General features: G+C 44.1%; 1 protein-coding gene across 1 annotated transcript; it reads left to right on the top strand.

The window, feature by feature from the left end:
• Nucleotides 1–34734: 34734 nt before the first annotated feature.
• Nucleotides 34735–71724, top strand: LOC116271308 (C-1-tetrahydrofolate synthase, cytoplasmic-like). The gene is made up of 8 exons (XM_031658409.1): nucleotides 34735–35164; nucleotides 49341–49425; nucleotides 60362–60421; nucleotides 61772–61825; nucleotides 64353–64489; nucleotides 64635–64735; nucleotides 67191–67327; nucleotides 69155–71724. The coding sequence occupies exons 1-8, from the start codon at nucleotides 35124–35126 to the stop codon at nucleotides 69317–69319; spliced, it is 780 nt and encodes a 259-aa protein (XP_031514269.1). The 5' UTR covers nucleotides 34735–35123; the 3' UTR covers nucleotides 69320–71724.
• The last annotated feature ends 365 nt before the right edge of the window (nucleotides 71725–72089 follow it).

Genomic DNA, 72089 nt, shown 5'->3' with positions numbered 1-72089 from the left:
TCTCATGAGGCTTAGTCACCATCATGAGAAGAGCATGAAAAAGACCTGTCCCCATGATTTAATTACCTCTGACTGGGTCCCTCCCACAGCATGTGGGAGTTCAAGATAAGATTTGGGTGGGGACACAGCCAAACCATATCATCCTGCTTCCGCTGCTTTCTCCAATGCCAAGGTGTTATATTTGGGGGTAGCATGTCTTGAACCTCATCACATGACTATAGTCTGCAACAGCTGTGAAGGTACATTAGTACTATGAGTATTCTATAGAGGCTGAAGCACCGTTGAGCTATGCAAGGGTTACATCCCAATTTTAGTTGGACGCCCACTCCCTTCTCTTCCATTTATAAAGCATAGATGATGTTATCCATTTATTTGCAAATATTTGTTGTTGCATACCTACTATGAGCTGTTTACTCTGGTAGGTCCTGGGGAGTCTATGGTAAATAAGACATTCTCTGCGATCACAGAGAATATAGTGAAAAAAAATCTGCAGGCAGCAGGTAATTAAACAAACAAAAATAATAGTGTGTTGAAAATTATGATAGATGCACTTATTAGAATGTTTTTAGCTATAATGGCAGAAAATCTTGATTAAAACTTGTTTAGGAATAAACTATTTAATCACACAGATAGAGCAGTTCACATACAGGGTAGGATCTAAGTAAGAAATGATCAGCAACTCAGTGATGTCAAGAGGACCCAGATTCTCTCCATCTCTCTGCTTTATCCTCCTGGAGCTGGCCTCATCCTGGTTCTCCTTGCAGGTAAAAAATGGCTCTCAGAGGCAACTGAGGCTCCACCACTTCATCATTCACTTCTAGCAGGAGAGAGGCTAAAATCTCCCTACTTTGCCCAGGTTGTCTCTTCTCTTCAATGTGATTGGCCAGTTTAGATCATGTGAGCTATCCTGAACCAATAACAGTTGCCAGGAGCATGCCTAATTCTGATGGGTTAAGACGAATTAGGACCTGCTAGAGCTGGGAACGGGTTACCATTGCCCTAAAACAGGTGGCAGGTGTGAATGCCTCATAGACTCAGACTCAGGGAGGGATAAAAGGGAGGGTTTTGAATTCTGGGCAGGCAGCCAGATGTATCTTTTTATAATATGGGGAGACTGGGTAGGTGTGGGAATATATGACTGGGAGTCTGGGAGGACTTCACTGGGGAAGTGATGTTGACATTGAGATCTGAAGGATGAAGACATGGAGTCAGATGAAGGGACTAGTGTGTGTTGTGTACATATTTTGAAGAGTGTGGCATCACAAGATGGAATGGGCCAGGAACCTTGGGCATTACTACAGTGCCAACATTGAATCTATACCAATTTTTAAGAAGAAATACGCAATTCATAAAATTCTGCCCTTAAACAGCACCAGTATTAATATATAATATTATACACAGCACCTTTTATCACTGATGGAATTTACAGAACCATTTCACCATGATCTCCTTGACTTTACCATTTTAGGGTACAAGGGCCTGAATTCCAACTTTCAGCATTTATTTATATATATATTTAAAGCTGGACCCATTTTATCACCATTGTGGCAGCCTGAAGTGCTAGAGAATGAACACCTGCTCCCAACATCCTCCACGCAGCTGAAGGAACACAGATGTGGGGCACACAAACATTCAGTCCGTAACAGGTATGACTAAAAGGTGTGGTTCATGGGAGCCACCATGGAATAGTCTATAGCCCTCTCATTTTGCAGTAGGGGAGGCAGAAGACATGTGCGCCCCTAAGGCCAGATAATCTGGTTAGTTGGGCCCTGGGCCGAAGTCCTTCTCACACACCTGTCAGCTTCTGTATTTGGAGCCCTACTAGCTAATCCATGCACAGGAATTTGTTTTGTTTTTGTTTTTATTTTTGTTATTTTTGAGACAGGATCTCCATCTGCCACCCAGACTGGAGTGCAGTGGCATAATCACAGCTCACTGCAGCCTCAAAATCCTGGGCTCAAGCGGTCCTTCCACCTCATCTTCCTGAGTAGCTGAGACTATAGATGTGCAACACCACACCTAGCCAATCATTTTTGTTTTCTATTTCTGTAGAGACAGGTTTTCACTATGTCGCCCAGGCTAGTTTTGAACTCCTGGCTGCAAATGATCCTCCCACCTCAACCTACGTTAGTAATTTCTTTTTTGTTTTTGAGATAGGGTCTCACTCTGCCACCCAGGCTGGAGTGTAGTGGCAAAATCACAGCTTACTGCAGCCTCAACCTCCTTGGCTGAAGCCACCTCAGCCTCTCGAGTAGCTGGGACTACAGGCGTGCACCGCCATGCCTGGCTAATTTTTTGTAGAGACGGGGCTAATTTTGTAGTAGGGATAGGGCTTTGCCATATTGCCCAGCCTGGTCTGGAACTCCTGTGCTCAAGCGATCCTCCTATCTTGGCTTCCCAAAGTGCTAGGATTACAGGTATGAGCCACTGTACCCAACCTATGTGCAGTACTTTGAACTAATATTTACACCCAAGCTCTCTGGGACAGTGTGAGTTATTTGTTGTCTGAGAAGGACACAATCCTCTGCCTTTGGACTCTTGTGCTATTTTTTGGGTCTTGTTCACCTCAACAGTCAGAGCCAAACTTTTCTTTGGCTTTGATGTGGTTGAAGAATGATGACTTCTTTTCTTTGAATAGCTGTTTTTCCTTGCAACACAGTGAGATGCATTAATTGAAGAACATATAAACAAAGAAAAGGAAGAAATTTAAAATCACCTGTGGGGATCATGATGCTGCACATCTCAGATGCCCCTTTGAGAAAGGACCTTATGTTGCATATGGTGACTGTGTCCAGGCTCCAGCTGTTGGCCCTTCAGGGATTGCCTCATGTATTAGTCAGGGTTCTCCAGAGAAACAGAACCAGTGAACATAAACACATAGATATACAGAAAGAGATTTGTTAAGAGAAATTGGCTTATGTGATTATGGGGGCTGAGAAGTTCCATGATCTGCTGTCTGCAAGCTGGAGGCCCAGAAAAGCTGGTCGTGGAATTCATTTCAAGTCCAAAGGTCTGAGAACCAAGGAAGCCAATGGTGTATGTCCCAGGTGAGCCAATGGTGTATGTCCCAGGCTGAGTTCCAGTGCCTGAGATCCAGAGATGCTGATGTCTGAGGGCAGGAGAAGATGAATGTTTCAGCTCAAGAAGAGAGAGTGAATTCACTCTTTTTTTGTTGTTGTTGTTATTCTATTTGGACTCTCAATGGATTGGATGATGCCCACCATATTGGCAAGGGTGTTCCTTTTTACTCAGTCTACTGATTCAAAAGTGGATATCTTCTGGATAGACACATCTCATAGACACATCCAGAGTTAATGTTTTACCATATATCTGGGCATCCTTTAGCCCAGTCAAGTTGTCATATAAAATTCGTCATCACACCTTGGCTGCAGAGAGCTACCTCATTCAATGTCACACCCTTCAAGGGATGGCTCACATCCAATGACTGAGGAATCAGGAAGCATCAAGGTCTGGGCACTTTGGACCAACTTGGGACACTCTGAAGGGTTGTTCTAGATCTAGAGCTTCCTGCATCAAAGCTCTAGCTCTCCCTCCGCTCTGCCTCCTGTATCCTTCTTCCCATAGCCCTCTTTAATCAACATGCCTCATGCTATCCTCCACCTCAGGGATTGCTTCCTGGGGAACCTAACTGTGATATCACCTGTCATCAATCTCATTCTCCACAGATAACCACTCTGAAGATTTTGGTCCATATCATGGCCATGCTTTAAAGTGCTCTGCCTCTTTCTACATATAATACTTTTTGCTTTTACAAAAATAAGATCACACTGCACAAACTCTGCTCGACACAGTGCTATGTGGGGGTTAAGAATGCAGACACTGAAGACAAATTGCCTGGGTTCAAATTTTAACTCTGCCACTCACTAGGCTTGTAATTTCAGACATGTCAGATGTCTCCATCTGAGCATCTGTTTCCTCATCTCTGATATGGTGGGTAACAGCAGTACCTTCTTTCCAAGGTCGTTCTGAGGATTCAATGAGCAGTATACAGAGTAAATCCTCAATAAACATTAACTGCTAATGTTATTTCATAACTGGGTTTTCTCAAAGGTTATTTAACATTCTCCCATGACATGAGATATTTTTCTCTATCATCGGTTTTAATGGCTTCACAATATTCTGTTGTAAGAGTTTGCCATGTTTTATTTAACCAGTCTTCTTTCATGGAAAGGCATTCTTTTTCTTTTCTTTTCTTTTTTTCTTTTCTTTTTTTTTTTGACGGAATCTTGCTCTGTCGCCATGCTGGAGTGTGGTGGCACAATCTCCGCTCACTGCAACCTCTGCCTCCTGGGTTCAGCAGTTCTCCTGCCTCAGCCTCCTGAGTAGCTGGGACTACAGGGGAGGCATTCTTGAAAGAGGAATCAGTCTGTGCAAAACCCACGAAGCAAGAGAGCATGTAGACCTGCAAATGATCGAGTGTTGGGGACACTGGTGAGGAGAAAGCAGGATCAGGTCACCCTGAACCTTGTAACCTCTGAAGTTTGGGTTTTACCCTGGGACTGGTGGCTGCCAGTGAACAATGGCTTTCTAATGGTAGAGTTGCAGACACTGTGACATCTGGAAGAAAAAGGAATCTTCCCAGGAACATATTAGGGGTCCTGCTGAACCTGGTTGGTGAGGCTTTTATGCTGGGAGCAGGAGACAGGGCAGCAGCGTGATGTGCTGTTTGCTCGTTTGCCTCTGGAGAGGCAGCTGTTGTCTCACCCCCTGACAATAACCTCACATCCTGAGCGGCCAGGATGCTGCAAGCTCCCTTAGCCTGAATACACTCCTCAAATTGAATTCCCGGGGCAGGCAAACAAACCCTCAGATCATCATGGGCTGTTGTGGGCAGAGTCAATTCACTTGTGGTGAGGAATTGTTTGCCAGGGCGAGGAACTCAAGTGCAGGGCCAGAGGGAAGGTGAGCTCATCGGGAGGAAGCCCTTCTTGCTTTTTCCACATATGAAAACCTATAAACAAATAACACTCAGAAATTCCCTCTTGGATAAAAGAAAAGAAGCTCCTGGTTTATGAATGTTATGATCCTTTCATGCCCTCAAAAAAGGCGAGGCTGTGGAAAGAGAAAAGTGTCACCAGGAGGTTGAGCAGGCTAGACACTGAAGAACCCATTCACATTATAGCTGATGAGCTTGGCAGCTCCTAGGGCCGTGCAGTGTCCAGTTGGAATGGCTACACGCAGCTGCCCTTAGGTAGGTGCCTGGGAGAGGACCAAACTCTTAGTCAATCACTTCCAGGGCCGTGAAGGAGGCAAAAGACCTTCTGGTTCTTTTCAAGGGAAGAAAATAGAATTTCCCAAGTATTGGCAAAGGAGGAAATACATTTCTGCTTTGAAATCTCTTCCCTAACATTTATCAACCTGGCCACTTTTCTAAAATAATGTATATTTTTATATTTGAATAGGTAATAATTCCACATGGTTCAAAATTCAAAAAGCATGAGAAGGTTTTCAGTGACAAGCCTCCCTTTCATTCTATGCCTTAGATGCTGGATTGCTTTCCTCAGAAACAGACAATGGTCCCAGCTTTTCTTTTCCTTGGCCAGGTCTTAATTCTACTTCAATACTTTGAAAAGCTTTCTTGGCCACTCGCGGTGGCTCATGCCTGTAATCCCAGCACTTTGGGAGGCTGAGGTGGGTGGATCACAAGCTCAGGAGTTTGAGACCAGCTGATCAACATGGTGAAACCCTGTCTCTGCTGAAAATACAAAAAAACTAGCCAGGCATGGTGGTGCATGCCTGTAATCTCAGCTACTCAGGAGGCTGAGGCAGGAGAATCGCTGGAACCCGGGAGGTGGAGGTTGCAGTGAGCCGAGATCACACAACTGCACTCCACCCGGGGCAACAGAGTGAGACTCCGTCTCAAAAAAAAAAAAAAAGAAAGAAAAGAAAAGCTTTCTCAACCCACTTCCTCCCTGCAGCCAACCAACATTCCAACACTCCTGGTGGAATCTGTCATTCACTCTTTAATCAATTAGCCTCTCTCCCTTCCTCCCTTTCTCCTTCCTTCTCTTTTTCTTCTCTCCTCTCTCCCTCTTTTCTTTTCTTCCTCCTTTTGTAGTTTCTGGGTCCCAGGGGGCAAGGTTGAACTAGTCATACCTCTTCCTGCCTGGTAAATTACCACCATGTATGTGGACAAAGCTCCCTTTTGTGTTATTACTAATTAATTAATTAATTCCCTTTTATTTCATCCCTCTCCAGCTCCCAATAGACAGCATTTGTCCAGTGTATATCCTTTTGTTTATATGAGTTCTTGTAAATGGGGAGGCATGCATTTTTGTAAAAATTTCAAGTAAACATTAAATATCCACTCTGGGATAGGCTTTGCACTGGGGGTTCAGGGAAGCACAAGACAGGCTAGTTCAGCTCTAAAGTCTCCAGGATGGAAGTCATTTGGGAGTGGTCCTTGGCTCTGTGTTCCTACACAAATAACTCACTGCTCTTTTTGTTCCTCCATCTCCTCTCTGCCTCTATATGTCTCTGTGTCTGCCTGTTTCTGTTTTCCTATCTCTGTTTCTCTTTCTTACTTAATAATTACTCTTGGTCAGTCACTTTACATGGTTAATCTCATGAATCTGTCCTCCAGCGCTGTAAATCAGTGAACCCAGGCTTGCTGGTTTGTCCAGAGGGGCTGCTGTTCTTCACACTCCCCCCTAATAGACCCATTACTTCAGTACATTAACAAAATGTCATTTTTTTTTTCCTGAAGATTTTATGGATGTGGGGAGGGTGGTTCACATTGCACAGCATTCAGCAGAAACCCAATCAGAGTCTCCATGAAACATCTGCAGTTCAGCCCACCAAGTTTTCTTCCCCCTCTGTTGGGGAGCTCATCCTTTCCCATTTGTCTTCTCTTCTTCCTTTCTTTCCCTCCCTTTCCTTTCCCATCTTGCAGCCTCTAAAAACCTCTCTAGTGTCCTGAAAAATTCAACATGCACCCTCAGTTAACATCTCTCTTTAAGCAAGAAGAAAGCTGGAGATTAACGGTAAAAACCACCTCTTGTCAGGGATAAGGGGAAAGATGGGAGTAGAAGTGGAAATTATTTGTGGGATGGGAGCAGTCTGACCTGGACCAGGAGACAGGAGGTGTGGGGGAAAGGGTGTCATTGTCTGCAAATAATTCAAAGCAATAACAAAACTGAGAGTAGGCATACCTTTCCTTATCACCAAACATTGACCAGAAGTTCTAAACCATGTCTATGATAAAGTACTTCCTTTGACCACCATATGCAACTGTCACTACACATTGGGTGCAGGATGGCAGAATGTGTAAGCCTGGAGTTGAACAGTCAGGCTTGAATGCCAGCTCTGATGTGTACTAGCTGTGTGACCTTGGATGAGTTTACTCTACCTCTCTGTACCTTAGTTTCCCACTTGTAAATTTGGGACTATACAACATCGTGGCCTTGTTGGTAGGTTTACATGGGTTAATGCCTAGGATTAGCTTGGAGCGGTTAGTCATTAATGAATGATGGCAATTATGAGTGTCAGGAAAGTTGTGAAAAACTTACAGTGAGCAGCAAGGATGGCTGGATGTCCTCTCTGGTGCACCTTTCTGGGTTATTACCACCTTGCATTGTCTTTGAGCTATTGTACAACTCTCTAAGTTGCAGAAAACTGATAATACAAATGAATTTTGTCCGTAGAAATGCAAATGAATTATGTCTAGTAGAAGGCAATTGATTATTGCACTGCGGATATTAAGCAGTTTTGCATCTATTAACCAAATTTATTTCAGGAATCCTGATTACCTATGTATGTGTCTATTCTTCGGCTTCTTTGAATCAGTCGTAAGCATATTTCTGGTTTTCTCTTTAATGAATGAGTTAAATAAAATATCTGACATGTATTTATGAGAGTCATTGTTTTACTTGTTTTAAACATTTCTGTAACTGTTTGTACAATTTTTCTTCAATTTCTTAAAGAAAAACCACAGCAATGGCGGGCGCCTGTAGTTTCAGCTAATCGGGAGGCTGAGGCAGGAGAATGGCCTGAACCCGGGAGGCGGAGCTTGCAGTGAGCTGAGATCCGGCCACTGCACTCCAGCCTGGGCAACAGAGCAAGACTCCGTCTCAAAAAAAAAAAAAAAAATTTAAAAATAAGTGGATCTGATATACAATAGTATGACAGTTTAGTTTGTAAAGAGTAATAAAGTTGTAAAATAAGTTTTAAGAGATCAGAGGTTAAAAAATTATAGACTCCGGTAATAGAGATAACAATATAGCAGATGTCACTAGCCTATTGAAACCTGATAGCCATATTCATTACATTCAATTGTTGATGGAGTGGAATTGCTGAGTCACAGGGTAGGATATACTTTGGTTTTAGAGATATATTTTGGTTATAGGAGATATTGCCAAATGAATTCCCAAATGAGCTGTACCAATTTAATCTCTTATCAGGAATGCAGGAGAATCCTGTTTCCTTGCCTAGCTCTGACATCATTTTAACCACATGTGAAATCCTCAATTACTTAACAAAAGAATGTAATACCTTCATTTCCAACCCACACATCATCCAAAATCTCCTGTACTTTTATGCAGCTCTAGGATCTGAGTAAGCAAGTTTAGTTTCTGGACTTTCGTTAAGTAAAAGTAGGAAATAAAAGGAGAGAAAATTATTCATTTCATGAATTTGCATCAGAAAGAATGTAGAAAAAAGGAGGGGAAGAGAAATTATGAGCAGCATAGATTGGATCTGGGAGAGTTTTTTTAAGAGAATGGAGAGTAAGGCACAGGAGAAAAAGGTTTAGGATGTGATGTGAGAGATATAGTGAGAAAAGTGAAGAAAATGAAGGTGTTATTGTAAATTATGAATATTCAGCCTTTTATTAAATTAAGAAAATGAATTAAGGCAAATAAGATTGGAATTACAGTTGACTCTTGAAGACCGATTTGAATTGCATGGGTCCACTGATAACGTGGATTTTCTTCTACTTCTGCTACCCTGGAGACAGCAAGACCAACCCCTCCTTTCTTCCTCCTCCTCAGACTACTCAACGTGAAGATGATGAGAATGAAGACCTATGATGATCCACTTCCACTTAATGATTAGTAAATATATTTTTTCTTCCTTATGATTTTCTTAATAACATTTTCTTTTCTCTAGCTTTATTGTAAGCATACAGTGTATAATACATACAACATATAAAATATGTGTTAGTCAAGTGTTTATATTACTGGTAAGTCTTCCAGGCAACAATAGGTTATTAGTAGTTAAGTTTGGGAGGAGTCAACAATTATATGCATTATTATTATTTTTTTTTTTGCATGAGGGCAATATCCCCTAACCCCAAATTATTAAAGGATTAACTGTACTTTCAACTAGTTTTGACTATTTAAATATTCTTTTATAAATGGAGCCCACACATAAACTGGATCATGTAGACCCTTGCTTTACATACAGATTACATTAAAAAGTGGTTATAGGGCCAGGCGCAGTGGCTCACACTTGTAACCCCAGCACTTTGGGAGGCCGAGGCGCGCGTATCACGAAGTCAGGAGATTGAGACCACGGTGAAACCCTGTCTCTACTAAAAAAATACAAAAATTAGCCGGGTGCGTAGCAAGCCACTGTAGTCCCAGCTACTCAGGAGGCTGAGGCAGGAGAATGGCGTGAACCCAGGAGGCGGAGCTTGCAGTGAGCCGAGGTCGAGATCGCGCCACTGCACTCCAGCCTGGGCTACAGAGCCAGACTCTGTCTCAAAAAAAAAAAAAAAGAGTGGTTATAGTCGAAGGTATTTGAAGAACACTTCCACTACTTCCCCAGCAATATTTTACCCCCAACAGGCTTCTATAAAATCTTCTCTTCTTTTTTATTCTTTTCTACTGACTACTCCTCAACCCTCCTTCACTCAATGAAGATTTGAGGACTCACACTCTTTTTTTTTTTTTTTTTGAGATGGAGTCTCGGGCTTCTGTCAGCTTCAGGCTAGAGTGCAGTGGCCGATCTCGCTCACTGCAGCCCGGCCCGGTTCACGGCCCTGCCTCAGCCTCCCGAGTAGCTGGGACTACAGGCGCCCACCACCTCGCCCGGCTAGTTTTTTGTATTTTTTAGTAGAGACGGAGTTTCACCGGGTTAGCCAGGATGGTCTCGATCTCCTGACCTCATGATCCGCCCGTCTCGGCCTCCCAAAGTGTTGGGATTACAGCCTTGAGCCACCGCGCCCGGCCGACTCACACTCTTTATACCAACTCATACCATAATTCAAGATTTCAGGGGTCGATCCAGCAATACAGCTTTGTGATTCATGTGTCTACTTAATTCTAATGCCCTATACCTACACTCAGTGATTGTTAAAGCCAGATCATTCCAGCTCCCAGGAGCTGATTATTCATATCTCTTTCTAATTCTATGCTCAATGACATGTTGGTATCAAAAGTCAACAAATGCTCAAATTGGGTGCTTTTTCTCAAGAGCCGGTTTACCAGCATATGACTGCCTTTCTACCCTACTTCAACCACCTACACCTAGATCCAAAAACAACTCTGGATTTTGTCATCAGCAGGAATTGCTCCATAACAGAAATCTGAAACTCCGCTATCTTATTCTTAACATGATCTCAGCTTTCAGCTTTCAGCTTTCTCACAGCCCTATTACCCCTGTACCTTTCTTTTCAGTACCACAGAGACCTTCAGGCCCCACTTGCATTTTCTCTCCATATATCAGAAAGGCATAAAAGCTCCCAGTCAACCATGGTATAAAGGAACCATGGCTTCCTTCTATCCTCCCTTTGGGAGAGAACCAACAAACAACTTAACATTTCTTGATTACCTCCTAGAGTTACACAAGATAACAAAAATCGTTTTTCTTCAAAAATCAATCAAAACTTATTCTCACCTTTATCATGAAAATATTCATGGTTCCTTGTCCTTTCATATTTACATAGGAGTGAATCTGTTGGTATCTACCAATTGATCTAGAATGGCTTTTTTTCACTCTGCCTTTTCTCTTTCAACCAGATATACCTTGTGTCAATAGACTGAAAGATATCAGTGGACTAAAAGAATTCAAACAATTTTCAAATGTCCGTTCTAAAATTAAAAAGAAATGTCCCCTTTTAAAATATATGTATAGTCGGCAGGTAGATCACCTGAGGTCAGGAGGTTGAGACCAGCCTGGCCAACATGGTGAAACCCCGTCTCTACAAAAAGTACCAAAATTAGGCCAGGCACAGGGGCTCACGCCTGTCATCCCAGCACTTTGGGAGGCAAAGTGAGTGGATCACCTGAGGTCAGGACTTTGAGACCAGCCTGGCCAACATGGTGAAACCCCATCTCTACTAAAACTACAAAAATTAGCCAGGTGTGGTGAGGGGCACCTGTAATCCCAGCTACTTGGGAGGCTGAGGCAGAATTGCTTGAACCCAGGAGATGGAGGTTGCAGTGAGTCAAGATAATGCCATAGCACTCCAGCCTGGGCGACAGTGCGAGACTCCACCTCAAAAATAAAAACAAAAATACAAAAATTAGCTGGGTGTGGTAGCATATGCCCATAATCCCAGCTACTTGGGAGGCTGAGGCAGGAGAGTCACTTGAACCCAGGAGGCGGAGATTGCAGTGAGCTGAGATCACACCACTGCACTCCAGCCTGGGCAACAGAGCAAGACTCCATCTCAAAAAAATAAAACTAAATAAAAACAAAATATATGTATAGTCAAAATACATTTCTAAGGCTGGGCACAGTGGCTCAAGACTATCATCCCAGCACTTTGGAAGGCCAAAGTGGGTGGATCTCCTGAGGTCAGGAGTTTGAGACCAGCCTGGCTAATGTGGTGAAACCCATCTCTACTAAAAAAAAAAAAAAAAAAAAAATTAGCTGGGCATCGTGGCATGCACCTGTAGTCACAATTACTCGGGAGGCTGAGGCAGGAGAATCGCTTGAACCTGGGAGGCAGAGGTTGCAGTGAGCCGAGATCACACCACTGCACTCCAGCTTGGGCACCAGAGCAAGACTGCATCTCAAAAACATAAATAAATAATGAAACCCGTCTCTACTAAAAACACAAAAATTAGCTGGGTGTGGTGTTGCACACCTGTAGTCCCAGGTACCCAGGAGGCCGAGGCAGGAGAATCACTTTAACCTGGGAGGCAGAGGTTGCAGTGAGCCGAGATTGCATCACTGTACTCCAGCCTAGGTGACAGCGCAAGACCCTGTCCCAAAAAAAAAAAAAAGATTTCTAATGAAAACAGCTGTTCAGTCATCCAAATAGTCCCAAGAGGGTGTCATTTCAGAAACCATCCTTTTTTAAGAAGACATTTGGAGAGCACGATCTGCCTGGGTAGTAGAATAATATTATAAGGATTAGGACATTACACATGGTATCTTAGTCCATTTGTGTTGCTGTAAGGGAATACTTGAGGCTGAGTAATTTATAAAGAAAAGAGGTTTATTTGGCTCACAGATCTGCAGACTGTACTAGAAGTCTGGCACTAACATCTGCTTTGGATGAGGGCCTCAGGAAGCTTCTACTCATGGCAGACAGCAAAAAGGAGCCAATATGTGTAGATCACATGGTGAAAGAGAGAGGAGAGGTAAGTACAAGGCTTTTTACAACAACGAGTTCTTGTGGGAACTAAGAGTGAGAACTTAGTTACTCTTTCTAGAAGGGCACCACACCATTCATAAGAGATCTGCCGGCCGGGCGCGGTGGCTCAAGCCTGTAATCCCAGCACTTTGGGAGGCCGAGACGGGCGGATCACGAGGTCAGGAGATCGAGACCAGCCCGGCTAACACGGTGAAACCCCGTCTCTACCAAAAAAATACAAAAAACTAGCCGGGCGAGGTGGCGGGCGCCTGTAGTCCCAGCTACTCGGGAGGCTGAGGCAGGAGAATGGCGTAGACCCGGGAGGCGGAGCTTGCAGTGAGCTGAGATCCGGCCACTGTACTCCAGCCTGGGCGACAGAGCAAGACTCCGTCTCAAAATAAATAAATAAATAAATAAATAAATAAATAAATAAAAGAGATCTGCCTTAACAACCCAAACACCTCCCACCAGGCTCCACCTTCAATATTAGTGATCAAATTCCAACATGAGACTTGGCAAACAAACAGTATCCAAACCATAGCACATAGACTAAAACACTTCTACTATAACAATTCCTGAGTCGAATTCTTTAATTGGGATGTGAGAAGGGGGAAGGAATTGGAAATAACTATAATAATTTGGGCCAGGCACTGTGGCTCATGCCTGTAATCCCAGCACTTTGGGAGGCCGAGGCAGGTGGATCACTTGAGTTCAAGACCAGCCTGGGCAGTGTGGCAAAACCCTGCCTCTATTAAAAAAAAAAAAGAAGAAAGGAAGGAAGAAATTTGTATGTGAAAATTTGTTTCGTATCATACATACAAATAGCTTAGATACATAAATGACTAATTACATGTTTGGATCTTGCTTTGAATACTAATTGCTAGGGAATGATAATATCTCTCTATTTTAAGGCTAATTTACAGTTTCAATCCTATTTCTATGTTTTTTATGTCCTTTTCTATCTTAGAATAGCAGCCAAAGGGATTGGTGAGCCTGAAGTCAAGTCAAAATAAACTACCCGGCCAGGTATGGTGGCTCACGCCTGTAATCCCAGCACTTTGGGAGGACAAGGAGCGGTGGATCACTTGAGGTCAGAAGTTTAACAGCAGCCTGGCCAACATGGTGAAACACCGTCTCTACTAAAAATATAAAAATTAGCTGGGCATGGTGGCACTCACCTGTAATCCCAGTAACTCAGGAGACTGAAAATATCTAACATACATATAACCGGAGACCCAGAATAAAAGGAAAGAGAGGATGTAATTAGAGAAATTTTGACCAAAAAATTGCCAAACCTGATGACAGGTATCAATCCACAGACTGGCAAATCTCAAGCATAATAACTATAAATAAAGCCATACCAAGGCACGTCAGTCAAATCATTTACAATTAAAGACAGAGAAAAATCTTATAAGGAGCCCCAGGGGGAAAAAGACATATTACCTTCAAAGGTACAACAATAAGACTGACAGCTTACCTTTTTGTTTTTGTTTTTGTTTTTGTGTTGAGACAGAGTTTTACTCTTGTCACTGAGGCTGGAGTGCAATAGGGCAATCTCGGCTCACTGCAACCTCCGCCTCCTGGGTTGAAGCAATTCTCCTGCCTCAGCCTCCCAAGTAGCTGGGATTACAGGCACCCGCCACCACGCCTGGCTAATTTTTGTATTTTTAGTAGAGAGAGGGTTTCAGCATGTTGGCCACACTGGTCTCGAACCCCTGAGCTCAGATGATCCACCTGCCTTGGCCTCCCAAAGTGCTGGGATTACAGGCATGAATTACCATACCCAGCCTGATGGCTTACCTTTTAACAGATGCTAAGGCATCCAGAAATAAAAGAATGACATTTTTAGTGTACTGAAAGCAAATACTGCTAACCCAGAAATCTATTACCCAGTGAAAGAAGCATTCAAAACTTAACATTAAATAAGGATGTTTTCAGAAAACAAACTAACTGAAGGTATGTACTGTCATAAGAAGTGCACTATAAGAAACACTAAATGGAGGCTGGGCATGGTAGCTCACACCCGTAGTCCCAGCACTTTGGGAGGCCAAGGCAGGTGGATCACCTAAGGTCAGGAGTTCAAGACTAGCCTGGCCAACATGGTGAGTCCCCGTCTCTACTAAAAATACAAAAACTAGCCAGGTGTGGTGGCACACATCTGTAATCCCAGCTACTTGGGAAGCTGAGGCAGGAGAATCGCTTGAACCCTGGAGACAGAGGTTGCAGTGAGCTGAGATTGTGCCATTGCACTCCAGCCTGGGCAACAAGAGCAAAACTCCATCACATACACACACACACACACACACACACACACACACACACAAAGAAAAGAAAAGAAAAAGAAACATTAAATGGAATTCTTCAGGTTTAGAGAAAATGATCTCATATTAGAAGCATGGAATCATAAGAAGGAAAAAAAGCACCAAGACAGATCATTATGCAGGAAAATAGAAATAAATAATGGCAATTAATAATGACAATAATAAAAACATTTTTTTTTTTTTTTTTTTTTTTTGAGACAGAGTCTTGCTCTGTCGCCCAGGCTGGAGTGCAGTGGCCGGATCTCAGCTCACTGCAAGCTCCGCCTCCCGGGTTCACGCCATTCTCCTGCCTCAGCCTCCCGTGTAGCTGGGACTACAGGCGCCCGCCACCTCGCCCGGCTAGTTTTTTGTATTTTTTAGTAGAGACGGGGTTTCACTGTGTTAGCCAGGATGGTCTCGATCTCCTGACCTCATGATCCGCCCGTCTCGGCCTCCCAAAGTGCTGGGATTACAGGCTTGAGCCACCACGCCCGGCCAATAAAAACATTTTATGACAGTTATAACATATGTAAAAGTAAATACATGGTAAAAATATACAGTAGATTGGGGTTGTTAAATGAAGGTAAACTATCATAAGATTTTTAATTTTGGGAAGAAGTTTTAAAGGTATAAAGTAAGCTATAATAAAGTAAGCTCTAATAAAGCACGTATAAATTTTTAAGTTTCTAGGCATAGGGTAATCACTAAAGATAATAAAAGTATATAGCTAAAAATAATAAAAAGGCAAACACAATAATAAAAATACTCAATTCAAAGACAGTAATAAAGCAAAAAGTAAAGAAACCATATTAGGGTTCTCCAGAGAAACAGAACCAATAGGATGTATGTATATAGAATGAGGTTTGTTTTGAGAAATTGCCTTGGCCAGGCATGGTGGCTTACACCTGTAATCACAGCACTTTGGGAGGCCGAGGTGGGCAGACCACGTAAGGTCAGGAGTTTGAGACCACCCTGGCCAACATGGTGAAACACCATCTCTACTAAAACTACAAAAATTAGCTGGGCGTGGTGGCAGGTGCCTGTAATCCCAGCTACTAGGGAGGCTAAGGCAGGAGAATCACTTAAACCCAGGAGGCAGAGGTTGCAGTGAGCCAAGATCGCACCATTGCACTCCAGTCTGGACAACAAGAGCAAAACTCCACTCAAAAAAAAAAAAGAAAAAGAAAAAAGAAATTGCCTCACTAGATTACAGACACTTACTGGCAAGTCCAAAATTTGCAGGGTGGGGCAACAGACTGAAGATCAGGGAAGAGTCAGTGTTGAAGTTCAAGTCCAAAGAATGTCTGTTGGCAGAATTTTTCTTTGCTAGCGGAAGGTCAGTCTTTTGGTCTCTTCAGATGTTCAACTGATTGGATGAGGGCCCCCCAAATTATGAAGGTAATCTGCTTTACTCAAAGCCCACCAATCTAAATGTTAATCTCATCCAAAAACACCTTCACAGAAACATCCAGAATAATGTTTAACCAACTATCTGGGCAGCACAGCCCAGCTAAGTTAACACATAAAATTAATCATCACGGCCAGGCACAGTGGCTCACGCTTGTAATCCCAGCACTTTGAGAGGCCGAGGTGGGCAGATTACGAGGTCAGGGGTTTGAGACCAGCCCTGGCCAACATGGTGAACCCTGTCTGTACTAAAAATACAAAAAAAAAATTAGCTGGGTATGGTAGCAGGCACCTGTAATCCCAGATACTCAGGAGGCTGAGGCAGGAGAATCGCTTGAACCCAGGAGGCATAAGTTGCAGTTAGCCAAGATCATGCCACTGCACTCCAGCCTGGGTGACAGAGGAAGACTCTGTCTCAACAGAAAAAAATTAAAAAATAAAAAAAACAAATAACAAAAAATAAATTACTATAAGAACAAAGACCAGAAGAGAAAAAAAAACACAGTAAGTAGCAGTATGGTGGACTTAAATCCAACTATATCAGAATTTAATGTAAATAGCCTAAACATTCCAATTAAAAGACAAAGATTATAAGACTAGATTAAAAAACAAAACTTAATTACATGCTCTTTACAAGAGACATACTTTAATCACATAGACGCACTGAAAATGAAAAAGGGAAAAATACATACCGTGCAATATAATTTAAGAAATATTATTTAGTTATGTTAATATCAGACAACCTAGACTGTAGGGCAAAAAGTATTACATGAAATAAGTGAGATTTCATAATGATAAAAGGGGCAATTCAATAGAAAGATAAAAATCCTCAATTTGTATGCAAATAACTTCAAAATTAAAAAATAAATTTTGATAGAACTAAATAAACAGACAAATCCTTAATCAGTGATGGATATTTTGACATACTTTTCTCAATATAGAACAAGCAAGAAGTCTTGGGCCTAAAAATCTCAGTCAACTCAGCCCACACTGCACAAGAAGGATAGACAAAGGGCTGGGAACCAGACACGATATAAAAAGATCCTTTGCAGCTGGGCGCAGTGGCTCACAACTGTAATCCCAGCACTTTGGGAGGCCAAGGCAGGCAAATCAAGAGGTCAGGAGTTCGAGACCAGCCTGACCAACGTGGTGACACCCTTTCTCTACTAAAAATACAAAAAATTAGCTGAGTGTGGTGGCGCATGCCTGTAATCTCAGCTACTAAGGAGGCTAAGGCAGGAGAATCCCTTGAACCCAGGAGGTGGAGGTTGCATGAGCTGAGATCGTGCCATTGCACTCTAGCCTGGGTGACAGAGCGAGACTCTGTCTCAAAATAAATAAATAAATAAAGATTCCTTTGCACAAAGTCTCCTTCAAAGAGTCCTTCTCTCCCTTTTCCAACACTGGTAGAATGATGAAATATTGAGAAAAAATATCATGGTGTGTCACTCAGCCACCATTTCAGCACTAAAGACAAAAACTGATGGTCCCTAGAGCCTCACTCTGTAGTCTTATTTGAGACTGTGCTGAATTTAGAAGATGAAAAGGACAAAGAAATAAAATTTTTAAAATGAAATTATCCTGAAGCGTTTGCTATGCCTGATCACCTGTTACACATCGTTATGGCTATGGTTGATGAATTGATTTAATTACTTTTTCACTTGAACTTTTCAGCCATCTTATTTCAGACAATATCTGCACAACCAGAAAACACACACACACCTTGATGTCTTGTTGCTGGCTACTGAGTTTAATCTCTTAGTTTGAGTAAATATTTGTTTCCCATTTCAGTTTCAGGCTCCTATGTTTTCCTTTTAAAAGTGATCTGGGAAATGCAAACCCCAGAGGAAAATGAAAGCTATCAATTGGTCTAACATACAGTAAATAACAGAATAAAGATGGTCTACAACAGAATGTAAATCTGGATAGAAAAGCTTTTCCTGTTTTGTGGCTTTCTTAAATATTACTCTTATTATAAGAGGATAAATTAATGACTACCTTTTCTCCTGCTATCAACAAGAGTACTGTACATGATCAAACATCTCCTCTCTATACACATTGACCAGATAATCACAAGTCTTTTTTTTTTGAGATGGAGTCTTGCTCTGCCGCCCAGGCTGGAGTGCAGTAGCGCAATCTCAGTTCACACCATTCTCCCACCTCAGCCTCCCGAGTAGCTGGGACTACAGGCGCCCGCCACCACCCCTGGATAATTTTTTGTATTTTTTAGTAGAGACGGGATTTCACCATATTAGCCAGGATGGTCTCAACCTCCTGACCTTGATAATCACAAGTCTTATAATGGAAAATTGTAATAATGTTAGACCAGGCAATAAGTAAAATTCCATGAGAGTAAACTCTGATCAATCAGGAGCATGGAGCTCATATGCTGTCTGTGTGCTTATGATCAGAGACATGTTTCAAAAATAAACTAGAATTTTCTACCTTAGTTTTATAATTCATTCTATTAAGTCCTGCTTGCCTCTTTTAAGACTCTGAATACTTGTTTTTCAGACTTAATTCTGGTTAAAGATACAATATGTTCCTCTAGATCCTTGACATCCTATTTCAGGGACATTATCTGGGATGGCTATTAAACATTATTTTCTTTGTAGTTTTTTAGTTCAGACTTCAACTTTTGAAATGAAATTTCTTTAATAATGTATTAGTTCATTTTCACACTGCTGATAAAGATATACCCAAGACTGGGTAATTTATATAGAAAAAGAGGTTTAATGGACTCACAGTTCTACATGGCTGGGGAGGTCTCACAATCATGGCAGGTGAAAAACACATCTTACATGGCAGCAGGCAAGGTAGAATGAGAGCCAAACAAGAGGGGAAACCCCTAATAAAACCATCAGATCCCATGAGACTTATTCACTATGATGAGAACAATATGGAGGAAACTGCTCCCCATGATTCAATTATCTCCCACCGGGTCCCTCCTACAACATGTGGGAATTATGGGAGCTACAATTCAAGATGAGATTTGGGTGGGGACACAGCCAAACCATATCATATGAGAAGTTCGTTTTGAGGATTCTTTACCTCAATAGAAAGCGTTTTAAAACTTATTTATAATTTTAAATTTAAAAGATTCATTATTTCAAAATCATGATATTATATATATAAATATATATTAAAGTCAAATCTTTCAAATCTGTATGTTCCAGTGTTCAATACATTTTAAAAATAAAATCAAATTAGCACATATAGCTTGGAATACAGTATTTTATGCTAATCAACATAAAAATTGTTTTTTAAAAAAGTAAATTGTACCAACAATGAATTCTGTAATTCCTAGTAGAAAAGAACATTAAGTGTATGCTGCTTTGTGCCATGCCTGTTTTGCTTTATGATGTGTCCTAAAGGGGTGTTCAGTCTTCTCACTCTACCACCAAACTTAGTAGCTTACAGAGCAAACATGTATTATCTGAAAGGAATCCAAAAGTGGCTTTGTTGAGGGATTCAGCTAAGGGCCTCTTTTGAGACATTGATTGACTGAGGATGATAAATACACTTCTCAGGTAGCTCATTCACATGCTCACAGAAGGCTTCAGTTCTTCCCTGGCTGTTGGGAGTAGGCCTATTTCTCACCAAATGTGCCTTTCCATAGCACTGTTTGATATGTCCTCATGACATGGCAGCTGCTTTACTTCAGAGTGAATGATCGAAGGAGAGAGCAAAAAGGAAGTCATGACCTATTGACATACCTCCACATTGGCCATATTCTACTCATTAGAAGCAAGTCACTAAATCCAGCCTACAGTGGAAGAAGAGGGGAATTAGCCACACCTTTGGAAGGAAAGAGTATCAAAGAAATGGTGGCCTTATTTTATTTTTTTGAGACAAAGTTTCCCTCTTGTTGCCTAGACTACAGTGCAATGGAACAATCTCAGCTCACTACAACCTCCGCCTCCTGGGTTCAAGTAATTCTCCTGCGTTGGCCTCCCAAGTAGCTGGGATTAAAGACGTGTGCCACCAGGCCTGGCTAACTTTTGTATTTTTAGCAGAGACAGGGTTTCACCATGTTGGCCAAGATGGTCCCAAACTCCTGACCTCAGGTGATCCGCCTTCCTCGGCCTCCCAAAGTGTTGGGATTACAGGCGTGAGCTACCACGCCCGGCCTGTGGTCTTACTTTAAAACCACCACAGGAATACTGTTTGGGTAGGGTTTTTTCCTGAAATAATATTTTTAATAAATAATGGTTTTTCCTAAAGTAATATATACCTAGCACTGGGGATATAAAGATAAACAAGAGAGGCAAACCTCTTTTAGAGCTTAGCTTCTACTGTGACAAGACAGTAAACATGTATAAAAATTAATAAAATACTTTTAGGTAATAAGTGCTGTATATAGAATAATGTAACAGTGATCAGGGAAGGCACACAGGGAGTAACTTTTGTTAGTGTGACTAGAAAGGCCTCCTGTGATACATTAAGATAAATGGGGTTATACCATGCATTCTATTAGATACCCTGACTTTATCATTTAACAAAGCTATCTGTCTTAGCTTGGGCTGCTATGACAAAATATTAATAGCACAGACTGAGTGACTTTAAAAACAGACATTCATATCTGGCTGTGGAACCTGGAAAGACCAAGATCAAGGTGACAGCCAATTCAGTTCCTGGTGAGGACTCTTCCTAATTTGCAAATGGCTGCCTTCTCACCACATCCTCAAATGACAGAAGAAGCAAGCTCTGGTCTCCCTTCTTCTTTGCATAAGGACACTACTCCCATCTTGGGGGCCCCATCTGCATGACCTCATCTAAACCAAATTACCTCCCAAAGGCCCTGCCTCCAAACACCATCACATTCAGGGTAAGGGCGTCAACATATGAAAGTTCAGGGGACACAATTCAGTCTATAGCAGCTATCTCCCATATCTACACATTTATAGCTTCCCTTTAACAACTGCATCCATCTTGATAAAAATTTGCACATTTTTACAACTGTAAACAATGCTATGATAAACACTTTTTTTTTGTTTTGTTTTTTTCAGACAAAGTCTTGCTCTGTCACCCAGGCTGGAAGTACAGTGGTGTGATCTCGACTCACTGCAACCTCCACCTCCCAGGTTCAAGTGATTCTCCTGCCTCAGCCTCCCAAGCAGTTGGGATTACAGGCATCCGCCACCACGCCCAGCTAATTTGTGTCTTTGTATTTTTAATAGAGATGGGGTTTCACCACCTTGGCCAGGCTGGTCTCGAAACTCAGGTGATCCATCCACCTCGGCCTCCCAAAGTGCTGGGTTTACAGACATGAGCCACTGTTCCTGGACAACACATTTATACATATATATGTGTACATTCTGTAATAAACACTTTTACACATATATATTTGTGTGCACATATTAGTATTTTTGTAGGATAAACTTCCACAGGTGAAATTATCAATGGAAACACAATTTTAAGTTGTAGATAATGTCAAACTGCCCTTCAAAATGGTGGCAGGCCAGGCACCGTGGCTCACGCCTGTAACCCCAGCACTTTGGGAGGCCGAGGTGGGCGGATCACGAGGTCAGGAGTTCAAGACCAGCCTGACCAACATGGTGAAACCCTGTCTCTACTAAAAACACACACACACACACAAAATGGTTGTAAAAATTTACACTTCTACAAAAAGGAGTAAACACTGTTTCCTTACTAACTTCATGTATAAATATTTCTATCAAAAGATTTTATGTATTTTTATTTTTTTACAAACAGGCCATTTTCAGTCTTCATTTTATTTGATCAGTGTAACATTTAACAGTTAATTCCTCCTTCACAGAACACATTTTTCACCTGTCTTGTAAGGTAGCATGCTCTTGTGGTTTTCCTCATAACACACTGGACTCTCCTTTTCAATCTTCCCTCCTGTTTCCTCATCTCCTTGAATTCTAAACACTGAAGTGTCCTAGGCATCAGTCTTTGGTTGTCTCTACCTAAACCTATTCCTTTGGTGGGATCTCATCCAATCTCATGAATTTAAATGCCATATGTCCACTTGGATGTCTAAGAGGCAAGGTATTTAAAAACATTTAAAGCCGAACTTATGATTGTACCACCAAAACCTGGTCCTTGCAGTATCATTTTATTTCAACTCAGTAAATCACAACTCTATCTTTGCGCTTGCTCAAATCAAACCCTTGCTTTCCTTCTTATATCCTAACTTCCTCTTCATTCAGATGTTTCTCATCAGATTCTGCCTCCCACTACCATTCCTTGCCCTTTTAACTTATCTATTTAAAAAAAAAATAGATCAATCTCTAAAACTATATATTTCTTTACTTGATCATTGTCCTTCCCACCAGAGATGAGCTGAGGGCAAGAACAGTTCACTACGGTATCTGATTCACTAATATCTCTAGCACCTATAGTAGTGTTCTTGGCACACAGTGGCACTCAATAATTCTTTGCTCAGTAAATGAGTGGCTTGTACTGGTCACACACATCAGTACTATAGCTGAAAACCAAGCTGTTGAGGTAGCAAGGGTAACAAATTGAGAGAGAAAGCATCGGGGTTCGGGGCCTAGCCCAGGCACAGGTATGCAGCTGTAGGCAACTTATCCTTCAAAGCCGATTTAATCATCTGTAAAATGGGATTTATGCATTTCCTCAGCTTAAAAACCAGTTGAAATGGTCAGTATCTATTTGGTCTTACAAAAGACAAAAGTTTCACTCCCTACAACTTACCAGGAATATTTGCTTCAATTCCCTTCTTAATTTTACTTGCTCAGGTATAAAACAACTTAAGTGGACATTTTCAGAAGCTCTTATATTACACTGTACCTCTAAACTATCCACTTGTGCAAACTTTGAGAACAGTAAAAGCAATTACCAGAAAAAAACAAAAAATCGGCCGGGCGCAGTGGCTCACACCTGTAATCCCAGCACTTTGGGAGGCCAAGGTGGGCGGATCACGAGGTCAGAAGATCGAGACCATCCCGGCTAACACGGTAAAACCCTGTCTCTACTAAAAATACAAAAAATTAGCTGGGCGTGGTGGCGGGCGCCTGTAGTCCCAGCTACTCGGGAGGCTGAGGTAGGAGAATGGCTTGAACCCCGGAGGTGGAGGTTGCAGTGAGCCGAGATCGTGCCACTGCACTCCAGCCTAGGTGACAGCAAGATTCCGTCTCAAGAAAAAAAAAAAAATCACCAGATTCCTTAATTCTATTATGCTGATGGTTGCACCACTCTGCAAATATGCTAAAAATCATTTAATCAATTAAAATGGGTGAACGTTATGGTATGTACATTATACTTGATAAAACTGTTAAAAGAGATTATATAATTCCATATATGGGACTACTATAAAATATCCTCAGAATTTAGGAATAAGATAAAAATACTAAAACCCCCCAATTTTTTAAAAAAATCTGTTTTAGATGAGCTCTGCCATTAGTTGAAACAGGCCACCGTCAGAAACAGCCTGTAAAAGAAACCCGGTATCTGGTCAAGTCTTAAGTGACCTGAACCAAGCACCTTCAGGACCATACTGAGATGACTGTAACCTGAGTGCGGTTCCTCCAGCAGAGCAGGCACATTCATCGGACTCAGTAACTCAAGGGGCCAGTCCTCTCCAGCATCCCAGCTGCCGTCGCCCTGTCAGGCTCCCCAGGCAATCGCCCATCTTATTCCCTCTCCAGCGTGGACGCCTAAGGGGAGGGAGCATCCCTCCTCGAGGGTCAAATGGCATCTAGCTTGTGAAGCCCGCGTGATTGTCCAACCCCAGACCTGCTGCGGGGCGGGGACGTGGGGGTGACAAAATCTAGACTACGACCCACCCTGAGCCCTGGCAACCCCGGGGTGACCCCGACACCGAGGGGGCCACGCGCGCTCCAGCTCTGACACTCCTTCCAGCTCGGCCGGGCCTGAAACAGCGGGATCCGCTTCACCCAGGGCTGAGCGTCAGATTCAGCTGAGGAGATTCTAAAAGCCCGGTACTGGGCCCAGACCCAGGCCCTCCAGAGTAGAACGCAGAGGAGCCCGACCCCAGTCTGGTGGCGTAGGTGTGTGACAAAGTCGGAAGGCAAGGCGAGCCAAGCTCTCCAGTTCCACATGTGCTGTCGAGTCCAGCGCCCGCCACGCTCCCGCGCGGGGACCCACCCAATACTCCCTGGAAGCTGGGCGTCCTCACACTCTTGCATCTCGTCCCCTGAGCTAGGGGGCAGCCACGAGACTCGCCACCCGAACCCGCGAAACTCTCCTCGCTCCCGCGAGACCGCCCCGCCCCCCCCGCTCCACTCCCTGATTGGCTTGTAATAGGGCGGGTTCCGGCGTCGGTTTCAGCCCCCTCTTCAGGCGAGTTGCTAGCCACATGCAAAGGTGCGCTCTGGTCCGGCTCTTTTCACCCGCCAAACATCCGCTCCAGCCAGTCATCACCGACTTCCTCCACGTTTTCCTAGTCGTCTCCTGCCGGCAGTGTAGCAGCAGCAACTCCCTACGTTGAAGTCCCCTCCCTCCGTCCCCGCCCTCACTTTCTTTTCCTTTAAGGACCTCGCACACGCTGCAGTATTCAGAGGGGCGCAGGCGCGGTAGCGCGGTCTCTTGAGCTGTTGGAAGCACCAGGTTGAGGTGGAACGCGCACCATGAGTTGGGCTGCACAGAAAAGTGGTCTCCGCGTAAACTGTTGCACTTGTCCCTAGGGAATGTTGGACCACAGGAGGGGACCTGAAGTACGATGTACAGGCCCTAATGGTCCCTCTTTATAGAAGCGGACACTTGTAGGGGAGAGGACCAGCGGGATAGGCAGAGAACAAGGAGGCAGATCTCAGCCTGCCACACCTGAAGACAGGTGCCGTGCAGCTGAGGAATGGGGCCCCAGGCAGAATTTTCCTGGTGGCTGTGCCCCTGGCTCCTGTTCTGGGGCAACAGACTCCTTTATTTGACCAGAAAACGTTTCTGCCAGCCTACTTGTTTGTGGCTGCCTGAAACCCCATAATTCAAAAATCCAGGCCACGATTTATTTTTAGTTTTGAGATAAAGAAAATTCGAGTTTAGTGAGGTGACAAGACTTGATCAAGGGTTACAAGACTGGTTAGTGACGGATGTTCAAGAACCAAATTCTCCTTACAAGCCCATTGCTTTCTCCATTATGTTAGCGTATTACCATTTGCTTAGTGGAACTCTATGCTCTCCCCTGTTAACCATCTCCCAATCCTAGTCACGATTCATAGCAGCCTCAACCTCCTGAGGCTCAAGTGATCCTCTTGCCTCAGACTCCTGAGTAGCTGGGACCACAGGTGCGCGCCACTATGCCCAGCTAATTTTTGTAGAGATGGGGTCTTTCCATGTTGCTCAGGCTGTTCTCGAACTCCGTGTGGCTCAAATGATCTGCCCGTCTCTGCCTCCCAAATTACTGGAATTACAGCCTGTATTTCTTTTAGATTTTCAATTTATTACCACTAAGTTACAAAATATTCTCTTAGAATTATTTTTATCTTTGCATTCTGTATCCATTCTGTATGCATATCTATGCATTCTGTATATTCCTCTTTTCTAATGTTGTATATTTTCACTTTCTCTCTTTCCTTTTTAACCAGGCTTGCCTGAGGTATCTATTTTATCTTTCCGAAGAACCAGTGGTTCTTTTTGATACAGGGTCTGGCTCTGTCTGTTGTCCAGGCTGGAGAGCAGTGGCGTGATTACGGCTCACTGTAGCCTCAACCTTCAGGGCTCAAGTGATCCTCCTGCCTCAGCCTCCCAGATGACTGGAACTACAGGTGCACACCTCCACGCCTGGCTAGCTTTTTGAAGTTTTTGTAGAGATGAGGTTTCGCCATGTTGCCCAGGCTGGTCTTGAACTGCTGAGCTCAAGTGATTCTCCCGCCTCAGTCTCCCAAAGCGCTAGCATTACAGGCATGATCCACAGTGCCTGGCTGGTTCTTTTTTATAAATATACATTTTATGGCCGGGCATGGTGGCTCACCCTATAATCCCAGCACTTTGGGAGGCTGAGGTGGGCAGATCACTTGAGGTCAGGAATTCGAGACCAGCCTGACCAACGTGGTAAAACCCCGTCTCTACTAAAAATACAAACGTTAACTGGGCATGGTGATGTGCACCTCTAATCTCAGCTACTTGGGAGGCTGAGGCAGGAGAATTGCTTGAACCAGGGAGGTGGAGGTTGCAGTGAGCTGAGATTGTGGCACTGCACTCCAGCCTGGGCAACAGAGCTAGACTCTGTCTCAAAAATAAATAAATAAATATACATTTTACTAGTTTATTTTGGTTTATATATAATGAATATATATAGTATGTTTATTAAGTCTGCACCCTACTTTCTCTTTTCCCTTCTTAAGTTAATGTGCTTTTTTTTGTCTTTTGTTTTTAAATCAGAAAAGGAGTAAGTACTATTAAATGTTTCTCTGTAGCTTGTCCAATAGATTTTTATAAGAAATGTTTGTTTTCACTATGTTCTATGTATTTTTGTAATTTTAGTGTTGATTTCCATTTTTTGAACTGAAGGTATTTAGAATTTTTGTTTGTTTGTTTTTTGTTTTTGGGACAGAGTTTCCCAAAACTCTTGTTGCCCAGGCTGGAGTGCAGTGGCGCAATCTCGGCTCACTGCAACCTCCACCTCCTTCCAGGTTCAAGCAATTCTCCTGCCTCAGCCTCCCTAGTAGCTGGGATTACAGGTACATACCACCATACCCAGCAAATTTTTGTATTTTTAGTAGAGACGGGGTTTCATCACCTTGGCCAGGCTGGTCTCAAACTCCTGACCTCAAGTGATCCGCCTGCCTCGGCCTCCCAAAGTGCTGGGATTACAGGCATGAGCCACTGCACCCAGCCTAGAAATTTTTTAACCCTTTATACACACACACACACACACACACATATTTCATAATCAAATATACCAAGAGTATTTTATTGAAAAGGAGCAGCCCTCTTCTGTACCTCTCTTTTTTCCCAGAGGGAGCTCTTTTTAACTCTTTTAGCTGTTTCTGGTAGTAACTTCCATTTTCCTAAATAATTTTAAACCACCTTATCTCGAGTTATCTATATTAGACATATTGTTGATTTCCTGTTATATGATAGATGAAATTTCATCTCTCTCTCTTTTTTTTTTTTTTGAGACGGAGTTTCATTCTTATCACCCAGGTTGGAGTGCAGTGGCACAATCTCGGCTCACTGCAACCTCCGCCTTCCAGGTTCAAGTGATTCTCCTGCCTCAGCCTCCCAAGTAGCTGGGATTACAGGCATGTGCCACCAGGCCTAGCTAATTTTGTATTTTTAGTAGAGATGGGGTTTCTCCATGTTGGTCAGGCTGGTCTCGAACTCCCGACCTCAGGTGATCTGCCCGCCTTGCCCTCCCAAAGTACTGGGATTACAAGAGTGAGCCACTGCGCCCAGTCCGAAATTTCATCTCTCTTATACCACTTTCCTACCTGCTCTTTTCATCTTCCCAATATGGTTATATTGATATTTTAAGCTAAATGCATAATCAGCATTTACATTACCGTGATACTAAATGTTTACGAAAGCGTGAAGTTCTATATTCTTGGTACATTTTCTTTATTGTATTGCATTTTATTTTTCCTATAGTTAATGCCTTCCTTATATTTTCATACATTTAATTTTCAGCATTCATTTATTAAGGTTTTTTCCCGCCCAAATCTGTATCAGATGATCCTTTAGTCTGTAAAAATCTCCCATTTCTTCTCTCCCAAAGTCCTTCATTCCCTTGCTTCAGTCTGGATTTTGCTTTGGGGGCCTGGACACAGCTATGATCCTGTGACTTTCCTTCTCTAATCTCCTGGTTAGGTTTCATTGTTTGCCAAATCACATTTCTTCCTCTTTTTTGGTTTCCTTTCTTATTTTACTGGAACACATCCTCCAATGGCTTCCTAAGAAATGGTGCCTTGTAGAGAGACATTTTTTGAGGTCCTTGTGTGAATGACAATGTCTTTGAATCAGCATACTCAATTGATAGCTGAGTTTAGACTTTATTTTCACACTCAGACTCCATTGTCTTCTAGTGTCTAGGATTGTTATTGAGAAAAATGTGCCATTTTGATTCTTGTTCCTTAATACGTTATTTTAGTTCTTCTAATTGATTAAAACATTTACCACACTTTTTTTGTAATAACATTTTAGATAACTAATTTTTTTCTCATAATAAAATTAATTCGGCCGGGCGCGGTGGCTCAAGCCTGTAATCCCAGCACTTTGGGAGGCCGAGACGGGCGGATCACGAGGTCAGGAGATCGAGACCATCCTGGCTAACACAATGAAACCCCGTCTCTACTAAAAAAATACAAAAAACTAGCCGGGCGAGGTGGCGGGCGCCTGTAGTCCCAGCTACTCGGGAGGCTGAGGCAGGAGAATGGCGGCAACCCGGGAGGCGGAGCTTGCAGTGAGCTGAGATCCGGCCACTGCACTCCAGCCTGGGTGACAGAGCGAGACTCGGCCTCAAAAAAAAAAAAAAAAAATAATAATAATAATAAAATTAATTCAGCTGGACATGGTGGCTCACGTCCGTAATTCCAGCACTTAGGGAGGCTGAGGTGGGTGGATAGCTGGAGCCCAGGAATTTTAGATCAGCCTGGACAGCATGGCAACACCTCGTCTCTACAAAATATTCAAGAACTAGCCAGGCGTGGTACACATCTATAGTCCCAGCTACTGGGGAGGCTGAGGTGGGACGATGGGTTGAGAATGGGAGGTCGAGGCTGCAGTGTGTTGTGATTGCACCACTGCACTCTAGCCTGAGCAACAGAGTGAGACCCTGTCTCAAAAAATAAAAAAATCATGTGTATTAGTGAAGATTTGTAAAGTAGAAAATAATAGAAATAAAATTGAAATCACCAGTACTGCCACCATTTTGCTATAACTAATATTAAATATAGGTACATTTCCCTCTGGTTATTTTCCATGTATATTTTTTATCATAATCGAGTTATGCATAGTTTTTCTTAATCCTACTTTTTTCATTAACTATATCATTGTTATTTTTTCTTTTTTTTCTTTTTTTTTTTTTTTTTTTTGAGATGGAGTCTCGCTCTGTCGCCCAGGCTGGAGTGCAGTGGCCAGATCTCGGCTCACTGCAAGCTCCGCCTCCCGGGTTCACGCCATTCTCCTGCCTCAGCCTCCTGAGTAGCTGGGACTACAAGCGCCCGCCACTGCGCCCGGCTAATTTTTTGTGTTTTTAGTAGAGACAGGGTTTCACCGTGGTCTCGATCTCCTGACCTTGTGATCCGCCCGCCTCAGCCTCCCAAAGTGCTGGGATTACAGGCGTGAGCCACCGCGCCCGGCTTGCCTGGTGTGTTTCTTAATAGTGTAGTTCTTCTGACAATAAATGTTTTCTTTTTTTTTCTTCTGAAACCATGTTTATTTCATCTTCAATTCTGAAAGATAATTTCATTGAGCATAGATTCTGGGTTGTCAGTATTTTTTCTTTCAGCACTTTAAGATGCCATTCAATTATCTTCTAACTTTTGGCTGGGCACAGTGGCTCATGCCTATAATCCCAGCACCTTGGGAGGCTGAGGCGGAAGGATCGCTTGAGCCCAGCAACTCAAGACCATCCTGGACAACAAAGTGAGACCTTGTATCTACAAAAAAAATTTTAAAAATTAGCTGGGCATGGTGGTATGTGCCTGTGGTACCCGCTACTCAGAAGGCTGAGTCAGGAGCATCACTTATGCCCAGGTGTTTGAGGTTGCAGTAAGCCATGATTGTACTACTGCATTCCAGTCTGGGTGAGAGAGTAAGATCCCATCTCAAAAAAAGGAGCTGCCTCAGCAATTATGGAGGCTGGCGTCAGGGTGGTGGCATGTATCTATAGTCCCAACTACTCAGGAAGATCACTTGAGCCCAGGAGTTCAAGGTTGCAGTGAGCTATGATTGTGTTACTGCACTCTGGCCTGGGCAACAGAGTAAAATCCTGTAAAAAAAAAAAAAAAAAAAAAATCCTGGAAGTATAATTATAATGTCAAAGAAAATACAAATTTAAAACTTTCGGGCCAGGCATGGTGGTTCACACCTGTACCAATCCCAGCACTCTGGGAGGCCAAGGCAGGCAGATCACAAGGTCAAGAGATTGAGACCATCCTGGCCAACATGGTGAAACCCTGTCTCTACTAAAAGTACAAAAATTAGCTGGGCATGGTGGCACCGCCTGCAGTCCCAGCTACTCAGGAGGCTGAGGCAGGAGAATTGCTTGAACCCGGGAGGCAGAGATTTCAGTGAGCCGAGATCGGGCAACTCTCCAGCCAGTCCCGCAACTGGCTGTTTTCGTAGATATTATCAAATTACCCCTTAAAAAGGCTGTAAAAATGGGGCTTCTGCAAAAAGTAAACATTTTTTCTAGCAACTGCCTTTATAAGCATTTAGGTAAAAATATTTTGTCCTTCTATTCTCTTTGAAAGATTGATTTTCATTCTTTATTTGACCAATTTGCAACAGTTGACAGAATTAATTACCCTTTTTTCCACGAAACACATTCTTCCCTTGTCTTCTGGGTTTTTTTTTTTTTTTTTTTTTTTGAGACAGAGTCTCACTCTGTTGCTCAGGCTGGAGTGCAGTGGCACGATCTCGGCTCACTGCAACCTCTGCCCCTTGAGTTCAAGCAATTCTCCTGCCTCAGCCTCCCTAGGAACTGGGATTACAGGCGTGCACTACCACACCTGGCTAGTTTTTGTATTTTTAGTAGAGACGGGGTTTCACCGTGTTAGCCAGGATGGTCTCGATCTCCTGACCTTGTGATCCGCCCGTCTCGGCCTCCCAAAGTGCTGGGATTACAGGCTTGAGCCACCGCGCCCGGCCGTTTTTGTATTTTTAGTAGAGACAGGGGTTTCGCCATGTTTGTCAGGCTGGTCTTGAACTCCTAACCTCAAGTGATCCACCTGCCTCGGCCTCCCAGAGTGCTGGGATTATAGGTGTGAGACACCGTGCCAGGCCTCTTCACTTGTCTTCTAAGGTGGGATGCTCTTGGGGTTTTCCTTAGAACACTCTGGACTCTCCTTTTAAGAGACAGGGTCTTGCTCTGTTGCCTAGGTTGGAGTGCAGTGGGATGATTATAGCTTACTGAAGTCTCCAACTCCTAGGCTCACAGGATCCTCCCACCTCAGCCTTCTGAGTAACGGACTATAGGCACATGGCACCACGCCCAGCTAATTTTTAAAATTTTAATTAATAATTTATTTTGAGATGGAGTCTCACTCTGTCTCCCAGGTTGGAGTGAAGTGGCACAATCTTGGCTCACTGCAACCTCTGCCTCCTGGGTTCAAGGGATTCTCCTGCCTCGGCCTCTCGAGTAGCTGAGATTACAGGTGTCAGCTGTCACACCCGGCTAATTTTTATATTTTTAGTAGAGATAGGGTTTCACTGTGTTGGCCAAGTTGGTCTCGAACTCCTGACCTCAGCTGATCCGCCCACCTCGGCCTCCAAAGTACTTGGATTATAGGCAAGTTTTTTAGTTTTTATTTTTGTAGAGACAGGGTCTTGCTATGTTGCTCAGGCTGTTCTACAAACTCCTGGATTCAAGTGATCTTCCTGTATTTGGTCTCCCAAAGTGGACTCTCCTTTGCAATCTTCCTTCTTGGTTCCTCCTGTCTCCTTGCATTCTGAACACTGAAAGGTTCTAGGTGTTAGTCTTTGGTCCTCTCTCTACCTACACTCATTCCCTTGGTTGGATCTCATTCAGTCTCATGGATTTAAATATCTTCTCTCCATTTGGATGTCTAAGAGAAATCTAAAAATGTCTAAAGCTGAATTCATAATCTTTTTTTTTTTTTGAGATAGAGTCTCACTCTGTTACTGAGGCTGGACTGCAGTTGTGCAATATCAGCTCACGACAACCTCCACCTCCTGGATTCAAGCAATTCTTGTCTCACAGCCTCCCATGTAGCTGGGATTACAGGCACTTGCCACCATGACCAGCTAATTTTTGTATTTTTAGTAGAGACAGGGTTTCACCATGTTGGCCAGGCTGGTCTTGAACTCTTGGCCTCAGGTGATCCACCTGCCTCAGCCAACCAAAGTGCTAGAATTACAAGTGTGAGCCACCACACCCAGCCTCGAATTAATAATCTTAACCCCAAAACCTAGTCCTTCTACATTTTACCTTATTTCACCTCAGCGAATGGCAATCCCATCTGTCCAGGTGCTCAAAGCAAATCCTTGCTTTCTTTCTTTTACATTCCAAGTTCCTCTCTTCATTAAGGTTTCTGCTCAGGTCGGATGCCCAAAGAAATCTCTCTTACCACATTTCTGAGACAACACTCTCCCACCTCCCAGCATCACTGCCTATACTCTTAGCTTGCCTATTTTTAAAACATAGCATGTCATAATCTCTAAAATTAGCCTATGTATTTCTTTACTTGATCGTTGTCTCCTCCACCAGAATATGAGCTAAGAGCAGAAATTTTGCTGGTTTACTGGGGTATCTCTAGCATCTAACAGCAGTGCTGTTGGCATAGTGGCCACTCAATAATTATTTGCTCCATGAATGAATGATTTATGCAACTTATACATAGATACTGTCAAAACCCAGCCTGTTGAGATGGTAAAGGCGGTAGATTTAGAGATGAAACATCAGATATGGGGCCTATACCAGCTACAACTATGCAGCTTTGGGTGTTATCTTTCAAAGTCTATCCCTCTCTGTAAAATGGGGTTTCTGCCATCTTCCTCAACAAATAAGAAAGCTGGAATAGTCAATATCTATTTGGTAGTATAAGACAAAAGATTCACTATCTGTAATTTACCAGAAACATTTCCTTCAATTTTCTTCTTAATTTCACCTGTTTAGGTACAACACGAGACAGTGTGTTTTACGGTTATTATTATGACATCATTATATTACTAAGTCTGTGCCTTTAACATATCACTTGTGCAAACTTTAAGAATAGTAACTTTAAGGCCACGCACGCTGGCTCATGTCCATTATCCCGGCATTTTGGGAGGCCGAGGCAGACTAATCCCTTGAGATCAAGACCAGTCTGATCAACATAGTGAAACCCCAACTCTATCAAAAATAGAAAAGTTAGCTGGCATGGTGGCATGCGCCTGTGGTCCAAACTACTCGGGGGCTGAGGTGGGAGGATCATTTGAACCCAGGAGGCAGAGGCTACAAAGACCGGAGATCCTGCCACTGCACTCCAGCCAGAGCGACATAGCGAGACTCCGTCTCAAAAACAAACAAACAAAAAACAAAACCAAAAAATATATATATATTAGAAAGAATTACCAGAAACAGAAAATCACGAGATTATCTAATCCCATATATGGGGCTACTATAAATAACCTCAGAATTTAGAAATAAGAAAAAAATACTAAAAGCCCCCAAATTAATAAAAAATCAGTTTTAGGCCAGGTGCGGTGGCTCACGCCTGTAATCCCAGCACTCTGGGAGACCGAGGCGGTGGATCACAAGGTCAGGAGTTCAAGACCAGCCTGGCCAAGATGGCGAAACCCCCCTCTCTACTAAAAATACAAAAATTAGCCGGGCGTGGTGGCGGGCTAACTAGGTGGCGCCTGTAATCCCAGCCACTTGCGAAGCTGAGGCAGAGAACAGATTGAACCCAGGAAGCGGAGGTTGCAGTGAGCCAAAATGGCCACTGCACTCCATCCTGGGCGACAGAGTAAGACTCCGTCTCAGAAAAAAAAAAAAAAAAAGTTTTAGATGAGCTCTGCCATTAGTTGAAACAGGCCACCGTCAGAAACAGCCTGTAAAAGAAACCCGGTATCTGGTCAAGTCTTAAGTGACCTGAACCAAGCATCTTCAGGACCATACTGGGATGACTGTAACCTGAGCGCAGTTCCTCCAGCAGAGCAGGCACATTCATCGGACTCAGTAACTCAAGGGGCCAGTCCTCTCCAGCATCCCAGCTGCCCTGTCAGGCTCCCCAGGCAATCGCCCATCTTATTCCCTCTCCAGCATGGACGCCTAAGGGGAGGGAGCATCCCTCCTCGAGGGTCAACTGGCATCTAGCTTATGAAGCCCGCTTGGATTCTCCAACCCCAGACCTGCGGCGGGGCGGGGACGTGGGGGTGACAAAATCTAGACTACGACCCTCCCTGAGCCCTGGCAAACACGGGGTGACCCCAACACCGAGGAGGCCATGAGCGCTACAGCTATGACACTCCTTCCAGCTCGGAGGGGCCTGAAACAGCGGGCTGCGCTTCACCCAGGGCTGAGCGTCAGATTCAGCTGAGGAGATTCTAAAAGCCCGGTACTGGGCCCAGACCCAGGCCCTCCAGAGCAGAACGCAGAGGGGCCCGACCCCAGTCTGGTGGCGTAGGTGTGTGACATAGTATGAAGGCGCGCCAAGCTCTCCAGTTTCACATGTGCTGTCGAGTCCAGCGCCCGCCACGCTCCAGGGTGGGGACCCGCCCAAAACTCCCTGGAAGCCAGGCGATTGAGACACCGCCACCGCGTCCCCAAAGACTGGGCGGATACTGGAGAAGCACCTCCCGAACCCGCCAAACTGTCTCCCGCGAGACTGTCCCGCCCCAGCCCCGCCCCGTAACTCTACTCCCTGATTGGCTGGAATTGGGGCCGGGTACCAGAGTCCTTTCCAGCTTAGTCTTCAGCCGGGTTTCCCGCCGAATGCAAAGGCGCACTGTGGACTGGCTCTTTCTTTCCGCCAATCATATCCGCCAGCCATTCATCACCGATTTTCTTCATCTTCCCCTACCTCTTCCGTCCCTCAGGCCCCGACCCTTTAGCTCTCAGCTGGTTAAGGCACACCGGGCCTTCCGGGCTGCGCATGCGCTGCCGCGTCTGCCAAGAAGCGGGCAGGGGCGCAGGCGCAGTAGTGTGATCCCCCTGGCCAGTCCCTAAGCACGTGGGTTGGGCTGTCCTGCTTGGCTGCAGAGGGACTGGAACCTCGATATTGGTGGTGTCCATCGTGGGCAGCGGACTAATAAAGACTATGGCGCCAGCAGAAATCCTGAACGGGAAGGAGATCTCCGCGTAAGCACCTGACATTTTTGTTGAGTGTGGGGCTATGGACTAGGGCTCTGAGAGTGTACAGGTCCCCCGGACCCATTTTTTGCGGGAGGGACACTTGTAACGGAAGAGTTAGGCCCATAATACCGGAAGACCTGCAGCCAAAGAAGGAGATCCCGAGCACAACCTGCGTTTGCAAGTGCACTGCTTAGTGGCTGTAAGCCGCTGGCTCCTGTGCTTCGGGGAAAAGTCCTGTGCCGACTATACTCCCAAACGCGCAGCTGCTGGTGACTTTCTGCCGAGAGAGAGGGTAGTTGCGGCTTCCTGGAGACCCCCTAGTCAGAACTCAGAAATCCAATCTACTTAGTTCCCGTTAATTTGGAGGTGAGTAGATGGAGACTAGTGAGGTGACAAGGCTTGACAAGACCACAAGGCTGATAATGACAGAGGGTCCTTCCAGCTCATAGCTTTTCCCACTATATCATGGTCTTATCATATGCTAAGTGAAATCTAATACATTTTTCCTTTCTCTTCAATCTCGTGCTTCTCTCTAACAACCATCTCTGTGCCCTGGTCCTAGAGTTACTTGAAACTTAATTTGGCTCCTGAGTCCTGAGAATATTCTGCATTCCACTTGACCTCTGCCTGTTCTACCCTTGCGGGACATCTGATTGCTTAATTAGTGGGTATCGTTGCCATCTTTACTCCCAGGAAGTAACACTGGCAGCTTTTTGTCTGGGAGGTGACTGGTGAGGAAAAATGAGAGTAGAAGGAAGAGGGAAAGATATATTCTATCTAGTAGAGGAAGGAGGGAAAGATGTATTCTGTGTGACCTTACTGAGTTTGCTCTTGGGACCTTTCACATCACCAGTTATTTAAGTAACTGTTGCCAGTCACAGCAGTTACTAAATTGTAATTGTCCTGTAACTCCTAACTTTGTAATAGAGATTTTTGAGTGAATTACAAAGTCATTGGTGGTGAAAAGCCTGGGCCCAGTGTCTCATGCCTGTAATTCCAGCACTTTGGGAGGCCAAGGCAGGTGGATCACCTGAGGTCTGGAGCTCAAGACCAGCCTATCCAACATGGTGAAACCCCATCTCTACCAAAAATACAAAAGATTAGCCGAGTGTGGTGGCAGGTACCTGTAATCCCAGCTACTTGGGAGGCTGAGGCAGGAGAATCGCTTGAACCCGGGGCTGGGGGGGGGCGGAGGTTGCAGTGAGCGAGATGCACCTTTGCATTCCAGCCTGGGCAACAAGAGCAAAACTCCGTCTAAAAAAAAAAAAGAAATCACAATACTTATTGCTTAGTGCTTTTAAAATGTGGCTTGCTAAACTGTATTTCTGCGTGACTTTTCTTTTTTGTTTGCCAGTATTCGAACTTCCTTTTCCAGTGGCTTTTTTTTTTTTGATATAAAAATCTTCCTTTTAGAAGGACTGTGAAGAGATAATTCAGTGCATAATAACAGTGTAGATAATTTACTGCAACAATAATGCACCTTGGCCGGCACTGAGAACAGGTGCTCACTGAATATGCTTTTGTTGATTGGAGAGCAAATTAAATATGTTTATCAACTCCAAAAGGGCAAATACATGTATTGTCTTATTTTTGTCTATATCCTAAACACCTAGAAACCCTCTTTCATGCCTTACTACTTGTGTGGTTTTAAGCAAATTAATTAACCTCTCTGTGCCAAAGTTTCCTCAGATGTTAAGTAAAAGTCATGTCTAGGTCATTGGGATGTCAGTAGAATTAAATGGGTTCCTAACAGATGATCATTTAGAATTCTTTCTGGCACATAATAAGTATTCGATATATGTTGTATTAATGATCAGTAATTAGTTAATGTATATATGAATGATTCATTATCTTTTTTTTTTTTTTTTACGTGGTAGCTGCTGCCTTGAGATCTATTTTTTTTTTTTTTGAGATGAAGTCTTGCTGTGTCCAATTTGGCTCGCTGCAACCTCTGCCTCCTGCGTTCAAGCAATTCTCTCTCTCACATCAGCCTCCCGAGTAGCTGGGATTACAGGTGCCTGCCATCACGCCTAGCTAATTTTTTTTTTTTTTGAGATGGAGTTTCACTCTTGTCACCCAGACTGGAGTGCAATGGCGTGATCTCAGCTCACTGCAATCTCTGCCTCCTGGGTTCAAGCGATTCTTCTGCCTCAGCCTCCCAAGTAACTGGGATTACAGGCGTGCCACCATGTCCAGCTAGTTTGTTTGTTTGCTTGAGACAGAGGTTCACTCTTGTTGCCCAGGCTGGAGTGCAGTGGCACAATCTCGGCACACTGCAACCTCCACCTCTCAGGTTCAAGTGATTCTCCTGCCTCAGCCTCCCGAGTAGCTGAGATTACAGGCGTGTGCCACCACGCCCGGTTAATTTTTGTATTTTTAGTAGAGACAGGCTTTCACCATGTTGGTCAGGCTGGTCTCTAACTCTTGACCCCCCATGATCCACCCACCTCGGCCTCCCAAAATGCTGGGATTACAGGCGTGAGCGACCGCACCAGTCCTAGAATTTCTTAAAAATCCAGCCCACTTCCCGCATTCCATCCTGCGGATTAGGAAATCACTGGAGACCAGAAAAGTGGTGTGATTTGTCCAAGGGTGAATGGCAATGGCTCAACTAAAACTAATGTCTTCACTCAGTATATGATGTTTTTCATTCTAACCAGCACTTACTACTTGCTAAAAGGAATTTCATAAGCTTTTCTTTCTTTCTTTCTTTCTTTTTTTTCCAGACAGCGTCTCGCTCTGTTGTTCAGGCTGGAGTGCAATGGCACGATGTTGTCTCACTGTAACCTCTGTCTCCTGGGTTCAAACGATTCTCCCACCTCAGCCTCCCAGGTAGCTGGGACTACGGGCATGTACTACCATGCCCGGCTAATTTTTGTATTTTTAGTAGAGATGGGGTTTCACCATGTTTGTCAGGCTGGTCTTGAACTCCTGACCTCAGGTTTCACCATGTTGGTCAGGCTGGTCTTGAACTCCTGACCTCAAGTGATCTGTCCGCCTCGGCCTCCTAAAGTGCTAGGATTATAGGCGTGAGTCACTGCGCCCAGCGCTTTGCTTTTTCTTTGTAGTCTTCCTCTCATTACCATGTTTCCCACCCTGCTGAGAATGCTATCCCTGACTTTTGTCCTCTTCTATTATTCTCCTTTTATACCTTCCTGGGATCCCGAACATTGACAGAGTTCAGCATTCCAGATTCCTTCTCTACCTGCTCTACTCTGTGGGAAGCTGGGTACTTACATGATGGATTTAGTTGCCAAATTATCTTTCTTTGGAAGTAAAAGCCCCCTTTCTTCCTTACGGGGAATTCTAAGGTTGCAGCCTGAATTTGACAACTGGGGGAAGGTCTGAGAGGTAGAGACAAGTATCTGTTCTTTGTGGGTATTTATTCACTTACTCAACAAATAGCTGTGTGTGTCCTCTAAGCCAGGCAATCTTCAAAGCTCTGAGACTCTTAACAGTGAACAGCCCAAATCCCTACCCTCGTTAAATTTGCATACTGATGGGTAGAGACAGACGTTGAAATAGGTGAAACAAATTGTGAGCTGGTGGGAAGCACAAAGAGAACACCAGAGCAGAAAAGAGGGACAGGAATTTCTGTGGCTTGGTGGCTGCAATTTTAAATATGGGAGTCATAGTCTTTGTAAAAGTGACTTACGGGCAAAGACTTGAAGGAGGTGGAGCCATAAGCCTGCCAATTTTGTGGGGGAAATAGCTCCTAACCAAAAACACAGCCTGTGCCATGAACCTTTGTCCTCACCAGTTAGTAAATTACTGCTTTGGGGGTCAATGGCAATGGCCCTGTGAGAAGCTGACTGAGTAGAGGCTCCTGAGTAGAGGAACTTGACCCTGCCCTGGGCAGAAGTCTTTTAAAAAATTATGCAAAGTGGCCGGGCGGTGGCTCAAGCCTGTAATCGCAGCACTTTGGGAGGCCGAGACGGGCGGATCACGAGGTCAGGAGATCGAGACCATCCTGGCTAACACGGTGAAACCCCGTCTCTACTAAAAAATACAAAAAACTAGCCGGGCGAGGTGGCGGGCACCTGTAGTCCGGAGAATGGCATGAACCCGGGAGGCGGAGCTTGCAGTGAGCCGAGATCTGGCCACTGCACTCCAGCCTGGGCGACAGAGCGAGACTCTGTCTCAAAAAAAAAAAAAAAAAAAAAAAAAGATTATGCAAAGTGGGAGAAGGATGTGCATTAGATAGTGTTGGAAGACCCACCTTGCTTTGTAGACAAGAAAGCATAGTTGTTCTGTAAGTACGCCTTTCAAAGTGGGGCTTACTACAGTTATATGATTTCTTTGGTTTTCCCTTCCCTTAATTTGCTATAATTAAGCCTGCTTTCTCCATTGGTGGCATTTTTCTTGATTAAGTCTCCTTTCTAAAGAGACTGGTTGTGAAGAGGCAGATGGTTTGAGTAGGTGCTGCGAGTGTTTGCTGGCCAAGTGCAGGGCAAGTTGGGTATGTTTGTAAGCTCGCTGTGGATGGTAGCTCCAGAGCCTAAGCACGGTGCTGCCTCCTTCTCTGTGCATCACTGGGTCATGCAATTTACCTCTGTGCCTTAGCTTCTGTATATTGGAGTAGTAATGTCACCTAACTCATAAGGTTGTTAGAATTAAATGAGTTAATACCTATAAAGCATTTAGAGAAGTCGTTGGTACACGGTAAGTTTTAGTAAATAGGTACTTACAAAGTACTCATTGAATAAAAAAGTTATGTGTGTCTTTATCCAGCCTGTACCTTTGGGAGCTGGCTTATAATCTTGAGACTTAAAATTAGAATTTATCCTAGTGATCAAAGATAAAAGTTTGGAACCTTGGCTGTACATTTTAGCTACAGGGCTAGAAGAACTGTTTTTGTAAAAATAATTTGCTTGCCATAGTGAAGGGCAGGTCTTCTTGGTTACTGAGTTAACATGGATAAGGCTTTTACTTTGTCTTGTAGATTAAATACATGTAGGCCCTTTTATGCTTAAAAAGATTTGCCTGGACAGGGCGTGGTGGCTCGTGCCTGTAATCCTAGGACTTTGGGAGGCCAAGGCAGGTGGATCACCTGAGGTCAGGAGTTGGAGACCAGCTTGACTAACATGGTGAAACCCCGTCTATAGTAAAAATACAAAATTAGCAGGGTGTGGTGGCACATGCCTGTAATCCCAGCTACTCCAGAGGCTGAGGCAGGAGAATGGCTTGAACCTGGGAGGAGGAGGTTGCAGTGAGCCGAGATGGCACCATTGCACTCCAGCCTGGGCAACAAGAGCAAAACTCCATCTCAAAAAATAAATAAATAAATAAATAAAAAATTTGCCTGTAATGAACTCCAAAGTGCAGGTTGCTCAAAAGTTACATGGAACCTTGACTGTCATAGCTGGATTGCTTCTGGAAGCCTGTGCAGGAGAGGTCAGAGTTCCAGAGAGGCTGGGACCTTCAGCTAGGACTCCAGCCAGGCTGTTGGGCAGGTAGCAGCGATAGTGCAGCAGAGCCCTGAGCTGGCAGCCAACTGCTATGGTCATGGCACCTGATTGGGGATGTGGTTTGCAAATAAGTGTCTGTCCTTGTCCATCACGGGGGTTGGGATCAGGCAGTTTGGGATTTGGGTAGTGGGGTTCTGAGCAGAGGTGTATGGTTCCCTGTTACATCCCCTATTTTCATGAAGAATCTTCTAGAAGGAAAGCTGGCCTAGCACAGAGGAGGGTCCTTGGAGTGGAGGGAAATGGCTCCCTTCTCCTCTTATTGACTCAGTAGAGGTTGGTAGAATAGAGGTTAGGGGGCAGGGACTGCTTGTGTGGTCTTGGAAAAGTTAGCCTCACTTTCCTCTCTGTGCAGTAGGGATGATGATAACTGTCTACTTCCTGAGGTTGCCCCAAGGATTAAAAGAATGTAAGACTCTCAAAACAAGCTTCTGTGACATCCCATCCACAGTGCAGAAGGCCCCCATTCCCCCTGCACTGTGCAGTTGGCTCTCCTTTGCTCCCCTTAATTGACCAAAAGCAGCTTCTGGCACCTTGTAAATCCTTGACCTCGAAGAAGTGGGTGGCTAAAGGTGCCATCCTCAGATGCTCAGCTACTACCCTTCCCCTCAATTTTGCAGTTTATGACACTTTAGCCAGAAGCTAAGTGACTTGCACAGGTGTTCCAAGGTTGGTGGCAGAGGCTCGATGGTGCATTTCTTTCCCTACCATGGGCTTGTCATTGGCTTGCTAGAAGGAATTGCAAACTTCTACCCCCCAGCAGGAGACACCCTGACTTTGGTTCTCCCTGAGGCCTTTCCATTGTGAGGAAATCATTCCACCCCTCAGTCTGGTTGGGAAGCACCCAAACAGATTCTCTTCAAAAAGTCATTTTTGAGGTTATAGTCCAATTTTGACTGGTTAGAGACAGGTCAGACCTACTTACTTTGCTGGCTCAGCCTTTTTTTTTTTTGCCTCTCACCACAAGCCTGGACAGGAGATGGACTGCTTGGTATCTGATGATTGAGAGGTCCCAGGAGATAAGGGAGCATTTCTGTAAAAAGGTTTTGCCAGAGCCTGTTAGGAACTTAATCTTAATCTTGACTGCAATGAATGACTTAACATGATAAGTGATCTTTGGGTTTAGGTGCCTAAATACCAGCCCCTCCTTAGTTAGCAGCCTTTTAGACCTAACCTTTTCTACCTAAGGTTTTCTTTAGTCTTTTTGAAAAGCAGGAAGGCCAGGTCCTTGTGAGGCTTTTCTCATTATGAGCTCTTGGCAGGTTCTTCCCTCCAAGTGGAGAACCCTTACCTTCTCCATTCTTTCTACATTCCCCTCTGATGATCCAGAGGCCTGCAAGGGACTTAGAGTTGTTCATTGGAGCCCTAGTCAGCTCTAGTGGCCAGATCTATGGTTAGGTAATCCTCCAATGGTGAGACTAATTCTCAGAGTTAGAATTAGGGGTCTGCCTGTTTGCACCAGCAGACTTGCTGGTATCACCTCTCCTTTGTTGACATATAGTTAAGCATAGCTTCTTACAGATCCTCGTACATAGCTTCTTACAGATCCTCGTACTCAGAGCCAACCCTGTCTTGTCTCAAAACTCTTGCTACTGGCAGAAGGTGATAAAATTGTGGCCTAGAGGCCAAATGTTTTTTGTTTGGCTTACAGAATTAGATTACTTCCCAACACATTTATTACTTTACAACATTAGATTACTTCCCAACACATTTATCCCTGTAGTTACACATAAAAATCTGGATGCCTGACTTTTTGAAAGGTATGAAAAGTTTAGGGCCGGGCGCGGTGGCTCAAGCCTGTAATCCCAGCACTTTGGGAGGCCGAGACGGGCGGATCACGAGGTCAGGAGATCGAGACCATCCTGGCTAACACCGTGAAACCCCGTCTCTACTAAAAATACAAAAAACTAGCCGGGCGAGGTGGCGGGCGCCTGTAGTCCCAGCTACTCGGGAGGCTGAGGCAGGAGAATGGCGTAAACCCGGGAGGCGGAGCTTGCAGTGAGCTGAGATCCGGCCACTGCACTCCAGCCCGGGCTACCGAGCAAGACTCCGCCTCAAAAAAAAAAAAAAAAAAAAAGAAAAGTTTAGCAATACTATGCTGTCTATTCTTCATGCCACCAATTGGTTGGATCTGAGTAGATGCTGCCTGCCCCCTTCATCCTTGAGTGGGTGGGGGTGGGGGAGGTGGGACCTCATTGTTCAGGAATCCTACCACACTTGGTTGCCTGTACCAGGACTCCGAAGGTGCTTTTCTCTTTGAGACCTTTTTCTGAATGAACTTAACGGTCCACTTTTAAAATCCTAAATTTTATAAAGCCTTAACCAATCCAACCCAGTCCATTTATTGCACTAGATCAGAGGTTGTCAAATGGGGCAGTTTTTTACTCCCTCTACCTCAGGGCATTGGGCATCTAGCCTGGAGTCTTTTGGATTGTCATACGGGGAAGGGGTGTACTATTGGCATCTAGCGGTAGAAGCCAGGACTGGTGCCGAGCATCCCGCAGTGCACTGGATAGTCCCCTTAACAAAGGATGATCTGGTCCAAATGTTAGTGGTGCTGAGACTGAAAAACCCTGATCCAGAAGCTTAACATGAGTTATTGTGTCACTGTGCGTGTGGATTAATGATGGTCTTTACCCTTAGTAAGAATTATAGGATTCCTTAAAATTTTACACTATTCTGACTTATTTTCATGTCATAAATATCAAGCAGTTTACCTTTGCTTTCTAAGGGCTTTGAGTTAGAGAGAATTGGATGGAAGAACTTTACATTGTAAACTTCCAATGAAGCATAAAATAGTTTCCTCACATTAAGCTTTCAAATATGTATTTGAGATACCTGTCAAATTTGGTAAATGTTTGGGTTAAATAATAATAATTTTTTGGTAAATGTTCTTCAGTGTAATAATAGTACTATTATCAATTGACTGTCTTGTATACTGATATAATGTAGCTTTTGCTATATTAGCGATAGGTGAAAATCAGTTTTCTTTCAACGAGAAGGTTAATTTAGTGTTTTAATTTGACTTAAATGACTATGAATTTGAAATACATGTATTTCTTAGAACACTAGGTGGCCTCACAATCACAATTATTTTTACAAGGAACTACATATTAAGTTTTTAAACATTTTTTGAAGGTTTTTTTTTTTTTTTTCGAGATGGAGTTTCGCTCTTGTTGCCTAGGCTGGAGGGCAGTGGCGCGATCTTGGCTCACGGCAACCTCTGCTTCCCGGGTTCAAGCAATTCTCCTGCCTCAGCCTCCCGAGTAGCTGGGACTACAGGCATGCGCCACCACGCCCGGCTAATTTTTTTTTTTTGTATTTTTAGTAGAGACGGGGTTTCACCGCTCAGGCTGTGTCAAACTCCCGAGCTCAGGTGATCCACCTGCCTCAGCCTCCCAAAGTGCTGGGATTACAGGCGTGAGCCACCGTGCCCGGCCGAAGTATTTTTTAGTAGTATGAAAATTGTTAATGAACAAATGAAATAAATCAACAAATAAACAAAATGGGAATAAAACACATTAAGTAAAACATTTGCGTTCTGCATTTTAAAAATCTTATAACAGCCGGGTGTCGTGGCTCATGCCTGTAATCCCAGCACTTTGGGAGGCCGAGGCGGGCGGATCACGAGGTCAGGAGACAGAGACCATCCTGGCTAACACAGTGAAACCCTGTCTCTACTAAAAATACAAAAAATTCGCCGGGCGTGGCAGTGGGCGCCTGTAGTCCCAACTACTCTGGAGGCTGAGGCAGGAGAATGGCGTGAACCCGGGAGGCGGAGCTTGTAGTGAGCCGAGATTGTGCCACTGCACTCCAGCCTGGGCGACAGAGCGAGACTCCGTCTACAAAAAAAAAAATCTTGTAACAGTAATCTATTGGGGCAGGGGGATACATTGTGTCCTTGTTTAGAAGAAGACCTGTGTCATGCGCGTTCATGTGAAGAAACCACCAAACAGGCTTTGTGTGAGCACCTGGCTGTTTATTTCACCTGGGTGCAGGCGGGCTAGGTCCCAAACGAGAGTCAGCCCAGGGAGATAAGGGTGGGGCCCTTTTATAGGATTTGGGTAGGTAAAGGAAAATTACCGTCAAAGGGGGGGTTGTTCTCTGGCGGGCAGGAGTGGGGGGTCACAAGGTGCTCAGTGGGGGAGCTTTTTGAGCCAGGATGAGCCAGGAAAAGGAATTTCACAAGATAATATCATCGCCTAAGGCAAGGACCGGCCATTTTCACTTTTGTGGTGGAATGTCATCGGTTAAGGCCAGGCAGGGCATTTGCACTTCTGTGATTCTTCAGTTACTTCAGGCCGTCTGGGCGTATACGTGCAAGTCACATGGGATGTGATGGCTTGGCTTGGGCTCAGAGGCCTGACAACCTGTTTTTTGTTGTTGTTGTTGTTGTTTTAGAAGAAGCCCTGTTTTTTTTTGTTGTTGTTTGTTTTGAAACAGAGTCTCAGTGGGTCGCCCAGGCTGGAGGGCAGTGGCAGGATCTCTGCTCACTGCAACCTCCGCCTCCCGGGTTCAAGCGATTCTCCTGCCTCAGCCTCCTGAGTAGCCGAGTCTACAGGCATGCACCACCACGCCTGGCTACTTTTTTGTATTTTTTAGTAGAGACGGGGTTTCACCATATTGGCCAGACTGGTCTCAAACTCCTGACCTCCTGATCTGCCCGCCTCGGCCTCCCAAAGTGCTGGGATTATAGGCGTCAGCTATCACACCCGGCCCAAAGCCCTATATTTTGAAGGTGAATGTTCTTGGTTCTTCTCTGATCAGTTACTAAAGTTGTTTTTCCTGTGCCTTTTGAGAATTATTTGAGAACTCCTCTAAGCTTGTGGCACATTTCAGCATTTTTGTTGTCTAAAGGCAGCCTTATTTTAATCATGTACATTTCATGCTGCCTCCTTTGCCTACCATATAGCTTCTGTTGAAATGTCCATGTTATATTTTATTTTTATTTACTCATTTTTCTATATCCATAATAAGAGTTAAAGGTTATATTTTAGCAATGTGTTTTTTTCTCTGTCGTAACATGTTAAAGATTTAAAATTGAGCCATGATGTTAAACAGTGAATTGGAATTTTTTTTTTTTTTTTTTTTTTTTTTTTTTTGAGACTGAGTCTGGCTCTGTCGCCCAGGCTGGAGTGCAGTGGCCGGATCTCAGCTCACTGCAAGCTCCGCCTCCCGGGTTTACGCCATTCTCCTGCCTCAGCCTCCGGAGTAGCTGGGACCACAGGCGCCCGCCACCTCGCCCGGCTAGTTTTTTGTATTTTTTAGTAGAGACGGGGTTTCACCGTCTTAGCCAGGATAGTCTCGATCTCCTGACCTTGTGATCCGCCCGTCTCAGCCTCCCAAAGTGCTGGGATTACAGGCTTGAGCCACCGCGCCCGGCTAGTGAATTGGAATTTATAATGGATTTCGGCAAGAATGATTATATAAGACTTTGGACCAAAGAGAGCCTGGATGACTGTGTAGGGGTATTGGGCTATGCCCAGCACCACATCTGATTGTCATTCAGGGGAGCAACTAGGCCTGGAACTGCTGGGGTGTGAACACTGCGGTAGTCCCTGTTCTCTTGTCTCAGAGCGAACTGTGGTCTCTATCCAGATCTAATCCCAGTTTAAAAAGAAAAAAAATCCAATGGTCTATTCTTTTGAGCTATGTTATTGTAGAGAATACTGATTTGAAAAAACAAGGTCACTAACTAGAAATAAAATTTGAGCTGGGTGCAGTGGCTCATACCTGTAATCCCAGCATTTTTGGGAGGCCAAGGTGGGAGGATCACTTGAGCTCAGTTCAAGATCAGCCTGGGCAACATGGCAAAACCCCATCTCTACAAAAAATACAAAAATTAGCTGAGTGTGGTGGTGTGCACCTATAGTCCCACCTACTTGGGAGGCTGAAGTGGGAGGATGGCTTGAGCCCAGAAGGTGGAGGTTGCAGTAAGCTGTGATTGTGCCACTGCACTCCAGCCTGGGCGATAGAGCCAGACCCTGTTGCAAAAATAATAATAATAATAATAAAATAAATAAATAAAAATAAATAAAAATTGGAAATCTTGGGTATGACTTCTTTCTTGTACCATTCAACATTCTTGATGTTTACTAGGCCAGTCCAAATAATCTATTTCTTGTGTGCCTGTTTATGTCAGTTTTTTTGTGACATGTGGAGAAGTGGAGCTGAGAGTAACCAAATTAGAATGAAGGAAGAGCTGTTTGTGAATGTCCATGTGACAAATGACAAAACTGGTTTTCCAAGAGGGACAGAGCTTGTTCAAGTTGAACGTTGTATCATATATCATAACTGGGCAAGGTTGAGCTATTCAGGTATTTATTTATGGATGTAATTTCATTTACTTGACATCCTAGCGTATTGTTGATGTCACGCACGTCCGTGTGAAGAGACCACCAAACAGGCTTTGTGTGAGCAATAAAGCTTTTTAATCACCTGGGTGCAGGCGGGCTGAGTCCGAAAAGAGAGTCAGCGAAGGGACATGAGTGTGGGGCCAGATAAGTGTGGGGCCGTTTTATAGGATTTGGGCAGGTAAAGGAAAATTACGGTCAAAGGGGGGTTGTTCTCTGGCGGGCAGGAGTGGGGGTTACAAGGTACTCAGTGGGGGAGCTTTTTGAGCCAGGAAGAGCCAGGAAAAGGAATTTCACAAGATAATATCATCGCTTAAGGCAAGGACCAGCCATTTTCACTTCTTTTGTGGTGGAATGTCATCAGTTAAGTTGAGGCCGGACATTTGCACTTCTTTTGTGATTCTTTAGTTACTTCAGGCCATCTGGGCATACACGTGCAAGTTACAGGGGATGCGATGGGCTTGGCTTGGGCTCAGAGGCCTGACAGTCGAGAAGTTGTATGTTAGTAAATTGATCGTCTTAGTTTTGCAAGAGGTTATACTTTTTTTCACTCTAATAAGGAGACTGCAGGAGGTTATACTTTTAACCTTGTGTTAAATTCTTGGTAAGGAAAATTCCTTTGTGAATTATAATATAATTTGTAAGTTTATGCTGAATTTGGAGGGGGATTCATTGATTTATCATTCAACCTTATGTGGATACCCTGTGGTAATCTTACTAGTGTAGGTTGAGCAAAAGGTGTGTGCTTGAGTTTGTTCCTATAAAATTTTTTCATGACAGCACCTGGAGAGTGGAAATGTGAAAAAAGATGAGGATCGGCACTTTCTAGAAGTGTTGGTCTAAGTTTTCATTTGTTTACTATATGATTTTGAATGCCATCAACTAATACATTTTCAATTATCCCTGAACCCTTTGGTCAGTTAGTGTCAGTAGGAGTTAGAAAAGATCCAGTTGGCCGGGAACGGTGGCTCACTCCTGTAATCCCAGCACTTTGGGAGGCTGAGATGGGTGGATCATGAGGTCAGGAGTTCAAGACCAGCCTGACCAACATGGTGAAACCCCATCTCTACTAAAAATACAAAAATTAGCTGGGCATGGTGGCACGTGCCTGTAATCTCAGCTACTCCGGAGGCTGAGGCAGCAGAATCGCTTGAACCCAGGAGGCAGAGGTTGCAGTGAGCAGATATCGCACCATTGCACTCTAGCCTGGGCAAGAACAAGTCCCCGTCTCAAAAAAAAGAAAAAAGAAAAAGAGCCACGTCTACTTGTGGCCTGGAAAATTGATGGGAAGTTCCTGTACACATTAAACCAGATAATGTCTATTCACTGGTGTTTTTATTTTATTTTTTTTGGAGACAGTCTTGCTCTATCATCCTGGCTGGAGTGCAATGGCACCATCATAGCTCACTGCAGCCTCAACCTCCTGGGTTCTACCCATCCTCCTGCCGCAGCCTCCTGAGTAGCTGGGACTACAGGTGCCTGCCACCACTCCCAGCTAATTTTTTATTTTTTGTAGAGATGGGGTCTCACTATGTTGCCCAGGATAGTCTTAAACTCCTGTTCTAAAGCAATCCTCTTGCTTTAGCCTCCCAAAGTACTGAGATTACAGGCATGAACCATTGCCTGCTCCTGGCCAGTGTTTTTGATTTAAAAGAGAAATACAAGCCGGGCTCAGTGGCTCACGCCTGTAATCCCAGCACTTTGGGAGGCCAAGGTGGGGGGATCACCTGAGGTCGGGAGTTTGAGACCAGCCTGACCAACGTAGAGAAACTCTGTGTTTACTAAAAATACAAAATTAGCTGGGCGTGGTGGCACATGCCTGTAATCTCAGCTACTTGGGAGGCTGAGGCAGGAGAATCGCTTGAACCTGGGAGATGGAGGTTGTGGTAAGCCAAGATCACGCCATTGCACTCCAGCCTGGGCTGTGAGAGCAAAACTTCATCTAAAAAAAAAAAAAAAAAAGAGAGAGAGAGAGAAATACAGGCCCAGTGCAGTGGCTCACGCCTGTAATCCCAGCACTTTGGGAGGCCAAGGTCGTAGATCGCTTGAGCCCAGGAAATCAAGACCAGCTTGGGCAATGGTGAAACCCCATCTCTATCAAAAGTACGAAAATTAGCCAGGTATGGTGGCACACACCTGTAAAGTCCCAGCTACTCAGGAGGCTGGGGCGAAAGGATCACTTGAGCCCAGGAGGTCGAGGCTGCTGTGAGCCTTGATTGTGCCACTGTACTCCCAGCCGGGGTGACAGAGCGAGACCCTGTGTTAATAAACAAACAAATAAAAGAGAAATACATCTAATAATCTGCATCACTTATCTGTGCTTGGAACATTCAATATTAACTCCACCCTTTCCTTTTTCTCTAGGCAAATAAGGGCGAGACTGAAAAATCAAGTCACTCAGTTGAAGGAGGAAGTACCTGGTTTCATACCAGGCCTGGCAATATTACAGGTATTATGATAGTTTATTTCCATTAATGTTGTCTTTGCTTGATTTCTTAATATCATTTCACACCTCTCCCTCTACTTCCCTTTCCTTTTTTTTTTTTTTTTGGCTGCTGTGTAATCTCATGCCTTTTCAGTCTCTCTTGACAGGTTCCCCCTCTTTGGCTCAGTTTCTAAATGTTGGCATATCCCGGCCCTCTGCTCTTCTCTGTGGATACCCTTTCTCTAGGCCAGTGTCTCTTAACTTTTGGTCTTAACTTAGGGCCCCTTTACAATCTTTTTTTTTTCCTTTAATTTAATGTATTTATTTATTTACTTTTGAGAGAAAAGGTCTTACTCTGTTGCCAGGCTGGAATGTAGCAGTGCAATCATAACTCACTGTAGCGTTGAACTCCTGGCTTCAAGCAGTCCTCCTGCCTCTGCCTGCCAAAGCATTGGCATTATAGGCGTGAGCCACTGTACTTGGCCCCCTTTACACTCTTAAAGATGTAAGACCTCAAGGAGCTATTGTTTATACCGATTTATCCATTAATGTTTACTGTATTAGAAATTAGGAAGTTTTGGCCAGGCACGGTGGCTCATGACTGTAATCCAGCACTTTGGGAGGCCAAGGTGGGCAGATCACCTGAGGTCAGGAGTTTGAGACCAGCCTGGCCAACATGGTGAAACCCCACCTTTATTAAAAATACAAAAATTAGCTGGGTGTGGTGGTGGGCGCCTGTAATCCCAGCTACTCAGGAGGCTGAGGCAGGAGAATTGCTTGAATCCGGGAGGTGGAGGTTGCAGTGAGCCAAGATTGTGCCACTGCACTCCAGTCTGGGTGACAGAGATTCCGTCTAAAAAAAAAAAAAGAGAGAGAGAAATTAGGAAGTTTTAAAAATGTTTATTCATTTAAAAATGCCAATAGTAAGCTCATTTATTATATGTTAACATAAATAACATTTTATGGAATAATAACTTTTTTAAAAACAAAATTTAGTGAAAAGAGGCATTATTTTATATTTGTGCACACCTCTTTCCTGTATGGCTTAATAGAAGAGAGCCGGAGTCTTACCTGCCTCTGCATTCAGTCTTTTGCTGTGTGCTGGTTTGATTGAAATATATGGAGAAAATTTGGCTTCATACAGATGTGTAGCTGTAAAAGGGAAGAACTTTTTAAATAGTCTTTCCAGGTAATTGTGGGTATTTTTCTTTGATGTTGTACCAGGACTCAGTAAGTAAAGTTTTAAAAGATTAGTTGCAATGTAGAATCTGAAACGTCATCAGTGAACTTTGATACTTTGTTACATCTTCTCAGACTTGCATACTTTGCTACATCAAAATGTTACATTTGGAATGAATATTTACCCCATGCATGGTTTTGTAACATCCTTTGTTCCTCATTTGGAAAATAATAAGTTCCCTGAATTATGCAGATCTTCCAAATGTTAACATTTCATTATGCAATATGAAAGAATTGGAATCATTAACATCACCAAGCTCATCAGAGAAGTTTTCAAGTATTGAGAAGCTGTCAAGCTCACAGGGGTGGATAAAAAATTTTAACTTTCACCCAAAAACTCACGTTTTATCATTGGCAACAAATACAATTAATTGTTTCTCTGGAAATACCAGGCTCACTTTATTCATTTTTGAGAAAATATTTGTCAGATACTCAAGCCTGAATAATCATTGCTTGTCAGTTGTTATTTCAAGTAAAGATGGTGTTCCATATAAAAATGCATCTGTTTCAGCTAACAAGGCAAAAAAGCACAAGTGCAGCCTGGACAACAAAGTGAGACCCCATCTCTACAAAAAAATTAAAAAATGAGCCAGGAGTGGTAGTACAGACCTGTGGTCCCAACTACATGAGAGGGAGGCAGGAGGATCACTTGAGCCCAGGAAGTCAAGGCTGCAGGGAGTTGTATTCATGCCACTGTACTCCAGCTTGGGTGACAGAGTGAGACCCTGTCTCAAACAAACAAACAAAAAATGCACAAATACTTTAGTAACAACCACAACCACTGTACTTCTGTATATAGCAGAAGTGCATTATGAGTGCTTCCCAATTCCTTACATAGACTATTAAAAACACATGCACTCAAGAGTTGAGGGGTGTGTGTGTGTGTATATATATATATAATTTACTCAGTACAGTGGTACAGTGGCACAATCTTGGTTCACTGCAACCTCCATCTCCCAGGCTCAAGTAAGTAAGTGATCCTCCCACTCAGTCTCCAGAGTAGCTGCGATTACAGGCATACACCACCATGCCTAATTTTTTTTTTGAGACCGAGTCTTGTTTTATCGCCTAGGCTGGAGTGCAGTGGTGCAATCTTGGCTTACTGCAGCCTCCACCTCCCAGGTTCATGCAGTTTTATTGCCTTAGCCTCCTGAGTAGCTGGGATTACAGGTGCCTGCCATCATGCCCTGCTAATTTTTTTTTTTTTTTTTTGAGACAGAGTCTTGCTCTATCCCCCAGGTTGGAATGTAGTGGCGTGATCTCAGCTCATTGAAACCTTTGCCTCCTGGGTTCAGGTGATTCTCATGCCTCAACCTCCCGAGTAGCTGGGATTACAGGTGCCATGCCCAGCTAATTTTTGTAATTTTAGTAGAGATAGGGTTTCACCACATTGGCCAGGCTGGTCTTGAACCCCTGACCTCAGGTGATCCACCTGCCTCAGCCTCCCAAAGTGCTGAGATTACAGGTGTGAGCCACTGCGCCCGGCCTTAATTTTTTGTATTTTTTTGTAGAGTTTTTTTTGCCTTTTTGCCCAGGCTGGTCTCGAACACTGGGACTCAAAGCGATCCTCCTGTCTCAGCTTCCCAAAGTGCTGAGATTATAGGCATGAGCCACTGTGCCTGGCCTTAATTTTTTGTTATTTTTTTGTAGAGATGGTTTTTCGCCTTGTTGCTCCGGCTGATCTCGAGCTCCTGGGCTCAAAGTGATCTTCCCACCTTGGTCTCCCAAAGTCCTGGGATTACAGCATGAGCCACTGTGCTTGGCCACGTTAAGAAAATTAATAATATATGTTTCTTTATCAAGGGCCGTCCTAGTGAAACTGGCATCTAGTTTTACTGAGTGTGTGTGGTGGCGAAGGATACCTTGACAACTAGTCCAAAGCCATTGTCTTGATTTGTGCTGGTTCACTAATAGTCTTACACACCATTGCTTTTGCACCATCAGTACAGATGTTAACACAATTAAAAAGGCAAACAGCATTGTAGTGGTATTATAATGAAACTAGCCTGGCCCAAATAAATCTTTCAAAAGGTCTTGGGGTCCCTAAAGAGTGTGTGGGCCATACTTTCAGAACCATTATTTTAGGCAGTTTCATCTCTCAGGCCAGTGACTTCTAAATCTAGATCTCTTCTGAGCTCCAGGCTCTTGATCTGGGACCCCACTGGTTTCCTTCCCTCCTTGGAGTCTCCTTTGCTTGTTGTTGCTCATCACCCTAATACCTAAACCATTTGAATGCCTTGGGACTCACCCTTGAGGTCTCTTCCCTGTCTTATTCTTTCCCTAAGTGACCTCACCCAGTCCCATAGCTTCATGAGCAAATACTTCCAAATTTAGGTCTCTATCCAGAGTTTCTTCCCTGAGCTCCAGATTCACCCAGTAGGGAGTTATTGAATAAATATTTTTATGGACAAATGTATGAAGGAATGTTTACAGTCTTGATTTGGATGACAGGAAACTCAAGGCTTTCATTTGAAACTCCTGTCAGAGTTTCACCCAACTTGGACATAGTCTCCCTTACAATCTATATGTATGTCTCGAATACATCATTTAATCCCTTGCTAAGTTTCTATCCCTTGTTTATCAAGAATGTCAAAGTAGGCATTGTGTGGTGGCTCACGCCTGTAATCTCAGCACTTTGGGAGGCTAAGGCTGGTGGATCACTTGAGGTCAGGAGTTTGAGACCAGCCTAGCCAACATGGTGAAATCCCATCTCTACTCAAAATATAAAAATTAGCCAGGTATGGTGGTGCACACCTGTGATCACAGCTACTCAGGAGGCTGAGGCAGGAGAATCGCTTGAACCCGGGGGATGGAGGTTGGAGTGAGCCGAGATTGCGCCACTGTACTCCAGCCTTAGACTCTGTCTCAAAAAAAAAAAAAAAAAGTCAAAGTGAATACTACTTAAATATCCCTCTCTCCTCTGCTGTTTGTCTAAAAGGGCTTAGCTGAGAAGAAAAGCACAGAAGGCCTGTCACTCTCTGCCTGGCATGTTCTCTGCTGTGGTGGATTTTCCCTTTTTTGCAAATTACTAAGAATCAAAAGTATATGTTGTGGGTGTATACTGGTACATTTGGTGACTGGTTATATCTTGGCTTATTTTTGCAAATTGTTTGTTGTAGAAAGAGTAAATGTCATAGGCAAGAAGTATACCCTTTTAAAAGAAATATTGGGTTCCCCCCCATTTTAAAAATTAACTTCCAACCTTGTTTTTTTACATTTATTGATGACAAATGTTTTTATTACATAAACACTGTTCTACAGCTAGTCTCATGTCCTTGCTGATAAAAAAAAGTGGTAGAATCTTTTAATTTTGTACTTTAGCACCAGAGTCAACAGCTTTCTGTGATACAAGATTTATGTAATACGTTGTAATCACATCTCCCTGCCTCAGACCTCTAGTCTTTTTCACTCTGGTGCTGGCACCACCGTCTTCCCTGAGCCAGAAGCCTGAGGCCGTCTCCTTACTGAGCTCTCTTCCTCACTCCCTGCATCCAGTTAGGGGCTATTGTCCTGTTGATTCTGCCTCTCATCAACTCTTGGAATCTGTTGCCTCCCCTTGATTCCTACTGCTCCCAACCCTGGGAACACTATAGTTACCTGCTTAATGATTTGGGGGTTCTATCTAGATACCTCCTGTCTGTCCTCCTGACGGCAATTTCAGCCCTTGTTAAAATGCAAGTCTGATCACAATCTATCCAGCCACACTCACTCTCCATCCTTTACCAGAATGATAGTACAAGTTGAGTATCCCTTATCTGAAATACTTGGGACGAGAGTGTTTTAGATTTTGGAATCTGTATATACATAGGGATGAGATCCAATTCTAAAGCAAAATTTATTTATGTTTCGTTATATACCTTATACTTGTAGACTGAAGGTAATTTTATATAAGTGTGTGTGTATATATATACACATATATATGTACATATATATATATAGAGAGAGAGAGAGACGGAGTTTTGCTCTTGTCGCCCAGGCTGGAGTGCAATGGCACGATCTCGGCGCACTACAACCTCCACTTCCCGGGTTCAAGTGATTCTCCTGCCTCAGCCTCCCGAGTAGCTGGGATTACAGGTGTGTGCCACCACACCTGGCTAATTTTTGTATTTTTAGTTGAGATGGGGTTTCACCATGTTGGCCAGGCTGGTGTCAAACTCCTGACCTCAAGTGATCTGCCTGCCCCGGCCTCCTAAAGTGCTGGGATTACAGGCATGAGCCTCCGCACCCAGCCTAGAATTTAAATTCCTCTGGGAAAGCACACAGCACTGAGCCTGGCACAGTGTGCCCTCCACGACCTGGCTTTCTCTTTCTGCCCCGACCTCTCAAAGTGCTGGGATTATAGACGTGAGCCACTGCGCCCGGCCAATTTTATATATTTTTAATAATATTGTGCATGAAATGCACTTTTAACTGTGTTTTGACTGTAAGCCATCACATGAGGCCAGGTGTGGAATTTTCTATTTTTGGCATTGTCAGTGCTCAAAGTTTCTGATTTTGGAGCATTTTGGATTTGTGTTTTTGTTTTTTGTTTTTGTTTTTTGAGACAGGGTCTCACTCGATTGTCCAGGCTGGAGTGCAGGGGTGTGATCATAGTTCATTGCAGCCTGGATCTCCCAGGCTCAAGCTATCCTCCTGTCTCAGCCTCCCGAGTAGCTAGGACTACAGGCATCCAGTTAATTTTAGTATTTGCAACAGAGTTTCTCCATATTGCCCAGGCTAGTCTCAAACTGAGCTCACATGATCTGCCTGCCTCGGCCTCCCAAAGTGCTGAGCCACTGCACCTGACCGATTTTGGATTTTTGAGTTAGGGATCTTAAACCTGTACTACTTATATAGAGTGTTTACAATAGTTCAAATGATTTGTTTATATTTCTAATTGTTCTATGTTTTATACTACCCTACGAGGTAGGAGATGGCCCCTTATAGCCATAGTAACTCATGCTCAAAGATCTTGGGTAGCTTGCCCAAAGCCAGTCAGGAAGGGACTGAGTCTGGGAAATGAACCTAGGTCTGTCTCTGAAACCCATTTGTTCTTCCTCTTTGTTTTTCTAATTCCTTAGCAATGCATTCAAGAACATTCATGATCTGGCCCAAATATATATTTAAAAGTTGAGTTTTCATTTTTTTAAAATAAAATGGATGAGTAACTTCCCAAATAACTGAATATTTATAGGAAATTAAGACTTGACTTTTCATTATAAGAGATACTAATGGACTAAGCATGGTGGCTCACGCCTGTAATCCCAGCACTTTAGGAGGCCAAGGTGAGCGGCTTGCTTGAGCCCAGGAATTTGAGACCAGCCTGGGCAACATAGAGAGACTTTGTCTCCAAAAAAATACAAACATTAGCTGGTTGTGGTGGTACTTGCCTGTAGTCCCCACTCCTGGGGAGGCTGGGGTGGGAGGATTGCTCAAGCCCCGGAGGTTGAGGCTGCAATGAGCTGTAATCGTGTCACTGCATTCCAGCCTGGGTGACAGAGCAAGACTTTTTCCCATTTAAAAAAAAAAAAATTTATGCTAAGGTGATAGAAATACAGCCTTAGCCCCATATAGCGTCATTAGTATTTCTCTCTCTCTTTTTTTTTTGAGTTAGAATCTTATTCTGTCATGCAGGCTGGAGTGCAGTGTTGTGATCTCTGCTCACTGCAACCTCTGCCCTCCCCTGTCCCCCAGGGGATCCTCCCACCTTAGCCTCCCAAGTTAGCTGGAACTACAGGCACACCACCATGCCCAGCTGATTTTTGTATTTTTTGTAAAGATGGAGTTTCGATATGTTGCCCAGGCTGGTCTCTAACTCCTGGGCTCAAGCGATCCACTCACCCTGGCCTTCCAAAGTGCTGGGAGTATCGGCATGAGCCACCGCACCTGGCCAAAAAACTGATTTTTAACAGTATTCGGGAACTATTCAGAGTGCTTTATGTACAGTAACTCATTCAGTCTTCACAAAATACATGGACAGAAACAATACAGTTAATAAACTCAACTAGACTGTATCTTCATAAGGTTTCTTTTTTTTTTTTTTTTTTTTTTTTTTTTTTGAGACGGAGTCTCGCTCTGTCGCCCAGGCTGGAGTGCAGTGGCCGGATCTCAGCTCACTGCAAGCTCCGCCTCCCGGGTTCACGCCATTCTCCTGCCTCAGCCTCCTGAGTAGCTGGGACTACAGGCGCCCGCCACCTCGCCCGGCTAATTTTTTGTATTTTTTAGTAGAGACGGGGTTTCACCGTGTTAGCCAGGATGGTCTCGATCTCCTGACCTCGTGATCCGCCCATCTCGGCCTCCCAAAGTGCTGGGATTACAGGCTTGAGCCACCGCGCCCGGCCTAGGTTTCTGAAACAGAAAGAAAAATGAACCAGTAGACCAATACCCAAGATATCTTATGGTGTAGAACACGGATTAGTAAACTGTGGCTCATATCCAAATGCTGCCCAGTTTATAAAGAGTTAAAAAAGCATTAGCAGCAGCTGCTATGACAGGGTATGTGTCCCATAAAGCCTAAAATATATACCGCCTGCCCCTCTACAGAAACAGTTTATAGACTCCTGGTATAAAAAAAGTGTCCCTGACCTGTTCTGGAATAGGATCTTTTGGATGATGTAATACTCAGCCATCTTCAAGGAAGAAATCAGCATTTTTTTTTTTTGAGATAGAGTTTTACTCTTGTCGCCCAGACTGGAGTGCAATGGCATGATCTTGGCTCACTGCAACCTCTCCTTCCTGGGTTCAAGGGATTCTCCTGCCTCAGCTTCCCAAGTTGCTGGGATTACAGGTGCATGCCATCACACCTGGCTAATATTTGTATTTTTTAATAGAGATGGGGTTTCACCATCTTGACCAGGCTAGTCTCGAACTCCTGACCTCAGGTGATCTACCTACCGGCCTTGGCCTCCCAAAGTGCTGGGATTACAGGCGTGAGCCACTGCGCCCAGACAGAATACATGTTCTTTAAACATTCGTTTTGCTTCTAGTCTATCAATGGTTCTATAGCCAGTCTCCCCTATAAAATGCCTATGCTGGCCAAGTGGGGTGGCTCATGCCTACCTAGCACTTTGGCAGGCTGAGGCAGGAAGATTGCTTAAGCCCAGGTGTTTGAGACCAGCCTGGGCAACAGTGAAACCCCATTTCTACAAAAAATACAACAATTGGCTGGGTGTGGTGGCGGAAGATTGCTTGAGCCTAGGAGTTGCAGGCTGCAATGAGCCATGATCATGCTACTGTACTCTAGGATGGGTGGCAGAGTGAGACCATGTCTCAAAAATAATCAATCAATCAATCAATAGGCCGGGTGCGGTGGCTCAAGCCTGTAATCCCAGCACTTTGGGAGGCCGAGACGGGTGGATCACGAGGTCAGGAGATCGAGACCATCCTGGCCTACACGGTGAAACCCTGTCTCTACTAAAAAATACAAAAAACTAGCTGGGTGAGGTGGTGGGCGCCTGTAGTCCCAGCTACTCGGGAGGCCGAGGCAGGAGAATGGCGTGAACCTGGGAGGCGGAGCTTGCAGTGAGCTGAGATCCGGTCACTACAGTCCAGCCTGGGCGACAGAGCGAGACTCCGTCTCAAAAAAAATTTAAAAATAAATAAATAAATAAATAAATAAATAAAACCTATACTAAAAGTGACTCTTTGAATTGGCTTTTTAGATGTCTTTTCCAATAAAACTTTGACATATGCTCATAACTGTAACTATTAAGTTTTTTTTCTGGAACTGGTTGTAGTTTTAGTGTTTTAGACAAACTCCTTCAGAAATATTCAGGCAGAAAAACAGTTACATATAAAGGAACAACAACAGCGAGAGACTTCAGACTTCTCCTGTGTGACATTAGATGCCAAAGACAACATCTCTGAAGGAAAATACTGTCACTCCAAATCCACCAAGGCCAGTCAAGTGCAAGGGACAGCAGAAAAATATTTTCAGTTATACGGACTTAGAAAAATGTCCACCTACCTTTCCTGGAAAAGTGACTTATAGTTACATTTCACTTACCTGAAACATGAATGAAGATAAACTCTAGAACAGAGAATCTGTGGCTTAAAAAGGACTGGCAGCAAGTGGTAAAACAATTTAATCTCAGAGTTAAGACTAAATAACTAGTTGTAGGTATAAATATGAATGAAATTGTAAAAAAAAAAAAAAAAAACTTTTTTATTTAGAACCACCTCCTTTCCTACTTTGATCTAAAAATTCCAGAATGTATCAAATCTGGTAACTGCACCAGTAAGGGTTGGGTGGTGGGGCAAAGAACATACATAGAAAGTGACCAAAGAGGAAACATGAGAGGCACTAAAGGTCTAGGGAAGTCCCTACGGGAAGCATCTAATGTACTTAGATACAAATAATCCATTAAAAAAAAAGTAGAATTCCCCTCAAAGGACTCTTCTGGCTCTTGCGATTCAAATTAGCACAACAAAACTGAGAACTGTCTGTATAAGGGACAACTGAAGCTAAGATTCCGGCCATGTCCTGAGATCTGAGGGGAGCATCCAGTAAAGCATCAATATGACAAGGTCAGAAAATCCTCTGTCACAAAAGCTGGCTTCTTTCTTTGCCATGGTCCTGTTAAAAGGAGCTGTGCTTCAGTTATCTTTGATATGAAGGGACCTACCACCTTTCCCTCTGTGATACCCTCTGTAATTTTGGGAGAAACACAACTTATGGTAGCATATATCAACCTTGAAAAGGAGAAATACCAACCACTGGAGCATGAAAAAATATTAGTAAAATAAAATTTTACAAATAAATGGTTATAATGATAAACTATAAATATGTTCATGGTTAAAGAAACAGAGGGAACATAGTGAGACACAGCATGGTGGTTCAAAGGATTTGGCGTCTGCACTACAAGTTTCTCCCTCTTTTTTTTTTTTTTTTTTTAAAGAGACAAGGTCTCTCTGTTGCCCAGGCTACCCAGGCACAATATCATGACTCACTGTGCACTGGTGCAATCATGGCAAAACTCCTGAGCTCAAGTAATCCTCCCACCTTGGCCACCCGAGTGCTGGGACTACAGTCGTGCACCACCATGCCTGGCTAATTTTTTGTAAAGATGGGGGTCTCGCTATGTTGCCCAGACTGGTCTCAAACTCCTGGACTGAAATGATCCTCCTCCCTTGGCCTCCCAAAGTGCAGAGATTACAGACCTGAGTCGCTGCACCCGGCCTTCTCTCTGTGTTGGGGCGGGCAGATTGCCCTTTGTCTTGCCTGGCTGTTTATTCAGTGTAAACTAGAGTGAGGTCCTTCCACCCTCCTTTCTATTTTCTGTGTGGAGGGGCCAGGGAGCTTTCCATTGCCCCTGGGGGTGGGGGAGAGGGTGTGGACTGTGCCCTCTGGGTGCTCCTGCCTCTCAGGCATTTTTCTTGCCTGATGACAGTTTCTCAGCCCTCCATACTCTGTTTTTTTTGGTATGGCAGCAGAAATCCCACATGTTTCTGGTAGGCCTGCAGCATCCTTGCTTAGTTTCCTGTGCAGATGCAGATATCCTCTTCTTTCTGTTTGAGGTTTTGCAGTGAGAACCACGTGGGCCTTGTTTAGGGGAGGGGCTGTAACACCATCTGTGTTCACATAATCCCTCCTGCCCCCACAGCCTCCCTATACTCCTGTAAGTTCTCTGCAACAAGAGTTGCATGATTAAACATTTCTTTTATTAAAACTAAAATTGTAGAAGCTTTTCTGTGCACTTTGCCTTTCCCTAATCATCTGATTTGCATGCATTTATTATTCTAGATTGGCAACAGAGATGATTCCAATCTTTATATAAAAGTGAAGCTGAAGGCTGCTGAAGAGGTAAGCCCCAACAGCCATGCCATCACCCTCCCCCACCTCCACCTGGGTCCTATCAATTACCCCTTGCCCTTTTTGTTCCTCCCTGTGTAAACTTTTATCACTCACAGGAGACATTAGTTTATCTATTTTGCAAGTCAGAAATGGGTGAGTTAGACCTGTGACCTCTGGTTTGCCCTTGAGTTTTTGTTTTCTCTTTAATGATTTTCTTCCCAAAGAGCAGGATGTCAGTTGAGAAAAGTGACGAGACAAGTCTCAATCATTTTAGGAGATTTATTTGCCAAAATTAAAGACACACCTGGGAGACAGGTCTATGCCTTTCTCTGAAGATGATTTCGAGTTCTCCAAATTTAAAGAGGAAAGGGCAGGTTATTGAGAAGTACACAATTTTCATGTAAGAGGTGGGTAGGGAAAAATAGTCATTCATGACTTTGGCTAAGTGAATCTGCATTTTTTACATAAGATGACATAGACAGTTGGACACCATGGCTTATGCCTGTAATCCCAATACTTTGAGAGGCTGAGGCAGGTGGATCACCTGAGCTCAGGAGTTCGATACCAGCCTGAGAAACATGGAGAAACCCCATCTATACTAAAAATGCAAAAAATTAGCCAGGTGTGGTAGCGCATGCCTATAATCCCAGCTACTTGGGAGACTGAGGCAGGAGAATTGCTTGAACCTGGGAGGCGGAGGTTGCGGTGAGCTGAGATCATGCCATTGCACTGCAGCTTGGGCAACGAGAGTGAAACTCCATCCCCCCCTAAAAAAAGATAATATAGACAAGTGGGGCTGAGGAAAAATGCAGGCAATCTGCATTTTATGTAAGATAACATAGACAAAATGGGGCAGGGGAACAATCAGATATACATTTGTGTCTGGTGGGCTGGGGGTGGCTGCACCTGTAAAGACAAGCTATCGGTTTACATTGCCATGGTGAAATTTTAACAGAAACATCATAAAGATCTTGCAGCTCACTAGGAATTTCCTTGTGGGCAAAATATGGGGGAGGCATGTAGCTTTTCATCTTGTAACATCTTATTTAGGAACCAAAAAGGGGGAGGCAGATTTGCATGACCCAGTTCCCAGCTTGGCTTTTCCCTTTGACTTAATGAATTTGGGGTCCCAAGATTTAATTTCCTTTCTCAAGGAATAGCAAGCGTGACATTGCTGAAGTGCCGTAGTGGCAATTAACCAGCGAATGATGAATGGGTTGAAGTGAGGGACTCATTCTTCAGAACATATAAGGGTGAAATGATGACCAACACCTTGTTTGTTAGTCATGTCTGTAAAAGAAATGGTTCAGTATCTCAAGTTGTCTTGCCATTTACCTGCTTTTAATGTCCGTTTTGCAGATTGGGATCAAAGCCACTCACATTAAGTTACCAAGAACAACCACAGAATCTGAGGTGAGTTTTTATAAGTTGATTGTGAAGAGGGAAGCTGAAGTGGTTTCCTCTCTGGTTTTGGTTTAGGGGGACTTTGGGGACTGACACATTTACCCAAGACCTCCAGGTACTTTTTTTTTTTTTTTTTTTTTTGAGCTAGTTTCGCTCTTGTTGCCCAGGCTGGAGAGCAATGGCGCGATCTCGACTCCCTGCAACCTCCGCCTCCCCAGTTCAAGCGATTCTCCTGCCTCAGCCTCCCAAGTAGCTGGGATTACAGGCGCGCACCACATCGCCTGGCTAATTTTTATATTTTTAATACAGACGGGGTTTCACCTCGTTGGCCAGACTGGTCTCGAACTCCTGACCTTAGGTGGTTCACCCGCCTCGGCCTCCCAAAGTGCTGGGATTACAGGTGTGAGCCACCACCATGCCCAGCACCTCCAGGTGTTCTTTCTTCACAGACTCCCATAAAGGAGATGGTGCAGTCCCAGGGGAGGAATATTTGGTACTCAAAGTGTGACTGTAGTACTGTTTGCTTCCAAATCATCTGTTGTGTTTATTAAAACTGATCCTTGGCCTGTAATTATCTGCATTCTAAAAACCAAATATGTATTCCTTTTATATGAGGTTTAGGAATAGGCAGAACAAATTAGTGGTGATTAAAGTCAGAACTGTGGTTGCCTGTAGGTGGGAGATTAACGCTAAAGGAGTAGGAGGATAAAGCAACTTCTTAAGGTTATAGCAATGTTCCATATATGTGCTGTCCAGTATGGGAGCCACTAGCCCCATGAGGCTATTTGAATTTAATTAAAATGACATAAAATTAAAAATTCACTTCCTTAGTTGTACTAGCCACTTTGCAAGGATTCAGTAGCTGCTATTGTATTGTAAGGTGCAAATTACAGAAAATTTCTGCCATCACAAAAAAGATGATTGGACATTGCTGCTCTACATCTTGATTTGGATGATTGTAACATGGGTATTATTGCTGTAATAAGTTATTAGAGTTCTTAGCTCTTTTTATTGTATTGTATTATATTTTTAGAGACAGGGTCGCACTCTGTTGCCCCAGCTGGAGCACAGTGGTGTGGTCATAGCTCATTGTAGCCTCAACCTCCTAAGCTCAAGTGATCCTCCCACCTCAGCCTCTTGAGCAGCTGGGACTATAGGCATGAGCCACCATGCCCAGCCAATTTTTTTTTTTTTTTTTTAAGACAGGGTTTTACTCTTGTCGCCCAGGCTAGAGTGCAATGGTGCGATCTTGGCTCACTGCAACCTCCACCTCCTGGGTTCAAGCGATTCTTGTGCCTCAGCCTCCTGAGTAGCTGTGACTACAGGCATGTGCCACCACACCCACCTAATTTTTGTATTTTTAGTTGCCCATATTGCCCAGGCTGGTCTCAAACTCCTGACTTCCAGTGATCTGCCCACCCAAGCCTCCCAAAGTGCTGGGATTATAGGCGTGAACTACCACACCTGGCCCTTTTTTTTTTTTTTTGAGACAGAGTCTTGCTCTGTTGCCCAGGCTGGAGAGCAGTGGCATGATCTCAGCTCACTGCAACCTCCGCTTCCTGGGTTCAAGCGATTCTCATGCCTCAGCCTCCTGAGAGGCTGGGACTACAGGCACGTGCCACCATGCCTGGCTTATTTTTTGTATTTTTGTAGAGACAGGGTTTCACCATGTTGGCCAGGCTGGTTTCAAACGCCTGGCTTCAAGTGATCCAGTAACTGCTATTGTATTGTACGGTACAAATTATAGAAAATAATTTTCTATATTTTGGGAGGCCCACCTCGGCCTCCCAAAGTGCTGGGATGACAGGTGTGAGCCACCGCACCGGGCCCTAATTTTTTTTTTTTTTTTTTGAGATGGAGTTTCACTATTGTTGCCCCAGCTGGAGTACAATGGCACAATCTCAGCTCACCACTGGAGTGCAGTGGCACGATCTCAGTTCACTGCAACCTCCGCCTCCCGGGTTCAAGTGATTCTCCTGCCTCAGCCTCCCGAGTAGCTGGGATTACAGGCATGTGCAACCACACCTGGCTAATTTTGTATTTTTAGTAGAGACAGGGTTTCACTACGTTGGCTAAGCTAGTCTTGAACTCCCGAGCTCAGGTGATCCACCCACCTCAGCCTCCTAAAGTGCTGGGATTACAGGCGTGAGCCACTGCACCCAGCCCCTGGCCCTAATTTTTAAAAATTTTTGTAGAGATCACATTTCACTGTGTTGCCCAGGCTGGTCTTGAACACCTGGGTTCAAGTAATCCTCCTGACTTGGCCTCCCAAAGTGCTGGGATTACAGGCATGAGCCACCTCGCCCAGCCATTTAGCTCTTTTATTTGATGGACTTCTTACCAGACACCTAGGGGATGCATTCTATGTTAAGTACAGGTGTTCTGCTCAGGAGTCAAGGGGAAGGTACATTCTGAAAGAACTATAATTAAACTGTTGGGGGGGAAATAGGGCAACCTAATTTTTGCCTTGAAAAGTGTTTCTTCCTACCTTTTGATTTCTATGTGATATACAAATTATATGTGGTATTACTTTTAGGTGATCAAGTACATTACATCTTTGAATGAAGACTCTACTATACACGGGTTCTTAGTGCAGCTACCTTTTGATTCAGAGAATTCCATTAACACTGAAGAAGTGATCAATGCTATTGCACCCGAGAAGGATGTGGATGGGTAAATGTGGCTTGGCTTCCTATGTCTCATTGCATGCTTTCATTTATAATATGTTTCTGTTTGGGGAATACAGCATAAATGTTTCTAAAGAGTAAAGACACCTAATTGCCTTTATTTCCTTCTTATTTCCATCACTTTTTTTTAGATTGACCAACATCAGTGCTGGGAAACTTGCTAGAGGTGACCTCAATGACTGTTTCATTCCTTGTACGCCTAAGGGATGCTTGGAACTCATCAAAGAGACAGGTAAAAACAACAAACCAAACAACAAGAAAGCATCATTTCCTGAAGCCTGGTCTTGACATGTGGTGGCATAGAGGAGGTACATAGTGGGCCATAAATAAATGGACTTGATTGGCAGAAGGGCCTGTCTAGTAAGGATGTTACCTAAATTTTCTCTCCATTTTCTCAGAAACTCTATGAAGTAGGTACTGTTACTGTTCAACTGCTAAGAGAATAGGCTCAGGCCAGGCACGGCGGCTCACGCCTGTAATCCCAGCACTTTGGGAGGCCGAAGCGGGCAGATCACCTGAGGTCAGGAGTTCGAGACCAACCTGGTCAACATGGTGAAACCTTGTCTCTACTAAAAATACAAAAGAATTATCCAGGCAGGGTGGTGTGCACCTGTATTTCCAGCTATTTGGGAGGCAGAGGTGGGAGGATTGCTTGAACCCGGGAGGAGGAGGTTGCAGTGAGCTGAGATCACCCCACTGCACTCCAGCCTGGGCAACAGAGTGAGACTCTGTCTCTAAAACAAACAAACAAAAACCAGCTCAGAGAGAGCAAGTAACTTGTCTGGGAGACAATGGAACCAAGATTTGAATTCAGAGTTATCTGAGTTGAAAGCAATTTATTTTTTGCGAAAAATAACCTATACAGTAATAAAAATTTGGATAGTTTAAAAGAATATGAAGTGAAAAGTCCCACCTCCCCCCACCCCCAAAATGGGCACTGAATCTCCACAGTAGTTCCAGGACTCGACAGATGGCTGGAAATGGGTCTCCTGTACAGTTGGCCATATTGTCCCATTACTAGTTAGCACCTTGCTATTTTAATTTCATTATGAGTACTTTTAGCAGAGGTTATTTTTTACAAGGAAATGGGTCCTGGTAAAAAGAAGTAGGTCAGAAGTTTCAAGTGGAAAGTTTTGGCCAGCATAAATGAAAATTTTCTGTGGTTGGCAAGAAAAGGTCAATCAAGCCATAAGCTTTGACAGTTCATTTCTACAGTTAAATGTATATTCTTTTTTTTTTTTTTTTTTTTTTTTTTTTTTTTGAGACGGAGTCTTGCGCTGTCGCCCAGGCTGGAGTGCAGTGGCCGGATCTCAGCTCACTGCAAGCTCCGCCTCCCGGGTTCACGCCATTCTCCGGCCTCAGCCTCCCGAGTAGCTGGGACTACAGGCGCTGCCACCTCGCCCGGCTATTTTTTGTATTTCTTAGTAGAGACGGGGTTTCACCGTGTTAGCCAGGATGGTCTCGATCTCCTGACCTCGTGATCCGCCCATCTCGGCCTCCCAAAGTGCTGGGATTACAGACTTGAGCCACCGCGCCCGGCCTAAATGTATATTCTTCAGCATATTTAGCAAACATTGTAGTGCCTTGCTTAAAAAAGAAAAAAAATCCCACGAGGACAGCACCTGAAGGCCACTGCCTCTTATTGACAGTGATGCTATCATTTGCCCTGATGCAGCTTTAACTCTTCTGCTGAATCCTTAAAAAGTATAGAAAGTTACCTTTTAAAAGTTCGTGGTCCTTACTTCTAGATGTTCATGATGTTAACATTATTATAAGAGTTTATCTTTTCCTGAAAAAAACGATTTTATACAAGAAGCACAATTTAAACCCTACCTGCCTTGACCAAGGGTCCACTGCCCTCAGCCTTGACTGCCCTGAGGACTCTGATGAAGTCATCAACTTCTCTCTGCTTTCTTCTTTGTGGACAGCTCATTCTCGGGCTCCACTTTGTGGCCACAGACACCTACAGCCTGGTTCCATCCTTAAGCCTAACAGTCATGGGATTGGATCTTATCAGCTGAGGGAAGAAATATGGTCACCTGTCCACTACTGGATACTCACTCAGGCTGTCTTTAGTAGAGTATGAGTCAGCCCTAAAAAGGACGTTGGTATATTGCCAGAAAAATGGATGCTGTGATGCAAAAAGAAAGCTTGCTGCCACAGTTAAATTTCCCCTTTATCACTTCCCTGCAAGTAACCCTATGGCTCAGGCCCTAAGCCAAAAGAGAAATTTGGGTGAGGAACTGTATAAACAAACTTACCAAATTTGGAAAGAATTACTGATACTAATCTAATTTCCTACACATCTCTCCAACCTGTTTGTTTTAACTATTTTTCCCATGTAATTTAATCTGATATCTTCTTCTGTATGGCTGATTAGCTGTATGTCAGGGTTTCTTTTTTCTTTGAGTGTAGGTTTTCTTCCCACTCCCTTATGACTCAATGAATGATCTTGGCTTAAGCTGCTCCCAAAAACCCACGACAAGAAGGACACATGTACAAGTCCCAATTTATAGCTGAAACCCTAGAGTTGAGAATATTATTGCCAAAGAAGGAATGTTTTTGGGAAGGTTTCTGTTTGATGTTAAGAACCTGTTTTTGTGCACTTATTCTGAATTCTCCACGTGGCATGTGAATGAGGGCAGCTTCTATCCTCCAGCTCTGATGCAGGCTGGCTTTTCTTTCAGGGGTGCCGATTGCCGGAAGGCATGCTGTGGTGGTCGGGCGCAGTAAAATTGTCGGGGCCCCGATGCATGACTTGCTTCTGTGGAACAATGCCACAGTGACCACCTGCCACTCCAAGACTGCCAATCTGAATGAGGAGGTAGGGAGTCCAGGGGAGAGGTGAAGGTGTTACGGTGGGGAGGGTGGGTGTTCTTTTCACACACTAAATGCCAGATGCTGCCATGTCCTTTATACTCATGACCTCATTTAACCCCATCATCTCATTTTTACAAGATGAAAAAGCAAATTCAAATTAAAGGCTGAGTGGGGTGGCTCACACCTCTAGTCCCAACACTTTGGGAGGCTGAGGCAGGAGGATTGTTTGAGCTCAAGAGTTTTTGAGACCAGCCTGGGCAACATAGTGAGACACTTTCTCTGCAAAAAAATTAAAAATTAGCCAGATGGGGTGGGCAGATGCCTGTAGTCCCAGCTACTCGGGAGTTTGAGGCAAGAGGATTGCTTGAGCCCAGGAGGTTGAGGCTGCAGTAAGCCATGATCACACCACTGCACTCCAGCCTGGGCTACAGAGCAAGACCCTGTCTCAAAAAAAAAAAAAATTAATTAATTATTTAAAAAAAAAAAACATAAAATTAAAAGCGTGCCCAAGTTTATACAGAGTTTGTTCTGTGTAATTTCTCTTTTCTTTTTTCTTTCTTTCTTTTTTTTTTTGAGACGGAGTTTCACTCCTGTTGCCCAGGCTGGAGTGCAATGGCGCGATCTCAGCTCACCACAACCTCTGCCTCCTGGGTTCAAGTGATTCTCCTGCCTCAGCCTCCTGAGTAGCTGGGATTACAGGCATGTGCCACCGCACCTGGCTAATTTTGTATTTTTAGTAGAGACAGGGTTTCTCCATGTTAGTCAGGCTGGTCTCGAACTCCTGACCTCAGGTGATCTGCCTGCCTCCGCCTCCCAAAGTACTGGGATTACAGGTATGAGCCACCATGCCCGGCCTTTGTCTTTTTTCTTTAGAGACAGAGTCTTGCTCTGTTGCCTAGGCTAGAGTGCAGTGGCAGTCCATCAGAGCCCACTGCAGCTTTGAACTCCTGGGCTTGAGTGATCCTCCTGCATCAACCTTCTGAGTAGCTGGGACTACAGGCATGTACCACCATGCCTGGCTAATTTTTAAGCTTTTTGTAGCGACAAGGGTCTCACTGCATTGCCCAGGCTGGACTCAAACTCCTGGGCTCAAGCGATCCTCCTGGTTCACCTTCCTAAAGTGCTGGGATTATAGGCATGACCCAACATGCCTGACCTCTCACCAAGTACTTTCTACCTTAGTCTGCCTCGTGGTGGACAAAGATTAGCAGTACAGGCACTCAGACTGACCTCTGGCAGCCAGATCCCATGTATGTAAAAGTGGTGGCCTCAGAGTGGAGGTGCTCCAGAGGCAGTTGTGGGCAGTAGTCTGCTAATACCTACGGCAGCTTGTTCTAGATCCCTGCATCAGGTTCCTGAGCCCAAGAATGCACACGTGCACACGTGCCTGTTGACAGTGCAGTCTCTTAAATGTGGGGAGAGAGCAGGAGAGAGGTCTAGTACCTTCTCTTTTAATCCTCCCAAAGTAGTGCTTTGTGGAAGGTGGTAGCCCCATATTCTGTAGGAGAAGAAGCAGTGTCTGGACATTATAACACGCAGGGCCCCAAGCCTGTTTGCCTCTCTGCCTTGCAGGTTCACACTGATTTCCCTATTGGGTAAAATGGCTGGTGAAAGGGAGCTCTTTGGCATGTGTAGAAATGAGCATGGCATGTGAAGGGCTGTCAGAAACAGTGCGTGGCTTACATTTGAGGCCTTAACCCAGTGTCTTATGAAATAGCCTATGACAGTTAAGAATTTAATACAAAGCTCAGGGATATCCTTTTCATTTCTGGGTTTTTTTGGTGTGTATTTCATTATTTCATTTCTGATGTCCAAATCCCCTACCCCCTAGGTAAATAAAGGTGACATCCTGGTGGTTGCAACTGGTCAGCCTGAAATGGTTAAAGGGGAGTGGATCAAACCTGGGGCAATAGTCATCGACTGTGGAATCAATTATGTCCCAGGTGAGTGTTGCTGGAGGAGGAAGGTGGCTTCTGGTGTTGAGGATGGTGTCTAGGTCATCAAATGAAGCCTGAGAGAGAAGCTTGTCTCTAATTTTATGCTTGTAGTACTAAGGTTTAGGGAGACTGACTAGCCCAAGGGTGCACAGTTAGTAGATAGAAGAGGTGCCACTTGCAGGCAGGTCTGGTGCCAGAGCTTGTGATTTTAATCATGTGCTGTACAGCTTCCAAGATGACTTTGTCCAGGGAGAAAGTGAGACGGAGGGCAGGAGGGATATATCACTTTATCTTCATGTAGAGATCACCCTTTATTTTAGCAAAGTTGTTGGATGGGTTTAAAACACAGTATAATCATTGCAAAGTGCTATCAGAGTCCAGAAGAAGGACTCATTCTGCCAAGAGGAAGGCTTTACAAGAAGATATTTGACCTGGGTTTTTTTCTAGGCTGAGAGGATAAATCTAGCCTTTTAATCATGTCCATAACTATACTTGGCATCCTCATCCCCCAGTTACCCCTTACTCCCGTCTTTTGGTTAGTACCACCATTCTTCCTTCCCACAGGTCTGCAGCCTTTTAGTTTCCCTCCCAAGCATTCCCTATATTGGATCCGTCTCTAAATATTAGGAATTGTTTTCTGTCTCCTCTGTTCTCAGTGTCACCACTGAGTGTTACCTTCTCAGCTGACAGGCTGTGATAACTTCCTTGCAGGTATCCCTCCCTCCCGCTGCTTCCCACTCAGATCTATCCCCATGCTCTCGCCTTGCCATGTTCACCTTTGGACATGGACCTCTGAGCCTCTTCCTTCTTACTTGCCAGACTCCTTAGCCTCACACTAATTTCAGTGACCTCTGCAGCCTGTGATCGCACTTGCGTGTGGTGAATACCTGTCTTCAACTTGTAAAGTGGACCACTTTCTCTTCCCTGCACATGCCTCATTTGTCCTTTGTAGTTCCCATCCCTGCATTCTTAGTGGAGTGGGCTATTCTTTCAGACAGAAAACTTCACAGAACAATACGGCAAAACTTGTATGCGTCCTCATAGATTCAAGAAAGGAACTATCTTTAACTGAGCAACTATTGTGTATCAAGCACAATGCCAGGCCTTGGGCTGCACAACTGAATAAGGTTCAACTTGACCTTCACCTTCAGCTTCTTCCTCCCTGTCATGTCCGTTATTCCTTCCAAACCTTGTTTGATTTCCCCTTACCAAGGGATGATCTTTCCTTCTCTCCCTCCCTCCTCTCCCACAGAGCATGTGTATTGTATCTTTTACTGTATGTGTCTCACGTGTGGCATCCTGTGCTCTCCTACCTAGATAGCTCCTCAGGGCAGTGGTCACTGTGGCGCCACATCCAGCCTCCTGCCATCTGACCACTGGCACTCATATCTGTTGAATTGTTGAAGGGAGTTATAGCAAGAATAGCCTTTTTTCTCCCTTCCCATCTCAAGTTTCAGATGTAGACGCTGAGCTGCCAGGAACATTAGTCACTGTCAAGCCTTCACCGTTTTTAACCTCCCTCCCACTCTCCCCACCGTGCTTTTAAGACAGTAGCTCATAATTGATCACTCATTTTCTTGTAGTGTAATTATCTAACAGGCGATAAAGAAATTGCTCTCCTACAACTCCGCACTTTGAATACTTGCGATATGACATTCAAGCTCAGTCTGTTTAAAACCTTGCATCTTCTGTAACATATTTCTGCTTTTGGCATTTTTTTTTTTTTTTGGATTACATGTGAGAGATGGAGAAGAAAAACCTGGGTGGGGATCTGGAGTCTTGCAGATAGGTAGGAAATGTTGACTTAAACATGAAACTTGCCATCTTGTTCACATTAATTTCTTACATAGACAATAAAATATGAATAAAATCAAAGCAGTATCTTCCCTCCTGGTCACCAGTGTTTTTACTGGTAATTTGCATATAGGCAAATGAATGTTGATAAAGCTGAATGTTATAGTGTCCCCCAAAGGATGGCAGAATCACTCAGTTATAGACCAGCAAATGGGCTGCGGGACCTAAAGACTGATATTTGCATATGTTCATTTTAGAAGCAACATATTCTACCACCGAGCTACTTCTTGGTTCATATTTTAATTACTTAAATAGTTTGCATGGTCCGCTCAGGGATAACATTGTAAGTCACTTGCCAAATTAAGAGTGAATCAAGGTGTGTATACCTTTTCCAAAGAAGGAATATTTTTAAAGATTCAAGTGCAGGGCAGAAAGTATTAGCCAGAGAAACACATAAAAGTGTTCTTCCTGCTTGGCTTACTAAAGATAAATTGAGAAGGGCCAAATCAATAGTGTTTTATTTGGAAGGGTTAAAAAGAGGGAACAGATTCCCCACCCTACTCCAATCCAGTCTCAACCTATCCAGTGTAGCTGCTTCTGGACTGGCCTCTATTATTAGGGTCCCCAAATTAAATGTAAAAGAGTCAGGGCTCAGCTGGATCTTTTTTTTTTGAGACAGAGTCTCGCTCTGTCGCCCAGGCTGGAGTGCAGTGGCCGGATCTCAGCTCACTGCAAGCTCCGCCTCCCGGGTTTACGCCATTCTTCAGCCTCAGCCTCCCCAGTAGCTGGGACTACAGGCGCCCGCCACCTCGTCCGGCTAGTTTTTTGTATTTTTTTAAGTAGAGACGGGGTTTCACCGTGTTAGCGAGGATGGTGTCGATCTCCTGACCTCTTGATCCGCCCATCTCGGCCTCCCAAAGTGCTGGGATTACAGGCTTGAGCCACCGCGCCTGGCCTCAGCTGGATCTTTAGTTGAATTTTGTACATGTAATTTGGCAAGGAAAGAGAAATTCTGGGGCTGGGGGTAGATAACCA

Source organism: Papio anubis, chromosome 18 (assembly GCF_008728515.1).
Source record: "Papio anubis isolate 15944 chromosome 18, Panubis1.0, whole genome shotgun sequence".
NCBI lineage: Eukaryota > Metazoa > Chordata > Mammalia > Primates > Cercopithecidae > Papio > Papio anubis.
Note: the sequence above shows the minus strand (reverse complement) of the source record. Positions and strands in the feature narration are given on the sequence as shown.

Excerpts from the sequence above, each read along its gene's own strand:
- LOC116271308 (XM_031658409.1), top strand. The coding sequence starts at position 35,124 with ATGGCGCCAGCAGAAATCCTGAACGGGAAGGAGATCTCCGC. Across the intron at positions 35,165-49,340 it reads AACGGGAAGGAGATCTCCGC|GCAAATAAGGGCGAGACTGA; the intron begins GTAAGCACCTGA and ends CTTTTTCTCTAG. Across the intron at positions 61,826-64,352 it reads GAACAACCACAGAATCTGAG|GTGATCAAGTACATTACATC; the intron begins GTGAGTTTTTAT and ends TATTACTTTTAG.